General features: G+C 46.0%; 4 protein-coding genes across 4 annotated transcripts; 1 reads left to right on the forward strand and 3 right to left on the reverse strand.

Moving 5' to 3' along the window:
• Nucleotides 1-32,041: 32,041 nt before the first annotated feature.
• Nucleotides 32,042-33,838, reverse strand: LOC125511409 (60S ribosomal protein L21-2-like). The gene is made up of 2 exons (XM_048676772.1): nucleotides 33,513-33,838; nucleotides 32,042-32,449 (listed from the first exon to the last, which is right to left on the reverse strand). The coding sequence occupies exons 1-2, from the start codon at nucleotides 33,747-33,749 to the stop codon at nucleotides 32,192-32,194; spliced, it is 495 nt and encodes a 164-aa protein (XP_048532729.1). The 5' UTR covers nucleotides 33,750-33,838; the 3' UTR covers nucleotides 32,042-32,191.
• Nucleotides 33,839-37,284: 3,446 nt separating this feature from the next.
• LOC125511410 lies at nucleotides 37,285-42,289 on the reverse strand. Its single transcript, XM_048676773.1, has 11 exons — nucleotides 42,130-42,289; nucleotides 41,985-42,046; nucleotides 40,981-41,064; nucleotides 40,753-40,857; nucleotides 40,555-40,662; nucleotides 40,310-40,381; nucleotides 40,158-40,208; nucleotides 39,565-39,627; nucleotides 39,300-39,424; nucleotides 38,861-39,044; nucleotides 37,285-38,134 (listed from the first exon to the last, which is right to left on the reverse strand). The coding sequence occupies exons 1-11, from the start codon at nucleotides 42,218-42,220 to the stop codon at nucleotides 37,403-37,405; spliced, it is 1,677 nt and encodes a 558-aa protein (XP_048532730.1). The 5' UTR covers nucleotides 42,221-42,289; the 3' UTR covers nucleotides 37,285-37,402.
• A 12,402-nt stretch (nucleotides 42,290-54,691) lies between these two features.
• On the forward strand, nucleotides 54,692-56,096 carry LOC125511412 (50S ribosomal protein L5, chloroplastic). Its single transcript, XM_048676775.1, has 3 exons — nucleotides 54,692-55,024; nucleotides 55,131-55,331; nucleotides 55,506-56,096. The coding sequence occupies exons 1-3, from the start codon at nucleotides 54,731-54,733 to the stop codon at nucleotides 55,836-55,838; spliced, it is 828 nt and encodes a 275-aa protein (XP_048532732.1). The 5' UTR covers nucleotides 54,692-54,730; the 3' UTR covers nucleotides 55,839-56,096.
• On the reverse strand, nucleotides 56,097-59,120 carry LOC125511411 (probable polygalacturonase). The gene is made up of 6 exons (XM_048676774.1): nucleotides 58,997-59,120; nucleotides 58,615-58,899; nucleotides 57,510-57,630; nucleotides 57,242-57,416; nucleotides 57,041-57,111; nucleotides 56,097-56,919 (listed from the first exon to the last, which is right to left on the reverse strand). Exons 1-6 carry the CDS (start codon nucleotides 59,021-59,023, stop codon nucleotides 56,237-56,239), a joined length of 1,362 nt encoding a protein of 453 aa, XP_048532731.1. The 5' UTR covers nucleotides 59,024-59,120; the 3' UTR covers nucleotides 56,097-56,236.
• Nucleotides 59,121-68,614: the final 9,494 nt, after the last annotated feature.

A 68,614-nucleotide genomic window follows, 5' to 3' on the forward strand; every position in this document is an offset into this window, starting at 1 on the left:
AACATACCGATGACAAAGGGAACAACGTATGTTGTTATGCGGTCTGACCGATAAAGATCTTAGTAGAATATGTAGGAGCCAATATGGGCATCCAAGTTCCGCTATTGGTTATTGACCAGAGAAGTGTCTTGGTCATGTCTACATAGTTCTCGAACCCGTAGGATCCGCACGCTTAACGTTCGTTGACGATATAGTATTATATGAGTTATGTATGTTGATGACCGAATGTTGTTCGGAGTCCGGGATGAGATCACGGACATGACGAGGAACTCCGGAATGGTCCGGAGATAAAGTTTGATATATGGGATAGTAGTGTTTGATCTCCGGAAGGGTTCCGGAATTCACCGGAAGGGGTTCCGGATGTTTCCCGAAATGTTTGGGCACGAGAACACTTTATCTGGGCCAAAGGGGAAAGCCCACGAGGCTTTTGGAAAGTGCAAAAGGAAGTTTTGCAGAGACCAGAGGCTAGACGCCAGGAACCCTGGCGTCTAGGGGGTAGACGCCGGGAACCCTGGCGTCTAGCCCTGGAGTCCGAGAAGGACTCTTGCCTTTCGGGTGAAACCGACTTTGAGGAGGCTTTTACTCCAAGTTTCGACCCCAGGGCTCAACATATAAATAGAGGGGTAGGGCTAACACCAAAGAGACATCAAGAAACACCAAGCCGTGTGCCGGCAACCCCGTCCCCTCTATTTTATCCTCCGTCATAATTTTCGTAGTGCTTAGGCGAAGCCCTGCGGAGATTGTTCTTCACCAACACCGTCACCACGCCGTCGTGCTGTCGGAACTCATCTACTACTTCGCCCCTCTTGCTGGATCGAGAAAGGCGAGGACGTCACCCAGCCGAACGTGTGCAGAACTCGGAGGTGCCGTGCTTTCGGTACTTGGATCGGTCGGACGTGAAGACATACGACTACATCAACCGCGTTGATATAACGCTTCCGCGAACGGTCTACGAGGGTACGTAGACAACACTCTCCCCTCTCGTTGCTATGCATCACCATGATCTTGCGTGTGCGTACGATTTTTTTTGAAATTACTACGTTCCCCAACAAAACTACTCACACATCATCGGAGAGGCTATGGTGTTGATGTAGAAGCCCTCCGTGATCGAATCCCCCTCCGGCAGATCGCCAGAAAAGGTCCCCAGATGGGATCTCACGGGTACATAAGGTTGCAGTGGTGGAAAAGTGGTTTCGTGGCTCTCCTGGATGTTTTCAGGGTATAAGAGTATATATAGGCGAAAGAAGTAGGTCGGTGGAGCTACGAGGGGCCCACGAGGGTGGGGGCACTCCTGCCCCCCTAGGCGCGCCGCCCTACCTCGTGGCCGCCTCGTTGCTTCCTTGACCTCCACTCCAAGTCTCCTAGATTGCGTTTGTTCCAAAAAAAGATCCTCGCGAAGGTTTCATTCCGTTTGGATTCCGTTTGATATTCCTTTTCTGCGAAACACTGAAATAGGCAAAAAACAACAATTTACACTGGGCCTTCGGTTAATAGTTAGTCCCCAAAATAATATAAAAGTGCATAATAAAGCCAATTAAACATCCAAAACAGATAATATAATAGCATGGAACAATCAAAAATTATAGATACGTTGGAGACGTATCAACCCACACCCTCTATTTCACCACCCTCGCTGCCTCTTCTCCACATAGTCACAACATTTTTGAATATAATCAATTCCAAGGATTATTGCCTTGGCTATTGCACCTACAACTGTTAGTGAACTATGTCTGCGTAAGGGAATGTTTAAAGTTAACTTCAGAATGCTCGTGATTCGCATGGAGCAAAATGATAGATGCTAACTAGGGTTGACCGGTATAATTGGGTTGAGGAGCGCCGTTCATGTCGAGAATGTCCTGGAACGTTGCCCAAACACCTGACATACTTAGGCTAATGTAATAAAAAGCGAGGAACTTATATGAGAAACACCAAGGACTCTGAATTCGACTCCTTGTGCATTGGTGACAGGCGTCAGTGGGTCGAGCGGTGCAGACTTCTTCCAGGCAACACCCAGGAGAGGAGCGCGTTGGTGACCGGCGCTGACTGAAAGTTGTGATTCAAACAACATAAGTAGGTTAATCAAGTACTTGGCCAAATTATTCTCCGAGCTTTTCCGAACCAAGATGTTGGAACATAATTAAGAATTTTAGAGGAAACAAATTAATTAGCCTAATGAAATAAAAAAAGTGTAACCATAAGTAAATGCACCTACTTTTCATGTTCATTTTAGTATTTGGTAGTGCTGAAATAATATAAAACCGGTGCTTCTTGTCATGAAACCTAGCACAAATATCAATACATGAATACACATCTATTGGACACCCTAGAGTTAATCATAGTTCACAAATTCAAAAAACCTTTGCATTTCTTAATATTTTCATAAATTCCAAAATGTTCAGAATTTTCAAAAATATTCATGTTTTCCGAAAAAAACAGAAATTTAAAAATGTTTCTGTTTTTTTTTACAAAGTTGAAAAGTGTTGGTTTTCATAAAACACTTAGGTTTTTTTTAAGAAATTGCGTTCAAAATTCAATAAATATGTCGGATCTGTGCTGGGTGTTGGTTCTGAAAGCTTTACGCTACTTTATGACAGATAGCAGTCGCTAGCTTAGCCGGTAGTTTTGGGTGGTTTCTCGCATGAGATCTTGTGTTCGATCCCTGCAAGGTCGCCTCACTACATGTTTTTAGCTACGATATATGTGCTCACTGCCGATCGTTCATGGGTCGGCCCAGGCAGAGACCCGCCTATGCGAAACACCGACTGTTTGCGTCCTAGTTTTTCATGGCAAGTGCAGTAATTTCGCTGGATTGCCTAAAATAGTAATTTTGCCCAAAAGAATCTAATATGACGACGGGCGAGAAGAAGCAATAGCGCCTTTATTAGTAGAAAGATATTGATTGGTGCACTTTCTGCAATACAATGCTAAAGTGAGTGAGTGTTACCCTTTTTTGAGAAATGTGAGTGAGTGTCACTTTGGTTGTTAGCACGGCCTGAATACTTAGTGGGCCAAAATAAAGGAGAAGGACCCTGAGTTTTTAGAGGAACATGACCCACATGAATAATCAGCGAGAATTATCATGCTGCCGCCAGGAATATCCTATTTGCCACTCGCTGCGTCAAAATCTCGGGGTACCGCCCACCTTCGATCAAGACCGGCCGGCCCGTTTAGAAGCGATGCCTGTGTTCCACAATTCTGGTTTTGGGAATCTTCTGGAAGGTTCCAGCCGGTTTTTTCGGTTTTGGAAACCTTCTAGCAGGTTCCTGAACTGGTTTTTTCTTTTTCTTTTCTATGATTTTTCTTTTTCGTTTTTCATTTTTCTGTTTCACTTTTTCTTTTCTTTCTTTTTCATTTCCTATTTCAAGTTTATTTTTTGTTTTCAACAAATTTTCAGAAATTTTAAAAAAGTTCGTCTTTTGATTTTTAGTTCACAAATTCGACAATTTCGGGGAATTTCAAAAATGGTTCCTACTTTCAAAATTTTGTTCACAAATTTAAAAGTGCTCATGTTTTGAAAATGTGTTTGCAAATTCAAAAAATGTCCGGGAACTTCAGAAACTGCTCCCAACTTCTATCTTTGTTCACGAATTTAAAACTGTTCATGTTATGAAAATTTGTTCGCTAATTCAAAAAAATGTTCGGGAACTTCAGAAAATGTTCCTAATTTCTAATTTTGTTCACGAATTAGAAACTGTTCATGTGTCTGAAAATTTGTCCAAAATTCAAAAAAATGTTATGGGAATTTTATTTTGTTTGTTCACAAATTTAAAAATGTGTGGGAATTTCAAATAATGTTCTAGGTTTCCAAATTTGTTCGCGAATTCAAAAATGATTATGTTTTAAATTTTTGTTCGCAAATTCGGAAAATGTACGGGGGATTTAGAAGAATGTCAGTTTTGAAATAATGTTTTGTAATTTTGAGAATTGTTCTTGTTCCTGTTTCTCAAAAACTGTGTGTGTTTTCTACAAAATTGTTCGTAATTTCGAAAAATGTTCTCATTTGCAAGTTCTTTCCTTTTTTTCCAATACAAAAAGGTTCATTTTTTTCAAAATTTGTTCGAAAATTCAAAAAATTGTTTGCTTCTTCAAAATTTGTTTATTAATTTGAAAAAGCATTCCTATTTTTAATAAATGTTGTTTTTTTAAAACCTGTTCACGTTTTCACATCTTGTTCAAAATTTCAAACCTTGTTGACAGATTCAATAAATTTCCATTTTTTAAAAAAATTGAGTTTTCTAAATTTGGTTCACAAATTTGATAGATGTTTGAGTTTCTAAAATGTTTTCTTTTTGAAAAATATTCATGTTCGAAATTTAAGAAGTTTCAGATTTGCCTCTTTAGTTCTAGAGATCTCGCACTAGTAAATTGTCAATGTCCGTTATTAGCTCTGTTGGCTAGCAACGCTAACACATGTTTCACTCTTCCCGGGAACAATCTGTCAAGGTGGGCCGAGGCGCCATCATCTTCTGATCACGAGGAGATCTCAGGTTTCCACCAGAGTTGTCCGTTAGGCAAGACGGCCACCAAGCCTCGACTAGAAACACCAAAGCGGAACACAAGGCCACTCCAATGCTACAATTCATGATGACCCGGACCTCACACGTCACTGGTGCCAAACATGCGGTGAGCTCATGCAAGATAGGCAGAGATTCCCATACAACTTTTTCATCAGGTACATACATTAGTGATCCAATTGACACCGGCCAAACAGTTGAATGAACAAATAAATGGAAATATATCGGTGGTGCCAAATACGGACACCATTTCTCACTGCAGCACGGGAAATTAGGAACCCTTTCCTTCTGAACACCTGGTGTCGGTGGTACAACCGTATGCCTGAACATGTGCAAAAAATGGGCAAGGCGGGGATATATGAACCTCTTAATTTGAGGCCTTGACCTGATGTGACAACACACGTGCAAGGCTCATACTAAAAGATAGTGCACCGGGCTACGCCGCCACCCCTTGCCGGCCCTATGGACTGCTTGCGGCTACGTCCGCGCCTGCGACTTCGGGCCCTTGTGGCCAGCTTGGACTTCAACTCCAGGCGAGGATGGAGATCGCATCTGATCTGAATCCTAGCCCCTTCAACAAATTGGGCAGCTTGGTTGATCCAATAAAGTTGGGCGGCTGCTACGAATAAGCCGGATGATTTCCTCGCCTTGCCAGTCGTTCGACCTGGACCAGCTGGCCGTTCGATTGTAGCACAAACTAGTCTTTCTTCTCTACTCTTCCATCCATGAGACGCAAAATCCATCATATGTATCCCCCAGCAGCAGCTTCCATGGCAGCACCAGCGGCGCCGCCGGCCCTCCATTGCAACCCAGACCAGGTTCGACGACTCTCCGGCGTGCTTCACTGCAGCTCCGGCGGAGCTCCATTGCAACCCCGACCAAATTTCAACGACCCTCCGTCGCGCTTCATTGCAACTACGGCGGCGCTTCTTTGGAACCCCGACCAAGTTCCGACGACCCTCTGGTGTGCTTCACTGCAGCTCCGACGCACTTCACTACAACTCCGACATGTTTCACTGCAGCTCCGGCGGCGCTCCATTGCAGCCTAACGAACCCGGCAACGCTTCATTGCAGCCCCGGCGGCGCCCTCGATGTTTCACTACAGCACCACACCGGCACGGCGGGCTCCATCGCAGCACCCCGCCGGTGGAGCTTCACTACAAACGTCACCACCACGCATTGGTTCTCCATTGCAGCACCGGCTGCCCCCGCCGTGCTCCATCGAAGCACCCGATGGCCTCGGGGAAGCTTCACTGGAGCACCACCACCGGCACGATGGTGCTCCATCGCAGGGCGACGGCGACGTGGTTGCTACGACGGCGATGGGTGGATGCTGCACGGCGGCGACGGGATGCTGCGACGTATCACGCGGTGGTGACGGCGATGCGATGGTGATGGCGGATGCTTCATCGCCCCTTCCTGGCAGCAACAGGTGGCAGCAGCGCGCGATTGACATTCCGGTGGTCGCCGGGCAGAGTGCAAAGGATAGAGCCACGTGAGAGGAAAAGGGGGAGAAGATGAGGGAGGGGACGAGTGGAAGAGAGAGCGCCGGAAGGGATAAGATGGGAAAGAAAGCGGTGGGCTCACGGGGGCACGTGGCGAGTGTACGAGACGGCTTATAGCGACAGAAAATCATCCGGTTGATTTGAACACTTTTCCATAAAGTTGTACCCGGGGGATCAGGCTACATCAACATGCCGTGAGCGGGAACCTCCAGATCGACAGAAACCCCATCTCGTGGTGATGTCGTCGGTCATCAAAACACGAACGATCATGCCTGTTGCTGCAAACGTGAAACCTGACGGTGGTGGGGGCGAGCAAGGGGCTCCCTTGGCGGATGCTACCCGCCCGAAGCCAGCTGAAGGTGGATTGGAGGCTATGGTGGCTGGTGTTCTTACGTCTCTGGAGTCTGGACTGCCAGGAGACAAATAGCATGGTCGTGGTGGGTTACACAGATGCGAACGAGGATGACAAGAGGGTGGAGGGGACACCCAAGAAGCCGAAGCCCAATGATGCATGTGTAACAGGGGCGAACTCAGCGACGCTGAAAGAGGAGGATTCAAACACTATGGAGGCAACCGGCCAAGGGGCCGCCGGTGAACTGACGGGGCCGCAAGAGCCGCCCCGTCAGGAGCAATGAATTGTATAAGTTGGAACTGTCGGGGGGGAGGGGGCGGCCAACAAACCGACAGATCGTGACTTAGTTGGCATGGTGAAATCTACGAAAGCAAAAATTGTTTTTCTGTGTGAGACTATGCAGAGTTCAGACAAAGTCAAGCGTTTGTGTGGGAGATTAGGTTTAAGGGGCTTCTCTGGAGTTAGTAGTGTTGGTTTGAGTGGAGGCCTTGCCCTCTTTTGGTGTGATAGTCTGCATGTCGAAGTTCAGTCAGCTAATGAAAGATTCATTGATGTGCATGTGCGAATCTCTGAGCATGATCCTTTGTGGCGGCTGACGTGTGTCTACGGGGAGCCGCGTACTGAGAACAGGCACCGTATGTGGACAATTATGAGAGACCTCAAACAATCCTCTGATCTGCCGTGGTGTGTCATGGGTGACTTCAACGAAGCTATGTGGTCATTTGAGCATTTTTCTACAACACCACGCAGCGATAGCCAGATGTTGGCTTTCCGGGATACTTTAGAGGTATGTGCGCTTGTTGATCTCGGTTTTTCGGGCTTACCATTTACTTATGATAACAAGCAGCGTGGAAGAAGGAATGTGCGGTTGAGGCTCGACGGGGCTGTGGCGGACAACAGGTGGCGGGATATTTTCTCGGAAGCTCGGGTGGTTCACAATGTTTCGCCATGCCCGGACCATGTGGCCCTCGTACTGGAGTGTATAAAGGAGGATACTGCTGCTAATACCCGTTGTAGCATGCGTCTGTATGAGGCCTTCTGGGAGCGTGATGCATCTTTACCTGAGAAGGTTGCTGCTGTGTGGGAAGAAGCTGGCCAAAAGTTCAGTTTGGGTGATGTCCAGGCTGGTCAGACGAAACTGATGGTAGAGCTACATGCATGGAGCAAGAAAAAGTTTGGTAACATCACACAGGAGCTTGAGAAGTCTAGAAGCCGGTTGGAAGAATTGATGAATATGATGTTGGGGAACGTAGCAGAAATTCAAAATTTTCCTATGTGTCACCAAGATCTATCTATGGAGAAACCAGCAACGAGGGGAAGGAGGGTGCATCTACATACCCTTGTAGATCGCTAAGCGGAAGCGTTCAAGAGAACGGGGTTGAAGGAGTCTTACTCGTCGTGATCCAAATCACCGGAGATCCTAGTGCCGAACGGACGGCACCTCCGCGTTCAACACACGTACAGCCCGGTGACGTCTCTCATGCCTTGATCCAGCAAGGAGAGAGGGAGAGGTTGAGGAAGACTCCATCCAGCAGCAGCACAACGGCGTGGTGGTGGTGGAGGAGCGTGGTACTCCAGCAGGGCTTCGCCAAGCACCGCGAGATATGAGTATGAGGAGGGAGAAGGTAGGGCTGCGCCAGCAAGAGGAGAGGAACTCGTGTGTAATGGGCAGCCCAAACCTCAAGTATATAGAGAAGGGGAGGGGCTGCGCCCCACCTAGGGTTCCCTCCCTAGGGGTGGCGGCAGCCCCCTAGATCCCATCTAGGGGGCGGCCAAGGGGAGGGGAGAGGGAGGCGCACCAGGCATGGGCCCTAAGGCCCATCTGCCCTTAGGGTTTGCCCTTCCACCCCTTAGGCGCCTTGGGCTTGGGCCCTTGGGGGGGGGGGGGGGCGCACCAGCCCACCTGGGGCTGGTCCCCTCCCACACTTGGCCCATGCAGCCCTCCGGGGCTTCTGGCCCCACTTGGTGGACCCCCGGGACCCTCCTGGTGGTCCCGGTATGTTACCGATAAAACCCGAAACTTTTCCAGTGACCAAAACAGGACTTCCCATATATAAATCTTTACCTCCGGACCATTTCGGAACTCCTCGTGACGTCCGGGATCTCATCCGGGACTCCGAAAAACATTCGGTAACCACATACAAACTTCCTTTATAACCCTAGCGTCATCGAACCTTAAGTGTGTAGACCCTACGGGTTCAGGAAACATGCAGACATGACCGAGATGACTCTCCGGTCAATAACCAACAGCGGGATCTGGATACCCATGTTGTCTCCCACATGTTCCACGATGATCTCATCGGATGAACCACGATGTCAAGGACTTAATCAATCCCGTATACAATTCCCTTTGTCTAGTGGTACGATACTTGCCCGAGATTCGATCGTCGGTATCCTCGATACCTTGTTCAATCTCGTTACCGGCAAGTCTCTTTACTCGTTCCATAACACATCATCCCATGATCAACTCCTTGGTCACATTGTGCACATTATGATGATGTCCTACCAAGTGGGCCCAGAGATACCTCTCCGTTTACACGGAGTGACAAATCCCAGTCTCGATTCGTGCCAACCCAATAGACACTTTCAGAGATACCTGTAGTGTACCTTTATAGCCACCCAGTTACGTTGTGACGTTTGGCACACCCAAAGCACTCCTACGGTATCCGGGAGTTGCACAATCTCATGGTCTAAGGAAATGATACTTGACATTAGAAAAGCTTTAGCATACGAACTACATGATCTTGTGCTAGGCTTAGGATTGGGTCGTGTCCATCACATCATTCTCCTAATGATGTGATCCCGTTATCAATGACATCCAATGTCCATGGTCAGGAAACCGTAACCATCTATTGATCAACGAGCTAGTCAACTAGAGGCTTACTAGGGACATGGTGTTGTCTATGTATCCACACATGTATCTGAGTTTCCTATCAATACAATTCTAGCATGGATAATAAACACTTATCATGAACAAGGAAATATAATAATAATCAATTTATTATTGCCTCTAGGGCATATTTCCAACATATGAACGCTGACAGGAATGAAATTCGGGTGGTCGAGGACCATATGCAAGAGCTCTTGTACCGGGAAGAAATGTTGTGGATGCAACGCAGCAGAGTTGATTGGCTCAGAGAGGGCGACAGAAACACAAAAAAAATTCAGAGTCGTGCAGTGTGGCGAGCAAGAAAGAACAAGGTTAAATGTTTGATGGAGGAGGCAGGCTGTAGTCATGGAGACCGTGTAGTTATGGGGGGTATGGTCAATTCTTACTTTCAAAACCTTTTCACCCGTGACAACACTCTTGACCAACGGCCTTTGCTATCACTTTTTGAAGCAAAAGTTACACCTGAGATGAACACTCGTTTGTGTGCTGATTTTAGTAAGAAAGAAATCTCTGATAGCTTATTCCAAATGGGTCCGTTGAAAGCTCCTGGGAAGGATGGATTTCCTGCAAGGTTTTTTCAGAAAAACTAGGCAGTAATGAAAGATGAAATTATCAAGGGCGTCAGGGAGTTTTTCAGAACGGGCCGCATGCCAGAAGGGGTAAATGAAACAGTAATTGTTCTTATCCCAAAAACTGATAACCTAGCTCGTCTCACTGATTTCAGGCCTATAAGCCTCTACAATGTCATTTACAAAATTATTGCTAAGTGCTTGGTGAATAGATTGCGGCCATTGCTTGATGACATCATTTCACCGTACCAAAGTGTTTTTGTCCCAGGACGTTTAATCACGGATAATGCGTTGTTAGCTTTTGAATGTCTTCACTTCCTTTAGCATGAGAAAAATCCAGAGAACAGTTTTTGCGCATATAAATTGGATCTCTCTAAGGCTTATGACAGGGTGGATTGGGGTTTCTTGGAGCAAGCGATGATCAAGTTAGGCTTCTCTCATCAGTGGGTGCAATGGATAATGTCATGTGTTACCTCGGTGAGATATTCCGTCAAATTTAATGGAGTCATCTTGGATTCGTTTGCACCATCGCGTGAGCTTCGGCAAGGTGACCCATTGTCCCCCTTATTTCTATTTGTGGCTGATGGTTTATCCGCATTACTGAAGCAGGGAGTGGAGACACAGGCAATCCAACCTGTTAAGATATGTAGGAGAGCACTTCGTATATCACACTTGCTATTTGCAGATGATACCCTGTTGTTTTTTAAGGATAATGTTGCCCAGGCGACTTATGTGAAGGAAGTTATCCAGAGATACGCCCGAGCCACTGGTCAACTTATAAACCCACATAAATGCTCTATACAAATTGGTGATAATTGTCCTTTGGTGATACAGACCGGTGTAAGACAAGTATTGCAAGTGCAAAATTCTAAATTTGAAGGTAAATATCTTGGCCTACCGACGCCTGATGGGCGTATGCATAAGGGGAGATTTCAGATGTTGCAAGCAAGCTTGACCAAGAGGATCATGGCATGGGGGGACACCCTCACAAAGGCAGGAAAGGAGACCTTAATTAAATCTGTCTTGCAGGCCATCCCAACCTATATAATAGGGGTGTTTAAATTGCCATATTCTGTTTGTGATGACCTCACGCGGCTAGTGCGGAACTTCTGGTGGGGCTCGAAGCAAGGGAAAAGGAAAACTCATTGGCGCGCCTGGGACAAGCTCCTGGAGCCAAAAGGAAAGGGTGGACTGAGATTCCGTGATTTTTGGCTATTTAATCAAGCCCTTCTTGCGAGACAAGCATGGCACCTATTGACCAATCCAGACTCACTATGCACTCAGGTACTAAAAGCAAAATATTACCCTAACGGATCCCTTGAGGATACTGTTTTTTCAGGCAATGCTTCTCCAACGTGGCATGCCATTCATCACGGCCTTGAGCTCCTCAAAAAAGGACTCATATGGTGGGTGGGGAATGGCGAGCGAATCCGCATATGGCGTGATCCTTGGATTCCGAGGCCCACATCCTATCGTCCGATCACACCTCGGGCCACCTGTCGGCTTAGGCGGGTGTCCGAGCTCCTTGACGACAATGGTCAATGGCGGACGGATCTTCTTTAGTAGCATTTCTTGGCCCCAGATGTACAGTGCATCTTGTCGATCAAGGCCAGCCCACGGCGACTGGAGAATGTCCTCTCATGGGCGCCAGATACACGAGGTGTCTTCAGTGTTTGAAGTGTGTACAAACTCGCGCTGGAGGACTGTACCCGCACCACTATGTGCGCCACGAGCAGGGCACCGGACGGCATGCGTGTCGTCTGGAAGAGGCGGTGTGGGGATGCCCTGCCTCCCCCCCCCCCCCAAAGGTATGAGTTTTTGCATGGAGGGTCGCCACAAATTCATTGGCCACTCTTCAAAATAAAAAGAAAAGAAAGCTCGAGATTTTTGATACATGTGCTCTATGTGGTATGGAATGCAAGGACACGTTCCACGCTCTTTGCAGGTGCCCTTTAGCTCAGCGGCTATGGACTGCGATGTCGCGCATATGGAGGATGCCCAAGGTGGAAGCTATCATGAACACTGGTCCTGAGTGGATCATCCACCTGCTTGATGGTTGGTCTGCGGACATATGTCTACCAATAATCATGACCTTGTGGCGGAACTGACATGTTAGAAATGAGGTTTATCATAACAAACCGGCACCACCAGTGGAGGCATCTTGTAGGTTCCTGTGTGGCTACATCAACTCACTGGTGGCCATACAGCAGCACCCGCATGCTGATGATTCAAAGGGGAAAACTGTGGTTGCTTATAGAGGCCAGGAGGGGAGCCACAAGTCGCCTGTGGTGAGGCCGAGCAAATCGCCGGAGCGTTGGAAGAAGCCGCTGCCTGGGTGGGTGAAATTAAACGTTGATGGCTCATGGCGGCAGGAGGATGAAACAGGGGGAGCTGGTATGATACTTCACGACCACACAGGCTCTATTATCTTTGCGTCGTGCCGTTTCATCCAAAGATGTACAAGTGCTCTAGAGGCGGAGATCGCGGCCATTCTGGAGGGTGTGTCGCTAGCAATGGATAGAAGCAATGAACATATAACGAGAAAGCTATTCTCCTGCCGACTGGCAGTTAGCGACAGATACGTATGATCGCACCCGCCAGTTTTTTTCCTTCGATCTCTCTTTACGATCGCTCCCACGCCCGATCGCTTTTCTTCCCTTCGATCTTTCTTTCTGATCCTGTCGCTCCTACCCGCCTTTTTTTCCTTCAGCGCTAAAAAAAATATAAGTGCTACGTGTAGGGTTCGAACCTAGAACCTATTGTGTTTATACACATCATCCTTACCATTACAACAACTAGTACTGGTTGTTCTCTATCAAAAGATAACGAGGTATTTGTACCTTTTTTACTACTATATGAGAAAAGAAATAAAAAAATCTTGTTCTTTTTCTTTGGATTTCTCCAATAACTCATGTACAATCATCATGATATCTAGTTTCATGAGTCTCAAGTTGATAACACTCTATTAATTTTCGTGCGGGGGTGGGGGTGAGGGGGGAGTTGATGAAACATCCACTCGGTAACTTTTTGTGTGAACAGCATGGTAACTCACACATCATAGACCTGATAACTCGCATATCACAGATCTGATAACTTATATAACTTAGTCCTGATAACTTTTGGCGTAGGGGTGGGTGTTGATGAAACATCCCCGGAAACTTTTGGTGTGAATAGCATGATAACTCATACATCGGAGACCTGATAACTTATGCAACCCGGTCTTGATAACTTTTGGCCAATAGAGGTGATGAAATATACTCTGATAACTTTTATGTGAATATATGTATGTCATTTACATCCCCGGCGTATTGAGGCCGCTTGAAGGCCCCGCTCACCCGAAGTGATTTATAAAAATTCTTCTTTCTATCACGGTAACTCACACATCACTGACCTGATAACTTATGTGCATAGGTCTTGGTAAATTTGGCGACCGGGTGGAGGGAGGCACGTTGATGAAATACCCCTTGGTTATTTGTTGTGCGAATAGCTTGATAACTCACACATCGCAAGCCTGATAATTTTGGGAGAAAAAGATGTTGGAAACAAATCTTGATGCTAGTAGTTTTCATATTGTAGTTTTGACCTTGTAGTTTTATAGCCTAAAAAATCATAATAAAGTTGATAATTGAACTCAAGACTTCAATATTGAGATTTTAACACACTAGCCAACTCACCCACTACTTGGCTCCTGACAAGTTCAAATAAAATACCACTTTTTTTATCATCCGAGGTGAACAAATTGTTAAAATATACCCCCGGTAGCTTTCTGTGTAAATAAGATGATAACTTATGTACAATTAACCTGATAACTTGTATATAAACGCATTGATAACTTTTTACCTTGGGCGAAAAGTTCTAGAAATATGCCCTGATAACCCAGTGCAAATAGCATGGTAATTTACGCACCAGACAACCGGTAACTTACATACAACACATTTGATAACTCTTTACCCATATGAAAAACGTTACTGAAACATGTCCCGTTAACTTTCTGTTGTCAAAGCATACCCCAGTGTGAAGTTACCACTACCCCATGCTAAAGTTATCGTACTTCTCATCGTATAGTCATTAACCTTCTCATATTATAGTTATCAGGATTATCATAGTATAGTTATCATGTTGCTCAAGTCATAGTTATCACGCTGGTCATACTAAAGTTACCAAGCAAAAACAATTATTATCGCCGATATGACAGAAAAAAGAAAGGTTAAAATAACCTTGTTTATATTCAATAGACAACAACTAAGGGTGGCTTAGTTGGTTATTGGGCTCAAACTCTAATGAATAGACCTGGGTTCAAGTCCCCTTTCTAGCACTTTTATTTTCTTTTTATATTGTGTAGCCAAAAAACCAGAAAAACCACTAGCGATTTACTATTGGCGTATACGGTTTTCGAGAGAAGAAGAAAAATCGGTGGGCCGCGAGAGGAAGCTGGGTTACGGTCGTGCGGATCTGTCGCTAACGACCAGTCGACTGGTCGTTAGCACAGTCCGTAAATGGTGAAGACAGACTGCATGGTGGCTGCACGGATGATCACGGCTCAGGTCCCAGATATATCCTTGCTAGCTCCCATGGTCAATGATATCAAGCACCTCCTGAGTAGCAGATCACATGGAATAATGGCCATCGAAAGGGACCAAAACAAGGCGAGCCATGCCCTGGCTCACATGGGGCGTGTGCTCCCCAAAACGGCTGTCTGGTTGCGCTGCGCGCCGAACGAGATTCTTGCTAAGTAATGAAATTATTCTATCCGCAAAAGAATGGGAATATATCATCATCTCTCAAAAACAGGAAATAGAGCAGCAAAATTCACATACCATACGAATCTGCATCGAAGGATAGGACGCCGGTCACGTGGATGGGAACTTGGTGCTCTCGGGCTCCCGCGCACCCTATATGCGCCAAAAAAATTAGTAATTCAAAATAAGTTCAAAAAATTTCAAATATTTTTTTGGAATCAAACATGATCAGGTATTGTACTCGTATAAAAAGTTTGGACAAGAAATGATTCCTATTGACTTGGGCAAAAAAAAAGACAAGTTTATGATAACAATATAGCGTGTATAGTACATGTATATAGCGTTTTTTGCCGAATTTTGATCTAGGATGCAACAAAAGTCATTCTCTAACGAGATTTTCTATACGACTACAATATTTGATCATGTTTGATATCAAAAAAGATTCGGAATTTTTTGAACTTTTCTGTATTGCTTTTTTTTTCATATAGGGTGCACTGATACCCAGATTCTTCTTCATATTTTCCACATGTCACGCAGCTTGCTTGCACTCTTCTCTAGACCATACTCCGCCATTGAGAGATCTCCCCCTTGGATGTCTTCCCTTCGCAAGGCAAACCAGTTGATCAGATCACCATGGATGAGGTCCCGACCCCAAACAATCACAACGCGTGCAGTGCACTGGCCGCTTTATATCATAACGGCAAAGCACTTGGAGTTAGTCGTAGGAGCATGCGTGAGCTTTGACCCCCGGTGGAGCGCGGCCGCGTGCGCCGCGCTCTAGTCGCCGGTTGCCACGTCTGACGGGGTCAAAATTAAAATCATTAAGCTACGCGTGAAAGGCGGCCAACCAGCTATGCCACGTGGCGCAAGCTGGTTGGTCGCGGTGAGAAATCTTTTGCAATTTTTTTAAATGAAGGTGTGGATTATTTTTTAAAATGTATTTTTTTAGATGGAGATGAGGACCTCTGATATTTTTAAAATGGTGGGTTATGTAAAGTGGCACTCGCTGGTAGGTTATTGTGGTAATTTTTTTCTTTTTTAGATGAAGGTGAGGATTAACTTTTTTTTGAGATTTTTTTAGAGGGAGGCCAAGATTTTATTTATTTTTTAAATAAAAATATGCGCACAGCTTTCTCTCAAGCGGCGCCACAGGATGGCGCCCCAATCACTAGTATGGTAGTAATATGTCACGCATTTACGAAGGGCGAGGGCGGATCAGGCAGCAAGATTATGTCGGTTCTGTGATTCTCTGCTGCGCACGGCGGATAATTAATCTACTCCCTCCTTTCATCTATATAGGGCCTAATGCGTTTTTCGAGACTAACTTTGATCAAATATTAGAGCAACAATATATAACGTGCAACTTACACAAAGCACACCATTAAATTCGTGTGTGAAAGGAGTTTTCAATGATATAATTTTCACATTGTAAATTTTTGTCTAAAAGGACCATCTGATCAACGAAATTGACAAAAAAAACCACCTCTGAATAAAATTGAGAGAAGAGACAACCTCAACTGTGGCACCTGCCGCCACACTGGCAGGCGGCAGCACCTGCCGCCACAAAGCAAGGCGGCAGCTAGCGCGTCACAGCCAGCCAACGGAACGGCTGCATGCAGGTAGTCCCTGCCGCCTAGTGGCGTGGCGGCGTGCATGCTGCTACGATGCCGCACGTCGTCTGTGTTTTGTTTTGCTTGGTCTATGTTTTCGTCTCTCGTGTTTCGTTTTTTTAATGCTATAGATTCATATGTTTCTTACCGTTCGTGTGCGTTTCGTCTATATTTCATTTTGTCTGCCGCGTTTTGTCTTCTTAAATGTCACAGATTCATATGCCTCATGTGATTGATTTCCACACATGCAGTCCATATTTTTTGCAAATAATAATCATTTATTTACAAATAATAATTCGAGCCTCCGTCGTGAGCCCCGTCGTCGGCCTCAATGCCCGGCGGAACGTCACATCCGCAGGCCTCATCGTCGGCCTACTCGCGCCGGCCTCGTCGCCCAACGGACCTTCACTTCCGCGGGTCTCATCGTCGGCTTCCTCGCGCCGGCCTCATCCCCTGGCGGACCTCCTCCGTCGTGGGCCTCATCGTCGGCCTCTTCGCACCAGCCTCATCGCCTGACGGACCTTTGCCGCCGCAGGCCTCAGCGTCGGCCTCCAAGCGCCAGCCACAACGCCCGGCGAAACATCACCGCCGCAGGCCTCACCGTCGGCCTCCTCGCGTCGGCGTCATCACCCGGCGGACCTTCGCCGCCGCCGGCCACGGCCCTCTCGCGCCGACATCATCGCCTGACGGACCTTCACCGCTGCCAGCCTCATCGCCGGCCTCCTCGCGTCGGCCTCATCGCCCTGCGAACCTTCGCCGTCGCAGGCCTCGGGCCCCTCGCGCCGACATCATCGCCCGGTGGACCTTCGCCGGGGCCTCATCGTCGGCCTCCTCGCGCCGGCCCCATCGCCCGGGCGACTTGCTTCGTCGCGGGCCTCATCTGAAGGAAATATGTCCTAGAGGCAATAATAAAGTTATTATTTATTTCCTTATATCATGATAAATGTTTATTATTCATGCTAGAATTGTATTAACCGGAAACATAATACATGTGTGAATACATAGACAAATAAAGTCACTAGTATGCCTCTACTTGACTAGCTCGTTGATCAAAAATGGTTATGTTTCCTAACCATAGACATGAGTTGTCATTTGATTAACGAGATCACATCATTAGGAGAATGATGTGATTGACTTGACCCATTTCGTTAGCTTAGCACTTGATCGTTTAGTTTGTTACTATTGCTTTCTTCATGACTTATACATGTTCCTATGACTATGAGATTATGCAACTCCCGTTTACTGGAGGAACACTTTGTGTGCCACCAAACATCACAACGTAACTGGGTGATTATAAAGGGGCTCTACAGGTGTCTCCAAAGGTAGATGTTGGGTTGGCGTATTTCGAGATTAGGATTTGTCACTCCGATTGTCGGAGAGGTATCTCTGGGCCCACTCGGTAATACACATCACTATAAGTTTTGCAAGCATTGCAACTAATGAGTTAGTTGCGGGATGATGTATTACGGAACGAGTAAAGAGACTTGCCGGTAATGAGATTGAACTAGGTATTGAGATACCGACGATCGAATCTTGGGCAAGTAACATAACGATGACAAAGGGAACAACGTATGTTGTTATGCGGTCTGACCGATAAAGATCTTCATAGAATATGTAGGAGCCAATATGGACATCCAGGTCCCACTATTGGTTATTGACCAGAGAGGTGTCTCGGTCATGTCTACATAGTTCTCGAACCCGTAGGGTCCGCACGCTTAATGTTCGTTGATGATATAGTACTATATGAGTTATGTATGTTGGTGACTGAATGTTGTTCGGAGTCCCAGATAAGATTACGGACATGACGAGGAGCTCCGGAATGGTCCGGAGGTAAATATTCATATATTGGATGATATGGTTTGGCCAAGGGGTCAGGCCCATGGGGCTATAAGTCGGTGCAAAAGGAGTTTTACGGAGGCCAGGGGGCCAAACGCCGGAGACCCTGGCGTCCAGCCCTGGGCCAGACGCCGAGGCCCATGGCGTCTGGGCCAGATGCCAAGGATTGTGGCGTTTGGTCCTGGAGTCCGAGTGGGACTCTTGCCTTTCGGGCAAAACCGACTTTGAGGAGGCTTTTGCTCCAAGTTTCGACCCCGGGGCTCAACATATATATAGAGGGGTAGTGCTAGCACCAAAGACACATCAAGAAACACCAAGCCGTGTGCCGGCAACCCCGTCCCCTCTAGTTTATCCTCCGTCCTAATTTTCGTAGTGCTTAGGCGAAGCCCTGTGGAGATTGTTCTTCACCAACACCGTCACCACGCCGTCGTGCTGCCGGAACTCATCTACTACTTCGCCCCTCTTGCTGGATCGAGAAGGTGAGGACGACACCGAGCCGAACGTGTGCAGAACTCGGAGGTGCCGTGCTTTCGGTACTTGGATCGGTCGGATCGTGAAGACGTACGACTACATCAACCGCATTGATATAACGCTTCCGCGAATGGTCTACGAGGGTACGTAGAAAACACTCTCCCCTCTCGTTGCTATGCATCACCATGATCTTGCGTGTGTGTAGGAAAATTTTGAAATTACTACGTTCCCCAACATCATCGTCGGCCTTCTCACGCCGACATCATCGCCCGGTGGACCTTCGCCGACGCAGGCCTCATCGTCGGCCTCCTTGCACTGGCCTCAACGCCCGTCGAGGCCTGCGGCCGGTGCGAAGAGGCCGACGATGAGGCCTGCGATGGAGCAGGTCCGCCGGGCGATGAGGCCGGCGCGAGGAGGCCGATGATGAGACCCGCGGCGGTGAAGGTCCTGAAGGAAATATGCCCTAGAGGCAATAATAAAGTTATTATTTATTTCCTTATTATTATTCATGCTAGAATTGTATTAACCGGAAACATAATACATGTGTGAATACATAGACAAACAAAGTGTCACTAGTATGCCTCTACTTGACTAGCTCGTTAATCAAAGATGGTTATGTTTCCTAACCATGGACAAAGAGTTGTCATTTGATTAAACGGGATCACATCATTAGTTGAATGATCTGATTGACATGACCCATTCCATTAGCTTAGCACCCGATCGTTTAGTATGTTGCTGTTGCTTTCTTCATGACTTATACATGTTCCTATGACTATGAGATTATGTAACTCCCGTGTGCCGGAGGAACACTTTGTGTGCTACCAAACGTCACAACGTAACTAGGGTGATTATAAAGGTGCTCTACAGGTGTCTCCAAAGGTACATGTTGGGTTACGTATTTCGAGATTAGGATTTGTCACTCCGATTGTCGGAGAGGTATCTCTGGGCCCTCTCGGTAATGCACATCACTTAAGCCTTGCAAGCATTGCAACTAATGAGTTAGTTGTGAGATGATGTATTACGGAACGAGTAAAGAGACTTGCCGGTAACGAGATTGAACTAGGTATTGGATACCGACGATCGAATCTCGGGCAAGTAACATACCGATGACAAACGGAACAACGTATGTTGTTATGCGGTCTGACGATAAAGTCTTCGTAGAATATGTAGGAGCCAATATGAGCATCCAGGTTCCCGCTATTGGTTATTGACCGGAGACATGTCTCGGTCATGTCTACATTGTTCTCGAACCGTAGGGTCCGCACGCTTAAGGTTTCGATGACAGTTATATTATGAGTTTATGAGGTTTTGATGTACCGAAGGAGTTGTGGAGTCCCGGATGTGATCGGGGACATGACGAGGAGTCTCGAAATGGTCGAGACATAAAGATTGATATATTGGAAGCCTATGTTTGGATATCGGAAGTGTTCCGGGTGAAATTCGGGATTTTACCGGAGTACCGGGAGGTTACCGGAACCCCCCGGGAGCTATATGGGCCTTTATGGGCCTTAGTGGAAGAAGAGGAGAGGCAGCCAGGGCTGGGCCACGCGCCCCTCCCCCCTAGTCCGAATAGGACAAGGAGAGAGGGGGCCAGCGCCCCCTTCCTTCTCTCTCTCTCTTTTCCCACCTCGCGAGTCCTATTCCAACTAGGATTGGGGAGAAGTCCTACTCCCGGAGGGAGTAGGACTCCTCCTGGCGCGCCCTATGTGGCCGGCCGGCCTCCCCCTCTTGGTCCTTTATATACAAAGGCAGGGGCACCCCAGAGACACACAAGTTGATCCACGTGATCTTATTCTTAGCCGTGTGCGGCGCCCCCTGCCACCATAGTCCTCGATAATATTGTAGCGGTGCTTAGGCGAAGCCCTGCGACAGTAGTACATCAAGATCGTCACCACGCCGTCGTGCTGACGGAACTCTTCCCCGACACTTTGCTGGATCGGAGTCCGGGGATCGTCATCGAGCTGAACGTGTGCTAAACTCGGAGGTGCCGTAGTTTCGGTGCTTGATCGGTCGGGCGTGAAGACGTACGACTACATCAACCAAACGCTTCCGTTGTCGATCTACAAGGGTACGTAGATCACACTCCCCTCTCGTTGCTATGCATCACATGATCTTGCGTGTGCGTAGGAATTTTTTGAAATTACTACGAAACCCAACAGTGGCATCCGAGCCTAGGTTTTATATGTTGATTTTATATGCACGAGTAGAACACAAGTGAGTTGTGGGCGATATAAGTCATACTGCTTACCAGCATGTCATACTTTGGTTCGGCGGTATTGTTGGACGAAGCGGCCCGGACCGACATTACGTGTACGCTTATACGAGACCGGTTCTCCCGATGTGCTTTGCACATAGGTGGCTTGCGGGTGACAGTTTCTCCAACTTTAGTTGAACCAAGTGTGGCTATGCCCGGTTCTTGCGAAGGTTAAAACAACACCAATTTGACAACTATTGTTGTGGTTTTGATGCGTAGGTAAGATTGGTTCTTGCTTAAGCCTGTAGCAGCCACGTAAAACTGCAACAACAAAGTAGAGGACGTCTAACTTGTTTTTGCAGGGCATGTTGTGATGTGATATGGTCAAGACATGATGCTAAATTTTATTGTATGAGATGATCATGTTTTGTAACCGAGTTATCGGCAACTGGCAGGAGCCATATGGTTGTCGCTTTATTGTATGCAATGCAATCGCGCTGTAATGCTTTACTTTATCGCTATGCGATAGCAATAGTTGCAAGAGCAATTGTTGGCGAGACGACCACGTGACGACACATTGATATAGATCAAGATGATGGAGATCATGGTGTCATGCCGGTGACGATAGAGATCATGACAGTACTTTGGAGATGGAAATCAAAGGCGCAAGATGATGATGGCCATATCATGTCACATATTTTGATTGCATATGATGTTTATCTTTTATGCATCTTATCTTGCTTTGATTGACGGTAGCATTATAAGATGATCTCTCACTAATTATCAAGAAGTGTTCTCCCTGAGTATGCACCGTTGCGAAAGTTCTTCGTGCTGAGACACCACGTGATGATCGGGTGTGATAGGCTCTACGTTCAAATACAACGGGTGCAAAACAGTTGCACACGCAGAATACTCAGGTTATACTTGACGAGCCAAGCATATACAGATATGGCCTTGGAACACGGAGACCGAAAGGTCGAGCGTGAATCATATTGCAGATATGATCAACATAGCGATGTTCACCAATGAAACTACTCCATCTCACGTGATGATCGGACATGGTTTAGTTGATTTGGATCACGTAATCACTTAGAGGATTAGAGGGATGTCTATCTAAGTGGGAGTTCTTAAGTAATATGATTAATTGAACTTAAATTTATCATGAACTTAGTCCTGGTAGTATTTTGCAAATTATGTTGTAGATCAATAGCTCGCGTTGTTGCTTCCCTGTGTTTATTTTGATATGTTCCTAGAGAAAATTGTGTTGAAAGATGTTAGTAGCAATGATGCGGATTGGATCCGTGATCTGAGGTTTATCCTCATTGCTGCACAGAAGAATTATGTCCTTGATGCACCGCTAGGTGACAGACCTATTGCAGGAGCAGATGCAGACGTTATGAACGTTTGGCTAGCTCAATATGATGACTACTTGATAGTTTAGTGCACCATGCTTAACGGCTTAGAATCGGGACTTCAAAGACGTTTTGAACGTCATGGACCATATGAGATGTTCCAGGAGTTGAAGTTAATATTTCAAGCAAATACCCGAGTTGAGAGATATGAAGTCTCCAACAAGTTCTATAGCTAAAAGATGGAGGAGAATCGCTCAACTAGTGAGCATGTGCTCAGATTGTCTGAGTACTACAATCGCTTGAATCAAGTGGGAGTTAATCTTCCAGATAAGATAGTGATTGACAGAATTCTCTAGTCACCATCACCAAGTTAGTAGAACTTCGTGATGAACTATGATATGCAAGGGATAACGGAAACGATTCCCAAGCTCTTCGTAATGCGGAAATTGACGAAGGTAGAAATCGAGAAAAACGTTCTATAGCTAAAAGATGGAGGAGAATCGCTCAACTAGTGAGCATGTGCCCAGATTGTCTGAGTACTACAATCGCTTGAATCAAGTGGGAGTTAATCTTCCAAATAAGATAGTGATTGACAGAATTCTCTAGTCACCATCACCAAGTTAGTAGAACTTCGTGATGAACTATGATATGCAAGGGATAACGGAAACGATTCCCAAGCTCTTCATAATGCGGAAATTGACGAAGGTAGAAATCGAGAAAAACATCAAGTGTTGATGGTAGACAAGACCACTAGTTTCAAGAAAAAGGGCAGAGGGAAGAAGGGGAACTTCAAGAAGAACAGCAAGCAAGTTGCTGCTCAAGTGAAGAAGCCCAAGTCTGGTCCTAAGCCTGAGACTAAGTGTTTCTACTGCAAAGGGATTGGTCACTGGAAGCGGAACTACCCCTAGTGATTGGCAGATAAGAAGGATGGCAAAGTGAACATAAGTATATTTGATATACATGTTATTGATGTGTACTTTACTAGTGTTTATAGCAACCCCTCAGTATTTGATACTAGTTCAGTTGCTAAGTTTAGTAACTCGAAACGGGAGTTGCAGAATAAACAGAGACTAGTTAAGGGTGAAGTGACGATGTGTGTTGGAAGTGGTTCCAAGATTGATATGATCATCATCGCACACTCCCTATACTTTCGGGATTAGTGTTGAACCTGAATAAGTGTTATTTGGTGTTTGCGTTAAGCATGAATATGATTTGATCATGTTTATTGTAATACGGTTATTCATTTAAGTAAGAGAATAAATTGTTGTTCTGTTTACATGAATAAAACCTTATATGGTTACACACCCAATGAAAATAGTTCGTTGGATCTCGATCGTAGTGATACACATAATCATAATATTGAAACCAAAAGATGCAAAGTTAATAATGATAGTGCAACTTATTTGTAGCACTGCCGTTTAGGTCATATTGGTGTAAAGCGCATGAAGAAACTCCATGCTGATGGGATTTTGGAATCACTTGATTATGAATCGCTTGATGCTTGCGAACCATGCCTCATGGGCAAGATGACTAAGACTCCGTTCTCCGGAGCGAGCAACTGACTTATTGGAAATAATACATACTGATGTATGCGGTCCGATGAGTGTTAAGGCTCACGGCAAGTATCGTTATTTTCTGAACTTCACAGATGATTTGAGCAGATATGGGAATATCTACTTGATGAAACATAAGTCTGAAACATTTGAAAAGTTCAAAGAATTTCAGAGTGAAGTGGAAAATCATCGTGACAAGAAAATAAAAGTTTCTACGATATGATCACAGAGGTAAAATATTTGAGTTACGAGTTTGGCCTTCAGTTAAAACAATGTGAAATAGTTTCACTACTCACGCCACCTGGAACACCATAGTGTAATGGTGTGTCCGAACGTCATAACCGTACTTTATTAGATATAGTGCGATCTATGATGTCTCTTACCGATCTACCACTATCGTTTTGGGGTTATGCATTAGAGACAGCTGCATTCACGTTAAATAGGGCACCATCTAAATCCGTTGAGACGACACCGTGTGAACTATGGTTTGGCAAGAAACCGAAGCTGTCGTTTCATAAAGTTTGGAGTTGCGATGCTTATGTGAAAAAGTTTCATCTCGATAAGCTCAAACTCAAATCGGAGAAATATGTCTTCATAGGATACCCAAAGGAGACAGTTGGGTACACCTTCTATCACAGATCCGAAGGCAAGACATTCGTTGCTAAGAATGGATCCTTTCTAGAGAAGGAGTTTCTCTCGAAAGAAGTGAGTGGGAGGAAAGTAGAGAACTTGATGAGGTAACTGTACCTGCTCCCTTATTGGAAAGTAGTTCATCACAGAAATCTGTTCCTGTGACTACTACACCAATTAGTGAGGAAGCTAATGATGATGATCATGTAACTTCAGATCAAGTTACTATCGAATCTCGTAGGTAAACCAGAGTGAGATCCGCACCAGAGTGGTACGGTAATCCTATTCTGGAGGTCATGTTACTTGACCATGACGAACTTGCGAACTATGAGGAAGCGATGATGAGCCCAGATTCCGCGAAATGGTTTCAAGCCATGAAATCTGAGATGGGATCCATGTATGAGAACAAAGTATGGACTTTGGTTGACTTGCCCGATGATCGGCAAGCAATTGAGAATAAATGGATCTTCAAGAGAAAGACGGATGCTGATAGTAGTGTTACTATCTACAAAGCTAGAATTGTCGCAAAAAGGTTTTCGACAAGTTCAAGGTGTTGACTACGATGAGAGTTTCTCACTCGTATCTATGCTTAAGTCTGTCTGAATCATGTTAGCAATTGCCGCATTTTATGAAATCCGGCAAATGGATAAACAAAACTGCATTCCTTAATGGATTTATTAAAGAAGAGTTGTATATGATACAACCAGAAGGTTTTGTCAATCTTAAAGGTGCTAACAAAATGTGCAAGCTCCAGCGATCCATCTATGGACTGGTGCAAACATCTCGGAGTTGGAATATATGCTTTGATAAGTTGATCAAAGCATATAGTTTTATACAGACTTGCGGTGAAGCCTGTATTTACAAGAAAGTGAGTGGGAGCACTACAGCATTTCTGATAAGTATATGTGAATGACATAATTGTTGATCGGAAATAATGTAGAATTATTCTGCAAAGCATAAAGGAGTGTTTGAAAGGAGTTTTTCAAAGAAAGACCTCGGTGAAGTTGCTTACATATTGAGCATCAAGATCTATAGAGATAGATCAAGACGCTTGATAAGGTTTTTTAATAAATACATACCTTGACAAGATTTTGAAGTAGTTCAAAATGGAACAGACAAAGAAAAAGTTTCTTGCCTGTGTTACAAGGTGTGAAATTGAGTAAGACTCAAAGCCCGACCACGGCAGAAGATAGAAATAGAATGAAAGTCATTCCCTATGCCTCAGCCATAGGTTCTATAAAGTATGCCATGCTGTGTACCAAATCTATTGTATACCCTACACTGTGTTAAGCAAGGGAGTACAATAGTGATCTAAGAGTAGATCACTGGACAGTGGTCAAAATTATCCTTAGTGGAATAAGGAAATATTTCTCAATTATGGAGGTGACAAAAAGGTTCGCCGTAAAAAGTTACGTTGATGCAAGTTTTGACACAGATCTGGATGACTCTAAGTCTTGATCTAGATACATATTGAAAGTGGGAGGAATAAGCTAGAGTAGCTCCGTGCAAGCATTGTTGACATAGAAATTCGCAAAATACTTACGGATCTGAATGTGATAGACCTGTTGACTAAAATTATCTCACACGCAAAACATGATCACACCTTAGTACTCTTTGGGTGTTAATCACATAGCGATGCGAACTAGATTACTGACTCTAGTAAACCCTTTGGGTGTTGATCACATATCGATGTGAACCATGGGTGTTAATCACATGGTGATGTGAACTATTGCTGTTAAATCACTTGGCGATGTGAACTAGATTATTGACTCTAGTGCAAGTGGGAGACTGAAGGAAATATGCCCTAGAGGCAATAATAAAGTTATTATTTATTTCCTTATATCATGATAAATGTTTATTATTCATGCTAGAATTGCATTAACCGGAAACATAATACATGTGTGAATACATAGACAAACAGAGTGTCACTAGTATGCCTCTACTTGACTAGCTCGTTAATCAAAGATGGTTATGTTTCCTAACCATGGACAAAGAGTTGTTATTTGATTAACGGGATCACATCATTAGGTGAATGATATGATTGACATGACCCATTCCATTAGCTTAGCACCCGATCGTTTAGTATGTTGCTATTGCTTTCTTCATGACTTATACATGTTCCTATGACTATGAGATTATGCAACTCCCGTTTGCCGGACGAACACTTTGTGTGCTACCAAACGTCACAATGTAACTGGGTGATTATAAAGGAGCTCTACAGGTGTCTCCAAAGGTACATGTTGGGTTGGCGTATTTCGAGATTAGGATTTGTCACTCCGATTGTCGGAGAGGTATCTCTGGGCCCTCTCGGTAATGCACATCACTTAAGCCTTGCAAGCATTGCAACTAATGAGCTAGTTGCGGGATGATGTATTACAGAACGAGTAAAGAGACTTGTCGGTAATGAGATTGAACTAGGTATTGGAATACCGACGATCGAATCTCGAGCAAGTAACATACCGATGACAAAGGGAACAATGTATGTTGTTATGCGGTCTGACCGATAAAGATCTTCGTAGAATATGTAGGAGCCAATATGGGCATCCAGGTCCCGCTATTGGTTATTGACCGGAGACATGTCTCGGTCATGTCTACATTGTTCTCGAACCCGTAGGGTCCGCACGCTTAAGGTTATGATGACAGTTATATTATGAGTTTATGCATTTTGATGTACCGAAGTTTGTTCGGAGTCCCGGATGTGATCACGGACATGACGAGGAGTCTCGAAATGGTCGAGACATAAAGATTGATATATTGGAAGCCTATATTGGATATCGGAAGTGTTCCGGGTGAAATCGGGATTTTTCCGGAGTACCGAGAGGTTACCGGAACCCCCCGGGAGCTATATGGGCCTTTATGGGCCTTAGTGGAAGAAGAGGAGAGGCAGCCAGGGCTGGGCCACGCGCCCCTCCCCCCTAGTCCGAATAGGACAAGGAGAGAGGGGGCCAGCGCCCCCTTCCTTCTCTCTCTCTCTTTTCCCACCTCGCGAGTCCTATTCCAACTAGGATTGGGGAGAAGTCCTACTCCCGGAGGGAGTAGGACTCCTCCTGGCGCGCCCTATGTGGCCGGCCGGCCTCCCCCTCTTGGTCCTTTATATACAAAGGCAGGGGCACCCCAGAGAGACACAAGTTGATCCACGTGATCTATTCCTTAGCCGTGTGCGGCGCCCCCAGCCACCATAGTCCTCGATAATATTGTAGCGGTGCTTAGGCGAAGCCCTGCAGCAGTAGTACGTCAAGATCGTCACCACGCCGTCGTGCTGACGGAACTCTTCCCCGACACTTTGCTGGATCGGAGTCCGGGGATCGTCATCGAGCTGAACGTGTGCTAGAACTCGGAGGTGCCGTAGTTTCGGTGCTTGATCGGTCGGATCGTGGAGACGTACGACTACATCAACCAAACGCTTCCGTTATCGATCTACTAGGTATGTAGATCATACTCCCCCTCTCGTTGCTATGCATCACCATGATCTTGCGTGTGCGTAGGAAATTTTTTGAAATTACTACGAAACCCAACAGTATTCACACATGTACTAAGTTTCCGGTTAATACAATTCTAGCATGAATAATAAACATTTATCATGATATAAGGAAATATAAATAACAACTTTATTATTGCCTCTAGGGCATATTTCCTTCAATTGTCTTCATTGTCCTCCTCTTCCTCCTATTCAGATATAGTTGACGGCCTCTGCGTGCCAATAGACTGTCCCTGTAGCAAAAATTTGCCCACCACAGAAGTGATCCCCCCACCCTGCTCAAACGAAGACCCGGAGGGGTCCATTCTATACCTTTTTGACATAGATCAAGACAAACTGTTATCAACAGGAATAGAATTTTGTCTTTTCTGGGGGGGGCACCCACCACAATTCTTTCGAACTCATAAAAAATTTATAGAACTTGTCACCAAGGGTGCCTTCAGCCGATGGAGGGATTTTCTCAGCATCCCTACACCCCAATGATTACCCACAAGTATAGGGGATCACAACAGTTTTCGAGGGTAAAGTATTCAACCCAAATGTATTGATTCGACACAAGGGGAACCAAAGAATATTCTCAAGTATTAGCAGCTAAGTTGTCAATTCAACCACACCTGGAAACTTAGTATCTGCAGTAAAGTATTTAGTAGCAAAGTAATATGATAGTAGTGGTAACAGTAGCAAAAGGTAACAGTAGTAAAAGCAATGTTTTTGGTATTTTGTAGTGATGATAGCAATAGCAACGGGAAAGTAAATAAGCGAAGAACAATATATGGAAAGCTCGTAGGCAATGGATCGGTGATGGAGAATTATGCCGGATGCGGTTCATCATGTAACAGTCATAACCTAGGGTGACACAGAACTAGCTCCACTTCATCAATGTAATGTAGGCATGTATTCCGAATATAGTCAAACGTGCTTATGGAAAAGAACTTGCATGACATCTTTTGTCCTACCCTCCCGTGGCAGCGGGGTCCTTATGGAAACTAAGGGATATTAAGGCCTCCTTTTAATAGAGTACCGGAATAAAGCATTAACACATAGTGAATACATGAACTCCTCAAACTACGTTCATCACTGGTAAGTATCCCGATTATTGTCACTTCGGGGTTAACGGATCATAACACATAATAGGTGACTATAGACTTGCAAGATAGGATCAAGAACTCTCATATATTGATGAAAACATAATAGGTTCAGATCTAAAATCATGGCACTCGGGCCCTAGTGACAAGCATTAAGCATAGCAAAGTCATAGCAACATCAATCTCAGAACATAGTGGGTACTAGGGATCAAACCCTAACAAAACTAACTCAATTACATGATAGATCTCATCCAACCCATCGCTGTCCGGCAAGCCTACGATGGAATTACTCACGCACGGTGGTGAGCATCATGAAATTGGTGATGGAGGATGGTTGATGATGACGATGGCGATGGATTCCCCTCTTCGGAGCCCCGAACAGACTCCAGATCAGCCCTCCCGAGAGGTTTTAAGGCTTGACGGCGGCTCCGTATCGTAAAACGCAATGAATTCTTCTCTCTGATTTTTTTCTCCCCGAAACACAATATATAGAGTTGGAGTTGGAGTCGGAGGAGCTCCAGGGGGGCCACAAGGTAGGGGGCGCGCCCCCACCCTCGTGGATAGGTGGTGGGCCCCCTGGCCTTCATCTTTTGCAGGTATTTTTTATATTTTCCAAAAAGTTGCTCCGTGAAGTTTCAGGTCATTCCGAGAACGTTTGTTTCTGCACATAAATAACACCATGGTAATTCTGCTGAAAACAGCGTCAGTCCGGGTTAGTTCCATTCAAATCATGCAAGTTAGAGTCCAAAACAAGGGCAAAAGTGTTTGGAAAAGTAGATACGACGGAAACGTATCACCCAACAAGATACACGGAAACCCGGGCTTATGCAGTGTTGCCATATCAACTTCCAAAGTGACACTCACCAGACCACCAGGATAGGAAACATGCTCTGGACACCTCTTGTCTAATGGAACATTCTTCATAGGAACCCAAGCTTTGTGCATATCCCTTTTGGCACCCACACAAGTAGACCAAGATGAAATGTTAACCACAACAGCCCCGTCTTTAATAGGAAGACGTTTAGCAAAACAACAGGTGCATTCAACATCCTTATGATTAGGAAATCACATGGTATATTGAGTGGGACTAATAGGACGAGTAGTACAAGTCCACCGAACTCTGAAGAAGCCATTGAACTCAGTCTCTAATTCCTTTGCAGTGGTAAACCCCTCCAACACAGTAATGACTACCAATGTTGTTCCTCTCTTTCACATTCTTCCTTATGCACAAATCTGGGAAATAGAAGAAGCCCTCGCCCGGGGACTGGAACCCACACATAGCAGGAATACACTCCCATGGCCGCAATGCTTGGCATAGCTGCGCCATGTGCCCAAGCTTCCCACATCGATCACAATGAATAGTAGGCCAACGAGGAGCGAAATGATCTAGAAGATTGCAGTTAAGGCAGAGCTCCTGGTTGATTGTGTTGCCTTGAAAAGGAGCAGGTGGTGGGATCTGCCCCTTGCACTTGGATGTCGCACCCCCTTGCTCGTCGACTTCACCGGATCCGCCCAACGATCCAGGCCCCCGCAACCGAGGTTTTGGCCGCCTCCCAACGATCACCGGGTTCCGATCTAGATGAACTGCGCTAGCCTCCGCCCAGCGACGGATTCGCCCCCAGACACTACCAAACCAGGTTGCGTCCCTGGCCGCGAGCCTGGTAACGCCCACCATGATTCCTTTCCGTGCCAACATCCTTATGCCCCCCCCCAAACTTCCCACCGACGCGATCCCCCATCACCGATGAGCTGGATCTTGCAGCCTGATGAGACAAGAGAGAGGGACTGGCCACAACTTGAGGAAAGGATCGCTCGTCGTTGTCCAGCTTGCCCCGCCACCACCCAAAGGAGTCGAAATTGTGGATGGGATCAGAAACCCTAGACCTCCGCCATAGGTGGCCAAACTATGGTTCAAGGTAAGAATCGCCCGCGATGTGATGGAAGTGCGAAGTGACCGAGGTGGAGTCCAACCCCTCCCCCATACAGCTCACCCGTGGCAAATCCTCTGTGGGGCCCTCATGGCGGTGGGGCGGACCAGGACCCAGAATCCCCCCCACCAACCAGAAGCTGCGACCGCCATGGCCCAGCTGTCATACGACTAGCTGGTGCTGACGTAGTCGTGTATGGCGGACCGGATTCGCATGGCGAGGGAATCCTGTGGTCAACTCTCGCCAAATGACAAGGAAACTGCATGACTACCTTCCTGTACCGCCTCGCCCTCACACAGCCTGTGTGCATCCACCGTCACATCGTCGACGTTGAGGAGCACCAGCTTGAGCGCGTCTTGCGGGAGAATCAGCAGTTCGTGATCGAAGGGGATAGTATGCCGAGATCGAAGATCCATGACCAACGAAACCTCCCAACGCCTGTCGTGCGCGGCCATCCCTCGCGGGGTCAGAAAGGTAGTTTCTTCATGACCACCATCGCCATGAGTTATTGCTTCACGGATTTGAGGTGACATGGCATGGCAACTTCTTTCCAATAAGACGGCGAGTTAGCTTAAGTTTTACCCGATTCTTCCTCGAGGGCTGGGGTTTCACTCCTTTGCCCCAAAGACAAGTACGCTTAATTTGTGGCAAGCATTTTAACCTTGTCTTGTATCTATCTTAAAAATGTGAGAGGTTTACAGGGATGGCTCCATGGAGGTGGGGAACGGTTGAGGGAAGGCAGCAACGCTGGTGTGGGCCGCGGGAGCGCCATCTCCCACAGGTGGTTGTGTCTAGCGGTCCGAACGAGGGAGCTAAGTACCCAATCCAAAACCGTTTATACAGCATCGCTCTACTTATATGCGATATACTCTCGTCTTATATTTGTCTAAATCCGAATGTATCAAGTCACATTTTAATATTATATACATCCGTATATAGATAAATTAAAACAAGAATTTTGGGACGAAGGGAGTACTAAACTTATTTACGTGGCAAAGAGCGTTTAGATCACTGAAGTAGTGTATTTGCTTACAGAGGGAGTAGTATTTATCAGCTATATGCACAAAGCCATGCGGTACTCCATATCTATGAGGTTGAGAATTTTGAGCACAAGTTCCAGCCATTTTATCAGCTTATGAGCTGTAGCTTTCATTTAATTAGAGCAAAGCTATCATTTCACATAGATCTTGACATGCATCTCGAAGCTGCTTGCTTACACAGGAATTACGTGGGAAATCCATTGCCCGTGAAATCTGCAGCTTCTCAGAAGGAACTCGTAGGACAGACAATTGCCCAATCAACCAAAAGCAAATATATCCAGCAGCATGTCGAGAATGAAATCAACCACAGGAAATCTTTAATGTTAACCACAGAGAAGTTCACACTCCGCGGAGCAAAAAGAGAACTACTCAGTACCAAAACATTGGGAACAAGCATAGATACTAAGAACTGGCTCAAGCTTCTGCTCAGGAAACAACAAGCGCTCTAGTAACCACCCTTGAGATCGTTGACGACGTCGTACGGGATGGGGGTGACCGTCTCGATGGTGGTGCCCTCCACCATGAACCCAGGCTTGGGGCCTGCTGGCTGCCTCTTGGTGCTGATGACCTCACCACGCGCCTTGGCCTCCGCCTTCAGCTTGTCGTTGTTGAGCTTCCTCTGGAGGAACTCCTCGTTGCACCTGGATGGCTGCACGTGCTCCACACGCACATGGATCCTCTTCTTGATGATCCTGTTGCCAACCTGATGACAGAGAACACATGTTACAATCTGTGTACAGAGCACAGACATATATGAAACCACTGATACATAGTACAGGGCAACATTTACATGTAAAAGGCATGACAAGCAAACACTAATTTAGATGTATAACACAAAGTAGTTTACAGACAAGGAAATGCAGAAATAATATTGGGACCAACATCAAGTGATGTAAAATGTGGCTTACTGTGGTCTACCAATCCAAATGGAGAAAACAAACAACTACTACCAACGAGAATCATTAGAGAGCTAACATTTACCGTGTACAAAATCTTATCAGCATACAAAGATGAGCCATGAAATGCATCCAAACTACTACATATTAGACAAAACAAGCCATGAAATGCATCCAAACTAGGACACATTAGATGAAACGGGCTAGGATATGCAACCCATATGCAACATTACATGAAACAAGCCAAGGTATCCACTAAATAAGAAAACAGATGTTTATATGTGTATCATCCAATTAGGCTGTCATAACTGCTACAGGTAAAGCATGCAGTCAGAGGAAGCCAGAATGAAATTTTAATGTATGCCCATCACACGAATCGTGCGCCACAAAAACCTCTCCCGTGGAATACCACGCCTTCCCATAGCTTAAGGGGGAAGCGCTCGGCCTAGGGCATGTGTAATCAAACAGTTCAATCTAATCCATTCTCAAGATGCAGCATAACATAACAGGACATCAAATCATTGCAGGACATTACAGAAATGTGTAGCTATGCAAGCAAATTGACAAACAGGAAAAGTAAGCAAGACAATTTATAAGAGTAACAACATATGAACATGATCTGAAGAGTTCATCACAGGCACACATAGCAATCTATCATAACAAATCAAGCACAGAAAAGCATTCTAGTATACTAAACTGAATTCGCATCAAACGAACCAAGAGATTTGGTGACCTTCAGAATCTCCGGCCACAGACCAGATTTACGTGTCCCGTCGGTCAAGATCGCAGTATCGCCCTAGGAGCACAGATCTAACAAACCCAACGACCACAGATGAAGAACAGAGAAGGTATGGGGCTGGGGAATTATACCTGCTTGTTGATCTCGACGCCGATGGCGCGCTTGGTGACGTTCCAGACGCGACCGGTGCGGCCGTGGTAGAACTTGTGCGGCATACCCTTGTGGACGGCGCCGTTCACCTTGACGTCGACATGCTCGCCGACCTTGTAGGTGCGCAGGTAGGTGGTGAGCGGGATGTACCCCTTCTTGCGGAAGGGCCGCGCGAACAGGTCGCGCGTCCGCGACCGCAGCCCGTGCCCCGCCGGCATCTTCCCTTCCTCCTTGCCTTCTCTACCTGCGGCTGTGCGGCGGCGGCGGCGGGCGGGGGAGTGTGTGCGGCGCTAGGGTTTCGGAGGATGGAGGTGCCGCGTATTTATAAATGGGTCTCGGGCCGCTCTGCCGGATGCGATGCTGGGCTAGGTTTTCGTTATTTCTGTTGGGCCTGTCATGGGTTGCCGTGAGTGCAGAGTTGTAACACTTTGAGTCCAACATTGCAGGCCGGTTATTGGGCTAGGATACAACAAAGACATAACCTTCCCTAACAAAAATAAATAAAGACTTAACCTTTGTTCAGAAAAAAAAAAGACACTTAGGTCCAGTTTTTTTTTACGATTCTCCTAGAATCCTGAGAATCGGGCATCCCCTCGGGTTCTTTCAAAATCTTGAACCTGTATTTTTTAGTCATCCTAGCTAGTTAGGGTATAAATAGGTTGTCAAGAAAATACGGGTTCAAGATTTTGAAAAGAGTCTAGGGGAGGTTCGATTCTCAATATTTTGGGAGAATCGGCCAAAAGAACTGGGCCTTAGTCTCCAAACGAATTTTAGCGCCATGTGACAAATGAACAACCTACCTCGAGACAACCACATGAATCACCTCCAAAGAGAGGGACTAGCCCGGTGTTTCCTCCTCACCATAACAGCAAGGGAGAATACTTGATGCTCCCATGGCTTAGGTGTTATCGTGCCCAGATGTTAGAAAACTTAAATTATGATGCATAAAAAGTTTGAGAAACAATTGTGGATGTTCACTAGATGGGTGTTTATAACCCATAAATTTTCCAAATTCAAGCTAGAAATACACATCGGTATAAAAAGAGCAAATTTGAATGTATAGTGCCGTTTTAGCTTTTGTCTACTCATGACTTTATTCACGTTGGAATTGTCTTTTTAAATATTTTATGTTTTTAATTGGAGTTAAATTTTTAGGGTTTGTACACACTTATCTTGTGAACATCCACACTTTTTTGGATTTTTCTAACACTCCAAATTTGAGTTTTGTGGCATTGGAGCATGGTACCATGGAAGTCGTGGGAGGAAAACTCACCCATAACAAATTGCACAACAACTAGTTGGAGGGTGCTCCTCGGGGGGGGGGGGGGGGGGGGGGGGGGGTTCCTTGGTTTTCTATTATTTTTTGTTTCACTTGATTAATTATTTATTCATTTGTTTTTGTATTTCATCAAATTTTCCAGTTTACATTTGACAGGAGCGCGTGTTCTTTCGCATGAAGCACATGTGTGCTTCACGTGTGAAAAAAGCAAGATTATGCTTTCACCTAAAGCATAATAATGCTTCACCCCGCAGGGAGCATATGTGTGCTTCCCTGTGAAGCGCATTTGTATTTCAACCCTGTGGGACCATAATTGTGCTTCCTCAACCATCACAGTTTAGTTTGCATTTGGAGTTCACGTTGGAAGCATAGATTTGTCCGAACAAAAGTCCATTGAAATGATTTACATGGGATCACATTTGAATATCTCAATGCTGAATGCTCTAGCGCTGTTTTGTGTGTATGGGGGGGGGGGGGGTCCTTGGTTTTCTACGATTTTTTGTTTCACTTGGTTGATTATTTTTTGTCTGTTTTTTAATTTCATCAAATTTTCCAGTTTACGTTTGACGGGAGTGTGTTCTTCCGCGTGAAGCACATGTGTGCTTCCCGTGTGAGAAAAGCAAGATTATGCTTTCACTTGAAGCATAATAATGCTTCACCCCGTAGGGAGCATATGTGTGCTTCCCTGCGAAGAGCATTTGTGTTTCAACCCTGTGGGACCATAATTGTGCTTCCTCAACCATAACAGTTTAGTTTGTGTTTGGAGTTCACGCTGGAAGCACAAAGTTACTACTATCTTGAAGCATAGATTTTTATGAACAAAAGTCTATCGAAATGATTAACATGGGATCATATTTGAAGATCTCAATGCTAAAATGCAACGATGAAAACGGTTTGTAATTTGGAGTCACGGTTTAAGACATAAATCGTGTTTTTTAAACACAAAGAATCTACCTCTCATCCTCACGCTTGTGGGAAAAAAACTCAAGCAAAACTCTCTGATTGCGACAAGTTATGCACATGCGGTGCTTTGCTTGTCAGAGGAGACGGGGCAACCTTTGTAAGCGGTACCCTTAATTAGTGATTTTGCCTATGTTCCAAAGGCGTCTGTATGTCACTCGCAGCGAGAAAACGTATATGATTCAAAATATTGTTTATGGCTTTTGAAAAACATTTGCGTGTTCCAAAAAGTGTATATGACATTCAAAAGTTATACTAAACATGAATTTGATTTTTTAACATATATAAAAAAGCTTTCGGATGTATATAAAAAATGTACAATGTGTATGAAAAAAGTAGATATTTCAAGAAACTATTAATCATATATTTAGAAACCGTTAAATGTGAATAAAAATGTTCGTTATATGTACAAAAATGTTCCTTATATGTACATCAAAAACATATTTTTTAGAAAAAATGTTAATAATATATTTAAAAATATTAAACTTGAACAAAGAAACCCGTCCAAATAAAAATAAATAATAAAACCAACAAAAGCCTAGAAAGGAAAAAAATAGGGAAAACCAAAGGAAAATATAATAGAAGAATGAAACCAAAAACAGAAAGAAAAAGAAGAGAACGGAGAAAGAAACAAAGAAAACAAAAAACAATGAAATCCTGAAAGAAAACCAAAAAATAGAGGAAAAGATTGAAATTCGATAAAGAAACACAGGAAACCACTGAAAAACAGAGAGAGAAAAAAAATAGGAGAATTGAAAAAGACTATCCATATCCTATGTATCTAACTCTTCTAGGGGATTCTGTGTCAGATTATTTCATTCCATTAAAAATAAGAAGCCAATTATGTTCATAAGAAGAAAGAGAAGCAAATATATTTTCTATACTCGATAAGTGCAGCAAGTGCCACTACGGTATCCATCAGCAAGGAAGGATGAAAGCAAATTTCAGATCACTCGGCAACAGCTCCTGTGATGACATGGGGCGCCTGCACCAACCTGGTGATATGCTGGCCCAGGTTAGAGATAGCCGGGGCAAAACCAATCATGGGTAGCCGCTTCCACCGTCCAGATTCCGCCAACACTGTGCGTTTGCATACCAGATTCCGCCAACACTGCGCTTTTGCGTAAACTGTACGTGGACATCCCGTTCGTCTATCTTCACCAACGTCCTTGGCGATGGCCGTAGAGATCCGCACTGCCCAGCCTCGCCGTCGCACCGGGGAGAGCCAGGGTACACGGTATATATGATTATGAACATGAACCAATCGACATATATAAGGAAACTTTATAATGAGTGTGGAATACACACTGGCCAGGAGAACAACCAGGGTTGCAGCAGCGTGCCATCTGCTCCCGCTGAAGATATCTGATCCATAGTACTCCCTCTGTAAATTAATATAAGAGCATTTAGATCACTAGTGATCTAAACACTCTTATATTAGTTTACAGAGGGAGTAATAAATTGCAGTCGGTTTGAACACGAAACATCTTTCAGACACTAGCAGGCCTTGAAAAGACGAAAAACAAATAACATTCCTTCAGTATACAACTGCCACATACAAAAAAAAACATTCATTCGTTCGATACACCAATACAGGAAAGTAAAACAAAATCTGCAAGTTAGCCATGAGATTCAGGTAAACACCAATGTGTGTATCACCTCAAAGTACAATATGGAAAACGTTACATTCCGGAAAGCACCACAAACATCATTGCCACGGAACCAACAGCTAATGGTACCATTACTCTCGTGAACTCCATTTATCCATTTGTCCACGAGCCTGAAGCCCTGGGTTTCTGCTGCTAAGAGGATCGAATCCTCGTCAACACGACGCTGGATGTAGCAAAGAATAAGGGCTGCCTTTGAACCAGCATCGCCACCGTCAGAAATCAGTGCCCTAGCAGTCTTGAAGAGAGGAAGTGTAGCATCAGGGTTGTAGGTCACGTCAGTGCCTATTATGCAATCGAAACCTGCACCATCGCCAGAAAGCTCTCTGACCGCCTTCACATCATCTTCGTCACCCCAGAACAGCTTCCTAATCGAAATTCTGTTGAGAAGTTCAGCATCCAAATTGGAGGAAGTGTTCTGTCTGAGAAGATCGAGCGATTCTGCATCCCCGTCGGTGGCTACAACAAACTGAGCAGAACTGGCAGCAACCATTGAGCAGATGCCAGCTGAACCACAGCCCATTTCCAGCACCCTTTTGCCAGCGACTATGGAAGGATTCTCCGCTAGAAGACTGCACATGAACTGAGCTGATTCCCAGAGCATTAGTCCAGTTGATTTGCAGGTGTGCTGGTATTCTTTCGCCAGCATTTTTATTTTGAAGTCATGATCCTTTGCTTTAATCATAATAATTTGTGCCTACAAGTAGTTAAAACATGTTATGTCCAATTACTTCACAAGCAATAGCAATGTTAGAAGTTTACATTAAACATAAACAGGAAAACATGTCGACATTCATGGCTGAAATATACTCAATTTAGAAGTATGTGTTGTGCTGGCCATAATTTAACTGAAACCCCACTGTAAATACAATGACTAAAGATGAACAGTGAACGTTATGTTCACAAAAAAGAGAGCACAGACCGGCAGTTGCAATAAAAACTAACAGCTGAAGCTGACTGCACGTGTTGCCAAGTGCTCACCATCGAGTTCTAAATTAGTCATAGTGGGGAGTAACTTAGACTAGTGTCATGCATATGACACTAGTCTATGTTACTACCTCACAGTGCAAAGTATCATAGATGGTTGCATTTATTAGGTTGTAGACTCATTTTGCTTTGGGTTGCGTTATGTTACGGTAACATATTATGTTACCACAAACACCTCTCTCCTTATTAACTACTTGCCACATAAGCAAACTTGGCGTTCATTATGTTGCTAGCTAAGTTACTCCCACTATGACCAGCCTTATCTAACAAACACAAGTGAACAAATTAATGATAGTGTCCTTGTTTTAGATGGGGGCGGGAATAGAGCTGGAGAAAGCCTTTGTTGCCATGTTGGTTAGTTAGGTTCATAGTTGACTCACTTTATATCAAAGATTTCTTACTTCAAATGTAAAATTAAAAACACCAACAATTTTACCTCATTAAGATAGTGCGACGTTCCAAACATATTGCTAAAATCCACAGAAAGGTCAATTTCTTCACTTTCGCTCTTCTGAGACGTGTCAACAGCATCCTTCCCTTCACAAGTACTGTGGTCATGTTGATTATTTGGACTTAGAGGACCCGCTGGGTTAAGGATAAAGGTAGCTTGGATCCAATTCCTAAGTAACATAAACACATATTTAAGGATTCAAGCATTTGTACAAAAGATTGAAATAATCAGGGAAGATAAATCGAAGGGGCGTAACAGATGTACGATAAGTTTTTAGGTTTCCTCATCGAACTTCCAAAAGCTTACAGAAGTATCATTCTTTAAAGTGAATCATATAATTAACTTATTTTTGGTAAATTTAATATCAAGTGATGCAATAAATAAAAGATGATATTTGCAGTACAGGCAAAAAAAACATGATCACCTGTTCATCACCAAGTCTAGTGAACGGTTCTCGACCTTTTTGTTGTGTACACAAATTTCCTCAAGAGTAAATCCACATTTTGAGAATAAATCCACCAGGTACTCGTTTGAAAAGTAGTACGCACGCTGCATGGCACCGACATTTGGTGAATAAGTCCACCATGCACTCATTTTGAAAACTATGGATGGTGCATGGAATATTACTGTGAGTGTGTAACATTTTGTGAACCTCTACTACAGAATATGTTTATCTTCAGTCCACTCACCGTGCCATCACCTCTGACATAAAAGTTCTCACTTATTTGCTGGCCTTTGGACATAAGCCTTTCCTGCAAATATGTACAAGATCATAAGATACCTACATACATGCATAATGGTTTCAGGGTTGTCGTATATTATAAAAATAATGGCCTTCAAAGGTAGGAGTCTTGAAAAGACGCTACATTAGTAGATTAGTTATCCTATAAGGCTATACATAACCTGCGCATCATGATCACCTAAGGGAAGACGTGAGTAAAATAGGAAAGTTGCATACAGGGATACCTCAATGAGAAATGAAAAAAAAAGCTAGTGCACATTCATAAATGATGGCAACAAAACGCAGACACGATGAGGTAATTTCTGTGTTTGAAGTTGCTAACAAGAAAAATCATAGCTTAGAATAACTCAAGCCAGACAAAAGAAACTAATATGTCCTGTCTAACACATCAAAACATCCTTATTCAATGCACGACTCTATATGCTATGGCATAAGCTTACACTGTCAAGAACAGGACAACAAAAATATTTGTAGAAGCCAGAAAATGGCATGTATGTCCAAGTTTTTTTTTCCTTTGAAAATAATAAAATAAATGCCAACCTGAGCAAGGTCACCAAAGGCATAGTCCCGAAAGAGCACACGGCCACCGTGCTGATACAGAATACACGGGTTCAGTTTCTTAGGTCATTAAGAGAACATCTAAGAAATGAAAAACTTAGGCTCTCATAGTTGGAAGTAAAAGGAGTACTTACTTTGAGGATATTTTTCACGTTCTGCAGAACTGAAGGCATTTTATCTGGGGCAACTGCAGATAGCATAAATATCTACTTAATATGTTAGTTGTACGATCACAGGTCTGACAATACATGTGAACAGACACTAAAGTATTGTGCAAATAGACATGAAAATATGTAATCATGTGACAATAAGTGTGAACAGACACAAAAGTATTGTGCAAATAGACATGTAAATATGTAATCAGAGTATAACATGCTACCATTGTCACAAGGTCAACGGAGGATGGCTCCACAGCATCTGTCAGTTGTTCTGATGTAATATCACATGCAAATGCATTAACATGGTCAGGTCTGAAGTCCTTGTGTTTCTGCATGTATGATTCAACCAATTTCTTCATCAGTGGGACACAACTGAGAGCATGGACTAATGATTCAGCTATGGGAGAGGAAACAACTACCTTAACCAAATCGACAGCTCGCGAAGAAAAATCACAAGCATGAACAAATATATCCGGATATGTAGCCAGCAGTGGAAATATTGTATTTCCAGCTCCACAGCCAACCTACAGAACTTTACACCTGTCATACTCATATTATGCAAGCAAGAAAACAACAACAAAATAAGCTAGATGCAGATATGTGGTCATCTACAGCACACTGTAGGCTCAGATAATCAATGTCCACACCTCCAAAACAACCATATTTCCACCATCTTGGGCTTCAAAGTACTTCCCCCATTCTTTATCCAAGTAGTGTCGGTCTTTGAAGAACTATACAAATGAATGGACACAAATCAAATGCAAGACAAAATAAATATAAACCAGAAGGCATTTGCACATCACATACACTTGCAACAGAGGTTTACAAACGGAAGCGGCATGTCTGATCAAGATTAAAGAGTAAAAAAAACTCATCATTGGACGCAATGTTCAGTAAGAGCTATGGCAAGATTCCATTTTACTGTTGAGATATATACCACAACCATTAACAAAGTGGTAGGAACCAATTTCAACAAGGATGGCATTTCGTGTACTACAAGAAAATCAAACTGAAGCGAAAACTCAAGATAGGTAAAAACCGCATAACTATACGGAATCACTCTGATACTCTGCAATGGTTCTTTCGGAGCTAGTCTTGCGTTTCTGGGTAGTATCAACAACTGCGCACTATTAAGCCACTGATACTTAAGATGTGACCGAGGGGCTTCCCTCCTGCACGTCCTTCTCAAAACTAGAGTAAACCAAGGATCATAACTACCGAGGCCATATCAGTAACCAAACATTGCGGCTGCAACATAAAATCGCAAGATTCAACTAGGAGTATTTTTGTCCGATAAAAAGAAGCCCACATGGCTCCCAATATCACTGCTGAAACTGGATGTCGCAATCCTCCCAACACACAAGGGGACAGCACCCCCCCCCCCCCCCCCCCCCCCCCCCACCCCCCCCCCCCCCCCCCCCCCCCCAACTGCACAGCGAACACCACATCCTCCTCAAAGCATGAATAGTGCAAAACTACAAGATAACCAGAGCTACAGAACTAGTACTAATTCTGAAGTAAAGGATAACATTGACCAACAGCACTGCATCCCAGCGACAACTGAAGCTTACAAATTCAACTATTTCACTTGGCGCTAACAAATTCAAGTAAGCCACTTGGGAGAAGTGGGATAGGGGGGTAGAATCGCAACCTTGTCCTCGTGGCGCTTGTAGAAGATATCCCAGTACCTGCGCGCATCTCGCTCGTACTTCTCTGCATCGAGAACCAAGCTATAACAACAGCGTGGAAACAGCGGAGGAAAGAAAAGGGGCGGTCTGAGCTCGCCCGCCACAGACCTTTCCAGAACGGAGTGACGGGCCTCCCGGAAGAATTGGTGGTGGTGGAAGAGGAGATCTTCGGGGCGCTGTGCTGCTCGCCGGCGGCCATGGTGGACTCAGCTCCGAATCGGCGGCGACAGATTTCCGCTCTGGGCCAGGGTTTCGAGGTTCCTGGCGCTGGCACGGCGCGGATAAAGGCCGGGCCGAGACGGAGCCGATCAACTCGTTTGGGCTGGACCGACAATTTGGCCCAGAAGTAATGGGCCCAGTGTAATGATCACTTTGCCTTATCGGAGGCCCAGTTGCAGTAAGAGTGAGCGTCCAGCCACACCCATTTACTTTAGAGGAAAATTAAAAAGGTGGTTTTTGGTATGAAAAGAATTAAAAGTCCTGGGCCTGATGGGATTCACTGCTGATTTCTATCAGAATTTCTGGGATTTGGTTAAATGGGACCTGAAAAAAATTAATTGATGAGTTTGCTAAAGGCAGTATAGATATTGCTAGACTTAATTATGGGATAATCACCTTGGTACCTAAATCTGCTGATGCTAAGCAAATTCAAAAATTAGGCCGATCTGTCTGTTAAATGTAAGCTTCAAAATTATTACTAAAGCGTTGATGAATAAGCTGGGTTGATGTGTATCACTAGTTATTTTCCTCACTCAAACAACATTTATTAAAGGAAGATACATGATGGAATGATACTACATGAAGCTTTAAACACAATCCACACCAAAAAACAGAGTGCTTTGCTCTTTAAGGCGGATTTTGAAAAAGCATATGACAAAATTAAATGGCCTATTTGTAATTCAGATGCTGAAGATGAAAGGGCTTCCTAACAGATGGTGTGATTGGATTATCAAAGCAATTAGAGGAGGGCATGTGGCAGTTAGGGTAAATAATAAAATTGGTCCATATTTCAAGACTCATAAATGTTTGAGACAAAGGGGACTCTATGTCTCCCCTACTGTTTGATCTAGTAGTTGATGCCCTAAATATCCTGTTAAACAATGCTAAAGAACATGATATAGTTAAAGGTGTCCTGAAAATGGTAATACTAAAGGAGTCAATATGCCGATGACACAATTTTCCTCCTGCAAGATGATGTGGAGAGTGCTAAAAATCTTAAATTCATCCTTTGTGCTATTGAGCAAATGACAGGGTTGAGGTTAATTTTCATAAAAGTGAAGGGGAAAATGAAACTTACCAGGTGATATTTACTTGTAAGATGGGGGGACTACCTTTGAAATACGTTGGCATGCCTGTCTCTGACACAAGAATTAGAAACAAACACTGGAATGAGGTGGTGGAGAAGATTGAGAAGAGATGTGGATGTTGGCAAGGGAGATTATTGGGATCCATTGTTGGCAGGATTACTTTGGTGCAAGCATGTTTGGCTGACATCCCCCTGTTCATGATGTATTTCTATCCCATGCCTGTAGGGGTTATGAAGAGAGCCGACTTTTATAGGGCTCAGCTAGTATGGCAAGACGATGAGGATAAATAAAAAGTACCACTTAGTTAATTGGAGAGAATGATGTATGCCCAAAGATCATGGGGGTCTGGCATCCTCAACTTAGATATTATGAATAAAGTTTTGTTGGTTAAATGGTTGTGGAAGATGGAGAATGAAGAAGGCCTTTGGCACTCCATTCTACTGAAGAAATATGTGAAAGAGTGGTGTATTTCCATAGTTTGGAAAAAAAACAAGGGATTCTCAATTTTGGTCCAGTTTGCTGAAAGTAGAAGACATCTTTTACATATTTGTAAAAAAGGCTAGGGGAAGGTAATGAGACAAGATTTTGGGAAGATATTTGGGTGGATGGTCATGCTTTAAAGGATGATTACCCCAGACTATATAATTTGAGCTTTGAATACAATATTACAGTGGAAGAAGTAATTACGAAAGGCTGTGGTGGTCTCACTTTTAGGAGAACATTGCATGGAGAGACCCTAGAACTTTGGGAAAAATCTCAAACGTAGATGTGAATGGGTGGAGATGTATGGGGGAAAAGATAAAGTGGAATGGACGTTAACTTGAGATGGGAAGTTCTTAGTTAAGTCCTTATATAGAAAATTGATTACTGACAATTGCATTTTTCCTCAAAAGTTTCTATGGAAGGTTAAAGTGCATGCCAAAATTAGAGTTTTATGTGGCTGGTGAATAGGAAAAGTATTCTGACTAAGGACTCTTATTGAGAATAGGTTGGAAAGGTCTAAAAGAATGTGTCCTTTGTGGAAGAAACGGAAATATTGATCAACTATTTTTTTTCCTGTTATGCTGCTGCTGTTATGTGGGGTCTAATAAAAGGTGCTTTTAATATGAGATACACCCCCACTTCTGTTGAAGATTGCTTTGGGAGGTGGATTAAACCTTTTGGTAAATTTGATAAAAACTAACTCTGATTTGGGTGGCAGCCCTATTTTGGTCTATTTGGAAATGCAGGAATGGGATTATATTTGAAGATAAAAAAATATAATGATCCGATGATATTAATTCAGTCAATGACATATTGGATCATGGCTTGGTCTATTTACAAATGAAAAAACCAAACAAAAAATTGTTGGAGCTGGAGTCAAAGCTACTAGAGCATGTAGCAAGTGAAGTCTACAAAGCATCACAGTGGTGGAGATATAATGTTCCTAGGATGAAGTAGTGTTGCAAGCTGAATGTCTTCCTTGAAGCTCTGAAGACTTAGGTTTTTGCTGTTTAGTTATGTGCCTCTGGTGGTCAGCCGTTGATCGTTTAGTTTGGTTTCTATTTTGTTGTATCTATAAGTAGGCTGCTTTAGCCAGTGTGGCGCAGTCTCCCCTATTTGGGATGTTTCGGTTGTTGGGTGACATTTCCTAGAGATGTCTAGGGTGCACCTTCGTTTATTTCCTAGTGGTTTTCTGCTGGTGTTTGGTTCTTTTAGCTTAGTTGTGCTGAATCTTTGTAGCTCGTTGGTGGTTTCCCATGAGGCCTCATTTGGTTCGAGGGGATTGAGGGGTTTCCAGAGGATCAACCCCGCGAGGCCCAAAAACCTCTGAAAACCCCGACGGCCCATTTGTTTCACGTGGTTTGGACAGCCCAATCCCTTCCATTCCCCTTCGATCCCCTTCTATCCATGCGTCTCCCAAGCCTCGAGGGCACACGCAGGGAATGAGATGGCAAAGCGACGATGCCGCCCCGCCGCCAGGGAGAGATGGGGACTAGGGTTTACTATTTCTGGTTTGTGCTATGCTTTTAATACTTACTTTTCTTGTCTGATGCCATTTGCTTCATTCCTAGAAATAGGGTAGCAGTCTAGAAAAACCTATGATGATGATGTTTGCACCCATCCCTTGTTTGTTTGTTTGTGAATCGTACTCTGCATTACTTACCAGTATTCTGATATAGTTGTGCTGAAGTACATGGCATGCTGGTTATCTGGGAGCACCGATCACCTGTTTGTTTCTACGTGAATCCTGTTCCGCGTTGCATTAACTTACTAGTATGTTGGTTATCTTGGGAGCATCATGCATACTAGTACTTGTAGTTCACTACTATATTTTCATCTAGCTAGCTAACTTGGTCCATTTCCGTTGAACTGAATCTATGTGCTGGACCTTGCTAACTTGTTCTCCCTCCATGGACCTTGCAGCCTCTTCCAGGCTCCGTCACCATCAGCCTTCTCCACGCCTCACAGCCACCAGCCTCCATCACGCCTACAGAAGAGCTGGCATTTTTTCCCGGTACAATGTAACTTTTTTTCATGTTCTCGCCATCAGAAATCATTTGAGAATCAGTTTTCTTCTGATTACTTGCAGTAGCAAACTAAATCTGTGTACCAATTTAGTCTTGGCAGCAAGATATGTACGGACCATTTTAGAAACAATTGATGGATTTTAGAAACAATGATCTTGGACCTTGCTAAATTGTTCTTTATAGCACGAATGCTATTTATAAGAACTTGGTCCATTTCCGTTGAACTGAATTATGTAATGGACCTTGCTAACTTGTTCTTATTTTGACAGAGACCCGCTGCCTGGATTCTTCATGGGGCGGACGAGTTACCTCCGTCTTGGGAGTCAGTTGCCACGCCTAACTTCGGTAAACAAGCTTCTTAGCCTCATGGCTTTGTTTCTTTACCCGAGTAGTATATCCTGTTGGGGATCGTAGCAGAAATTTAAAATTTTCTACGCATCACCAAGATCAATCTATGGAGTCATCTAGCAACGAGAGGGAGAGGAGTGCATCTACATACCCTTGTAGATCGCGAGCGGAAGCGTTCAAGAGAACGAGGTTGATGGAGTCGTACTCGTCGTGATCCAAATCACCGATGATCCTAGTGCTGAACGGACGGCACCTCCGCGTTCAACACACGTACGGAGCGGAGACGTCTCCCATGCCTTGATCCAGCAAGGAGGAGGGAGAGGTTGAAGAAGAGAGCTCCAACAGCAACATGACGGTGTGGTGGTGGTGGAGCAGCAGTACTACGACAGGGCTTCGCCAAGCTCTTAACGGAGGAGGAGAGGTGTTGGGGAGGGGAGGGGCTGCGCCTTTGATGTGGTATGCAGCCCTCCCCTTGCCCCTCTATTTATAGGGGAAGGGGGAAGGGGGGCGGCCCCCTCTAGATGAGATCTAGAGGGGGGCGGCGGCCAAGGGGAGGGGCTTGCCCCCCAAGCAAGGGGGCGCCCCCTCTAGGGTTCCCCCCAACCCTAGGCGCATGGGCCCAAGGGGGGGGTTGCGCCCAGCCCTCTAGGGGCTGGTTCCCTTTTCACTACGGCTCATGAGGCCCTCCGAGAGAGGTGGCCCCTCCCGGTGGACCCCGGAACCCCTCCGGTGGCCCCGGTACAATACCGATATACCCCCGAACTTTTCCGATGACCGTATGACAACTTCCCATATATAAATCTTCACCTCCGGACCATTCCGGAACTCCTCGTGACGTCTGGGATCTCATCCGAGACTCCGAACAACATTCGGTAATCACATACAAGTCTTCCTAATAACCCTAGCGTCATCGAACCTTAAGTGTGTAGACCCTACGGGTTCGGGAACCATGCAGACATGACCGAGACAACTCTCCGGCCAATAACCAACAGCGGGATCTGGATACCCATGTTGGCTCCCACATGTTCCATGATGATCTCATCAGATGAACCACGATGTCGAGGATTCAAGCAATCCCGTATACAATTCCCTTTGTCAATCGGTACGTTACTTGCCCGAGATTCGATCGTCGGTATCCAATACCTCGTTCAATCTCGTTACCGGCAAGTCACTTTACTCGTTCCATAACACATCATCCCGTGACCAACCCTTAGTCACATTGAGCTCATTACGATGATGTTTTACCGAGTGGGCCCAGAGATACCTCTCCGTCATGCGGAGTGACAAATCCTATAGTCACCCAGTTACGTTGTGACGTTTGGCACACCCAAAGTATTCCTACAGTATCCGGGAGTTGCACAATCTCATGGTCTAAGGAAAAGATACTTGACATTAGAAAAACTTTAGCAAACGAACTACACGATCTTGCGCTATGCTTAGGATTGGGTCTTGTCCATCACATCATTCTCCTAATGATGTGATCCCGTTACAATGACATCCAATGTCCATGGTCAGGAAACCATAACCATCTATTGATCAACGAGCTAGTCAACTAGAGGCTCACTAGGGACATGTTGTGGTCTATGTATTCACACATGTATTACGATTTCCGGATAACACAATTACAACATGAAAAATAGACAATTATCATGAACAAGGAAATATAATAATAACCATTTTATTAATGCCTCTAGGGCATATTTCCAACAGTCTCCCACTTGCACTAGAGTCAATAATCTAGTTACATTGTGATGAATCGAACACCCATAGAGTTCTGGTGTTGATCATGTTTTGCTCGAGGAAGAGGTTTAGTCAATGGATCTGCGACATTCAGGTCCGTATGCACTTTACAAATATTTATGTCTCCATTTTGAACATTTTCACGAATGGAGTTGAAGCGACACATGATGTGCCTGGTCTTCCTGTGAAACCTGGGCTCCTTGGCAAGGGCAATAGCTCCAGTGTTGTCACAGAAGAGAGTCATCGGGCCCGATGCATTGGGAATAACTCCTAGGTCGGTAATGAACTCCTTCACCCAGATTACTTCTTGTGCTGCCTCTGAGGCTGTCATGTACTCCGCTTCACATGTCGATCCCGCCACGACGCTTTGCTTGCAACTGCACCAGCTGAATGCCCCACCATTCAAAATATACACGTATCCGGTTTGTGACTTAGAGTCATCCAGATCTGTGTCGAAGCTAACATCGACGTAACCCTTTACGATGAGCTCTTCGTCACCTCCATAAATGAGAAACATATCCTTAGTCCTTTTCAGGTGCTTCAGGATATTCTTAACCGCTGTCTAGTGTTCCATGCCGGGATTACTTTGGTACCTTCCTACCAAACTTACGGCAAGGTTTACATCAGGTCTGGTACACAACATGGCATGCATAATAGACCCTATGGTCGAGGCATAGGGGACGACACTCATCTTTTCTCTATCTTCTGCCGTGGTCGGGCATTGAGCCGTGCTCAATCTCACACCTTGTAATACAGGCAAGAACCCCTTCTTGGACTGCTCCATATTGAACTTCTTCAATATCTTGTCAAGGTACGTACTCTGTGAAAGACCAATGAGGCGTCTCGATCTATCTCTATAGATCTTGATGCCTAATATATAAGCAGCTTCTCCAAGGTCCTTCATTGAAAAACACTTGTTCAAGTAGGCCTTTATGCTTTCCAAGAATTCTATATCATTTCCCATCAATAGTATGTCATCCACATATAATATGAGAAATGCTACAGAGCTCCCACTCACTTTCTTGTAAACACAGGCTTCTCCATAAGTCTGTGTAAACCCAAATGCTTTGATCATCTCATAAAATCGAATGTTCCAACTCCGAGATGCTTGCACCAGCCCATAGATTGAGCGTTGTAGCTTGCACACCTTGTCAGTATTCTTAGAATCGACAAAACCTTCCGGCTGCATCATATACAAGTCTTCCTTAAGGAAACCATTAAGGAATGCCGTTTTGACGTCCATTTGCCATATCTCATAATCATAGAATGCGGCAATTGCTAACATGATTCGGACGGACTTCAGCTTCGCCATGGGTGAGAAAGTCTCATCGTAGTCAACCCCTTGAACTTGTCGATAACCCTTAGCGACAAGCCGAGCCTTATAGATGGTCACATTACCATCCACGTCTGTCTTCTTCTTAAAGATCCATTTATTTTCTATGGCTCGTCGATCATCGGGCAAGTCAGTCAAAGTCCATACTTCGTTTTCATACATGGATCCTATCTCGGATTTCATGGCTTCCAGCCATTTGTCGGAATCTGGGCCCGCCATCGCTTCTTCATAGTTTGAAGGTTCACCATTGTCTAACAACATGATTTCCAGGACAGGGTTGCCGTACCACTCTGGTGCGGAACGTGTCCTTGTGGACCTATGAAGTTCAGTAGCAACTTGATCTGAAGGTTCATGATCATCATCATTAACTTCCTCTCTAGTCGGTGCAGGCACCTCAGGAACATTTTCTTGAGCTGCGCCACTCTCCGGTTCAAGAGGCAATACTTCATCAAGTTCTACTTTCCTCCCACTTACTTCTTTCGAGAGAAACTCTTTCTCTAGAAAGGATCCATTCTTGGCAACAAAGATCTTGCCTTTGGATCTGAGGTAGAAGGTATACCCAATAGTTTCTTTAGGGTATCCTATGAAGACGCATTTTTCCGATTTGGGTTCGAGCTTTTCAGATTGAAGTTTCTTGACATAAGCATCGCATCCCCAAACTTTCAGAAACGACAGCTTAGGTTTCTTACCAAACCACAATTCATACGGTGTCGTCTCAACGGATTTCGATGGAGCCCTATTTAAAGTGAATGCGGCAGTCTCTATAGCATAACCCCAAAATGATAGCGGTAGATCGGTAAGAGACATTATAGATCGCACCATATCTAACAGAGTGCGATTAGGACGTTCGGACACACCATTACGCTGAGGTGTTCCAGGTGGCGTGAGTTGTGAAACTATTCCACATTTCCTTAAGTGCGTGCCAAATTCGTGACTCAAATATTCTCCCACACGATCTGATCGTAAGAACTTGATTTTCCTGTCACGTTGATTCTCAACCTCACTCTGAAATTCCTTGAACTTTTCAAAGGTCTCAGACTTGTGTTTCATTAAGTAGACATACCCATATCTACTCAAGTCATCAGTGAGGGTGAGAACATAACGATAGCCACCATTCACTAGGGACATATTGTGGTCTATGTATTCACACATGTATTATGATTTCCGGATAACACAATTACAGCATGAACAATAGACAATTATCATGAACAAGGAAATATAATAATAACCATTTTATTATTGCCTCTAGGGCATATTTCCAACATATCCTACTTCATAGCTCTTGAACTCAAGTAAAATAGTAAATGTAGTTCTACCTTTGGGGCATATTGCATCTAGATCAATGTTTCCAACTTGTAGATGTGTGTGTGTGCTGATGATTTTTAGTTCATTATTTTTTGGAAGTCAGAACTCTTTGTACAATTTCCAACTTGTAGATGTGTGTGTGTGTGCTGATGATTTTTAGTTCATTATATTTTGGAAGTCGATACTCTTTATATAGTTTCCAACTTGTAGATGTGTGTGTGTGTGTGCTGATGATTTTTAGTTCATTATTTTTTGGAAGTCGGAACTCTTTGTGCAGTTCCAACTTGTAGGTGTGTGTTGATGATGTTGCTTTTGGCTTTTTTTATGTGGACTCAAGATCGATTTTTTTCATGCAGAGTTATTATGAGTATTTGCTGCTTCCCAGGCTGGAGTTACATGGTAACAAAGGAAAGAGCTCAATTGCCAATGGCAACATGAAATGCAGCTACCGAAACACAAACATGGCTACCACTCTAAGTTAACAGAATATTGTGAGGACATATTGTTCTTGTAATAGAATAATCTGGGAGCAAGTTATAATCTGGGAGTAACGTGTTGTTCTTGTAACAGAATACTGTGAGGACATGTTCTTGTAATAGAATAAGGACTATGATATTTGGCACATGTGTCCCATATAAGCAAAACTGTCACACCTCTATTTTCTTCACTCTAAATAGATGCATACATTAGTTTGATTCTTTCTTTTTTCACGTGCATTTCTCCTTCTAATTAGATGCATACACTAGAGGACAAAAAGATGATGTCATTCTAGATTCTCTTTATTAAAATATTTAAAATGTTTTGTAGCTCAAACCGCCAGTCCGATGTAAAAACTGTTTTACATAAACGATTCATCGCGACGAGATCTTCGAAACTAGATCCTATGTTGACATGTTCCGATGACTTTTTTCAGCCAAAATTTACCATGCCTAGGCTACATAAGTTACCATGCCTTTTATATGCAAGTTACCGTGCTATTTCCATATAAGTCATCGGAGGCATAAAAATGGTTCACCGACACTACAGTTCATATATTACCATGATGTATTCACATAAGTTATCGGGCATGCGGTTCTTATATTACCATGTTGTTTTTAGGCATGCGGTTCACATATTACCATGCTCTTTGGTCAATGTTATAGCGGTGCTTGTACATGAGTTATCAGCTGCGGTTCATATATTACCATGATGTTTTCATATAAGTTACCGGGGGGTGTGTGTGTTTTCAACAATTTCCCCACCGAGTCAAATATTACCATAGTATATGTACGTAAGTTATCAAGTATGCGATGGGTATATTACCATGGCTATCTTTAAAAAAAATCTCGAATTTACCGTGGTGTTTGTACCTAAATTATCAAGGTTGTGGTGCCTAATTTACTATGCTATTTACATACAAAAGTTACCAGTGTATTTTTTGACAATTTTTTACTATTCTTCCTCAAATCAAGACTATTACCGTGCTATTTACACACAAGTTACCGGGGTATATTTTCAACAACTTCATCCACCCGTATCAAACTTATCATGGTGTTTGTGAGTAACTTATCATGTCTGCAATGCGTATATTACCATTCTATTTAAACAAAATTTACCAACGATATGCTTCAAACAATTTTTTCCGTGGGTCAAAGCTAGCGTACTGTTTTTGCGTAAGTTATTGTATCTACAATAAATACATTACCGTGCTATTTACCTAGAAGTTATTGGGGGTAATGTTCTTCAACGAAAAAAAATCAGGGTCAAAAAATTATCGTGGTGTTTGAACAAGAGTTATTAGGTCTCCGATGGGTAAATTATCATGTTATTTGCACATAAGTTACCGAGGGTATGCTTTTCAACAACTTCCTCCATCCAGGTCAAAGTTATCATGGTGTTTTTGCTTAAGTTTTCAAGTTTGTGGTGCGTATATTACCACGATGTTTACTGTTTACACAAAATTTCCGAGGGTACGTTCCAACAATTTTTTTCCCTGGATCAAAATTAACGCGGTGTGTTTATGTAAGTTATCATGTCTGCGGTGTGTATACTACCATGCTATTTGCATAGAAGTTACCGGGATTTGTTTTCAATAATATTTTTCTGGGGACAAATTTACCATGTGGTGTTTTTACGTAAATTATCAGGTCTGTCGTGCATAAATTATCATAATATTTACACATAAGCTATAAATGATATATTTCTGTAATATTTTATTTCGGGTCAAAGTTATCACGGTGTTTTATGCGCAAGTTGGCAGGTCTTAAAATGTAGTACAAGTAATCTACTAGAAAAGCCTCTGAAAATGATGTAAAAGTATAAGAACAGAGAGACATATAACCTCATTTGTACCACTAAAATGATGTAATGTCAAGCGTCTGAAATAGCATGAGTTTTCATAACTTCTACATCATTAAGGTTTAGTATAGAATATGGGGATTTTTAGTAGTAAGTGTCAAAGTCTTTAGTAGTATAAACCTCAAGTTCAGAGGCTTTTAGTACTGTTTGAGGTTCTGAAACTTGTTCTTTAGTAGTGTATATGAGGTTGAGAGGTTCTTTAGCATATGAGATTCAGTAGTAAAAGTTTTGAAACCTAATTTCAGCAGTACAAATGAGGTTCTTTAGTAGTATAGTGTATGCCTTTTCAGTAGTTCATTTGTATACTACTAAAAGAACATCATACGACCAAGTGTCAAGTTCAGAGGTTCTTAGTATAGCATGACCCAAGCGTCAAGTTTCAGTTTCAGAACAACAAGTTTAGACTTGGACTGTCAACATTCAGTTTTAGAACAACAAGTTGAAGAAAGAAAGTGCTCTCGTCAGAAACCACATAGGCAGGTGAGCCGAATGCTTGATCAACGCGCCAAGGAGGAGTAATGATCAAGTATTAATAAGAGGTAAAAATGATCTCTGCTATTTGGTGACAGTTTGATGAGGATGTGGAGTGGTAAATGGCCAGTTTTTCAGTTAAGAAACTGTTGCTTTTCTTCACAAGTTTCAGATATAAGGCCATGAGATAGATAACCTCACCACCGTCCACTGCTTTCACTACGAAGCGTGCTGCTCGAGCCGCCCGATAATTTTGGCTTGGTTGTGTCTCTCTCTCGCTCCCAGTGGAAAGCCCGTTTCCATGACGGCGTGTGCGTACGTGCATGAAGGATTTCATCAGGAAAATAAGGCCATGAACGACGACGACCTGGGAGGCGCCGAAGGCGGCGCCGTGCGGCTACAGCGGGCGCACCGGCCCCGCGGCATCGGCCACGCGTGGCGGAGGTCCAGGTGCTGCACCGTCTCCCACTTCATCGCACCGCCGTGGAGCATCAATCAGGAAGGTCACACCGGGGGATCCCGTCCCATCGCATCGTCGTCGGCAGAACTAAGGAGGAGCGGGGCGACGGCTGCGTCGCCTTCAGGAGGAAGGAAAAGCAAGCCGACGGGCCTCCTCGCCGGGAGGAAGAGTGGATAGTGGCCTCGTTTGTGCATGGAAGGAGGCCCGGGCGTCGGGGCAGTTGGGATGCAGTCGCACGAAGGATTGTGGCTGGCGTTCGAGCAAAAACTTGTGCATCGCGGGATCCAAATCGAACGGCACCTGATGCGTTAGGTCGTTTTTGCAATCTGTCACACAGTTGCCACATACATATTTTGATAGAATAATTTAGGAGCAAGTTATAATCTGGGAGTAACCTGTTGTTCTTGTAACAGAATACTGTGAGGACCTGTTGTTCTAGTAGCGGAACATGGTTAAAGTTGTTAAACTTGCAAAGATTGGATTTTTAACTGCACTATTGCCATCATTCTATTATATCAAACCCCGTCTACCAAACAAGTTTTTATGAAAGGGGATTGGAAACTTGGGAATGTGAGGGGAATTGAGGGGATTGGGTGGAAGGAAGGGATTCATCAAATCCTCCCGGATCCCCTCCTCCCAAAACTTCTCAAATCCCCTTGTACCAAATGAGGCCTGATGAAAATCGGAAGGGGAACCCTTTTTTGTTACCAAAAAAGAAGTCGTTTGGGCTGACGGACAATTTGGCCCAGAAGTAACGGGCCCAGTGTAATGATCACTTTGCCTTATCGGAGGCCCAGTTGGAGTGAGAGTGAGCGTCCAGCCACACCCATTTTGCCTTATCTCGTCATCCATAAAGCCCTCTCCACTCTGCCATCCCCGCTTCTCCCCGCACGCTCCGATGGCAGCCACGGCGGTGACCCTGCCCACCTCCTCGCCGGCGCCCTTCCCCGTCGCCGCCCCCTCCGCCCGCCGCGGCCTGCAGCTCCTCCGCTCGCCGGTCCCCCGCCGCGCCATCCGCGTCGCCGCCTCCGCCGCGACCGAGGCGCCGCCCAAGCCGCCGCCGGCCACGCCCTCCGGCATCATCCTCGTCGACCCCGCCGAGGCCCAGAAGGTGCACCGCCTCAAGACCGTCTACGACACCAAGGTCATCCCCATCATCACCGAGGAGTTCGGCTACACCAATGTCCACCAGGTACCCCCTCTCCTGCTCTGCTCTGCTCTGATGAACCGATCCCATTTCTTGAGTCGTAGATTGGCCTGTTCGGTAGTGGTTTCTTGATTTTTATTGGTTCTGGTAGGTGCCCAAGCTTGAGAAGATTGTGGTGAACTGCGGGCTGGGGGTGGATGCGGGGAACAACAAGGGTCTGGAGGCCGCCATGAAGGACCTCGCCTCCATCACCGGCCAGTACCCCGTCAAGACCAAGGCCAAGAACTCCGTCGCCAGTTTCAAGATCCGCGAGGGCAACACCATTGGTATCGCCGTCACGCTCCGCGGCAGGGTGAGCCCTCTCTGTCGAACTCTCGCACTTGCACTTTGATGAAATGCACACGAGACACAATGACAGATTGGTATATGAAATTGTTAGCAGTTTGGAATCTTGCATTTGAGTTAAGCTGTAGTATCAGCGATAGTTGTCGATTAAGGGGCTCAATTCCACATTTGGTTGATGCAGGTCATGTTCAACTTCTTGGATAGGCTCATCAACCTTGGGCTCCCTAGGACCATGGACTTCCTAGGTGTCAACCCCAACAGCTTCGATGGCCACGGCAACTACACCATTGGCCTCCGCGACCAGGGCGTGTTCCCGGAGATCCCCTACGAGGTGGGCGGTAAGAAGAACGGTATGGACGTCACCATTGTGACCACCGCCAAGACCGACAATGAGGCACAGAGGCTGCTCGCGCTCCTCGGCATGCCATTCGCCGAGAACATCAAGTCGGACCAGTTCAAGAAGAAGAGGTTGAAGCGCCATCACTTCATGAGCAAGGGCAGGGGAAGAAAGTGAAGATCAGGCGGCGTTTGAGCTTTGTTGCTTCCCACTTTGTCAATTGTCATCCTTTTGCATAGTTTGGTTTAGATATTGGATATCTGATGATCCTTTTGCTGTCTGTTATTACTTGCTGTTCATGTTGTAACTACTATTCCCTCCGTAAACTAATATAAGAGTGTTTAGATCACTATTTTAGTAATCTAAATGCTCTTATATTAGTTTACAGAGGGAGTACTACAGAACAAAATGGAAAGTTTTGCTTTGGTCAGGCTATTCGTTTTGGGAGTTCATTGCATTGCACACATATACTTATTCTACAACATTTTTCAAACTGCTGCTTGACTATACTAAGACTCAGAGTACATCATCTCTTTGGTTCAAGCCCTGATGGCTATAGCACACCACATAATATATCAGTAGGTACATTTGGGCAATTCTGGCGGACCAATGACGAGCTCTTCCTCTGGGAATGTGCAGGGCTTGCCCTCTGCCCCAAGCTCTGGGCACGGCTCCGGCGAGACGCCGGATGCCACTCCTTGGACGTCGGTGCAGTTCCATTGCAGCTTCTTGGCCTTGGGAGCGAGCTGGGCGGTAATGTTGGACATGCATATCCCCGTGTAGGGGTCGTTGGGGATGCCCTCCATCCTGCCGGCCATGGTCACGTTCTCGGCGAACACGTCGCGGTAGTTGATGCCGGTGACCTCAGGCAGCGCCTTGGGGTCTGACGAGTTGTCGGGGTGCTGGCCGTAGTTGCCGGTCATCCAGAAGACCCACTTCATGGTGTGGAGGCTGAGGCGGCGCACGAAGACGTCCCTGACGAAGCCGCCCCTCCCCACGCCGGACTTGATCCTGACGGCCGACTCGGTGTCGATGGCGGTGTTGTCCTCCACGCGCACGTCCTGGATGCCGCCCGACATCTCGCTGCCGAGCGCGATCATGGCGCTCGTTGGGGAGATGCAGGTGAGCCTCCTGACGACGATGTGCTGGCTCGGCATGTTGAACTTAATGCCGTATTCATCCCAGCCGCTCTTCACGGCGATGCAGTCGTCGCCGGACACGATGTAGCAGTCCTCGATCTTGACATGAGACGAAGAATCTGCACAAGCAATAACAGTTCACAGGCATTCAGATTCAGAAACACATTCAAGATTCTCATGAAGAACGCTGGTGGATAGTATGGATAGTTCATCATACTGAAAGCGTGACTGATCTACTACCTGGGTCGATTCCGTCGGTGTTTGGCGAGTGGACCGGCGCGAGGATCGTGACGCCGCTGATGGTCACATTGCTGCTCAACACAGGACACGCCAGCAAGGTGAGCACGACGGATACATGGTCAAACAACCAAGCTATCTACTACGATCAAACTAACATTGTGTGTGTGCGTGTGGATTCAGAGAGAGATGGTGTTTTCTTACGTGCAGTAGGTGGGGTGGAGGTTCCATGAGGGCGCGTCGACGAAGGTGACGTTGGAGATGATGATGTCGCGGGAGTAGAGGAGCTCGAGCAGGTAGCCGCGCGTGTAGTCGAGCTGCTTGGCGTGGAACTTGTCCCACCACACCTGCCCCTGCCCGTTGATGGTGCCATTGTAACCTGCAAAACGTTTTTCGGTCAGGTCTCTGCTGCTGCTACCGGTACAGCAGTAGAATTTTACTCGTCAGTTTGTAATGTAATGATCCATCTTACCGGAGATGGTGACATCGGTGAGGTTGGATCCGCCGATGAAGTTGCTGTACCTCGGGCCTGGCTCGTCCCTCCCTCTCCCGTAGGACGGCAGCGCCGCTATCAGCGGCCAGTCTTCCAGGTCCTGCACGAACGAGTAGGTTGGGTTTGGATTCAGAAATCAGTCAGATGATCACGAGATGGATGCAAGCGACAGAAGCATAAACACGGGGCGATTCGTCAAGGGCGTCAGATCACGGGATGAATGCAGCCAAAGAAAGGTACTGAATGAGACGGCGATGGCACGCATGGAATTTTCAGAGAGGCTCTCCTGTTTTTCTCTGGTTCCCACGGACACGAGTACCCGATAAGCACATCAATGCCGTCTGACCTCGTGGTCAAACGGTCCATGCTAGTACTACTACCAGTAAGCAACTTTTGTGTACATGTTCCCATTCAATAAGCACCAACTGACTCGGTTCTGTCATGACTCATGGTCATGGCAATTGGCAACCACCGGTGCGGTGAGGAGCGAGGACATGGTGGGCGGCCGGGTTTGTTTGTCCCAGCAGATTAATCAAGCGCCGAAATGTTACGGTCTCCTGCCCTTAAGCCATACTAGCTTGAATCTAGAGAAAAACAAAACAGGCATGTAATGGTGGCATTTAGCAAGCTAGTAGGAGTAGTAATTAGCATCCTATCCTATTACTCCCTCTGTAAACTAATATAAGAGTGTCTAGATAACTAAAATAATGATCTAAACGCTCTTATATTAGTTTACAGAGGGAGTACTTATGTAGGGTAGGGCTGGCATCAATCCGGCATCAGGAGCAGGGAGACGACCGATGATGGCCACGGAAAGGCCATGCCTAGAAAGGAAGCGAGCGACAGTGGTCATGGCGATGGCAGGGGGCCCCCAAACCAGTAGCCGCCGCCCACTCTGTCCCTGGACCTTCCTCCCTCCCAACGCAAGCGGCCAAGCGCCTTTCCCACCGGCCCCGTGCTGTCTCGCCCGTCACCAGTAGCCCCCCGCCCCGCATCGTGCCACAGTAAGCACGTTATGTAGCAATTACTACCGGTAATTAATCCCACCAAAGGGTAACTGAAGAAGATCGGGATGGATAATCACCTGGGAGGCGAGGATCTCGGTGCCGCGGTGGAGGAAGAGGGTGAAGTGGCTGGTGAGGTTGAAGGGCCCCGTGAGCCACCGCCCCTCCGGCACCACCAGCGCCGCGCCGCCGTCGCCCGCGCGCCTGCCCAGGTCCGCCACGGCCCGCGCGAACGCCGCCGTGTTGAGCGTCCTCCCGTCCCCCACCGCCCCGTAGTCCGTGACCCTCCGCACGTGCTTCCGGCACCCCGGCGACGCACCAATGCCGCCCGCGCACAGCGCCATCGCCAGCAGGACCACCGCCACCTGCAGGAAGGAAGGAAGGAGCCGAGCCCATCCGTCAGTCCCGATCCGCGCCGAGCAAAACCGTCGTAGAGACGGACGGGATTAGATGGCTGCTTACCTGAAGCGCCGCTCTCCGTGCGGCCATGGCGACTGAATTGGGAAAAGGGATGTGGATGGGACGGCGAGGAGGAGGCGGCGAGGTTTATATAGAGGCAAGGGCCCGCTTCATCTCGCTGCCTAGTCCGCCCTTCGTAAATGCATGCCATGTTTTGGGCCGGACGTGGCAACGGGCGGGCGAGTGCTGCGCGGCGCACGCGTACGCGGTCCGGTCCACCGGGGTCAAAGGCCACACACACACAAGTGCAAGTGCTTGCGGTTAAAGCGGCCTGTGGCAGCGCACGCGTCCTGCCCAAGCGATTTGTTCGGGGTCGGGACCTCACCACCACCCCATCATCCATGCTGATCTGAGCTGCCTTGCAAGGGGAAGACACCCGAATCCATGGGAGATTCTTGTCTTACAAATGGTTGTATTTAGACGGTCTAGATACAATCATTTTTAGTACAAGTATTTTCAAATGAAAGGAGTACTATATTTGGACGCTTTTGAATGGAGGTTATAATAGATTTCCTGTTTTTGAGAGACGACGGTCTATTTCCATGTTTTCGGCCATTCAATTCTTTGGTGGGTGTTAATTAAATTTATGAAACGCTAATGTACCTGATGACAGGTTGTATGGGAAGGCTCTGCCTAACTTGCATTGCATGAGCTCACCACTGGTTTTGGCTTGGCACGAGTGGCGTGTGAGGTTCGGGTCATCATGAGTTGCGCCATGGGGGTCACCTTGTTTTCGGTTTCGTGCCCCGTTGAATGACGGACGACAAATGGTCTATTTAGCGTTCTTCTACAATGTCAAACATGTACTTCTTCCAGTCCTTTTTACTCTACATATTAGAATTCTCTAAAGTCAAACTTCATAAAGTTTGACCGTATTTATATAAAAAAATATCAACATTTGCCATGCTAAAGTTATATAATATGAAATTTTAAGTCATGACACATCTAGTGGTATTGATTTCAGATTGTGAATGTTAACATTTTTTTCTATAATGTTGATCAAACTTTACGAGGCTTGACTTCAGTCAAATCTTTTATGTGACTAAAAAAGACCAGAAGGAATATGTATAGTTTCTCTTCGTAGCTCTTCGTTAGAATCAGAGCTGCACTGTCTCGGCGGACCCACGTGGTCGTAGCCGGTGTCAGAGGACCTCGGGTAATTTTCTCGCTATGTGTACTATATAAGGCACATGTACTGGTGTGACACCGGTAAAATTAGTCAATGGACACCGGCCAGAGCCAGCAACACGGTGTACGAGCAGGCCCATCTAATATTAATAGCCCATGCAGCGGCGATGCCGTCACTCACGTAATGCAAGTTTCTTTTTGGGGGAAACTCACGTAATGTAAGTACTTTGGGTATTGGAGGTTTGTGTACGTGGGCCTCCAACCTGCTGGCTTCTGGTGTGTTCGCGTTATTTCCTCGGAGCATCTCCAACAACAGCATAACAATTTCATGCCCAATAAAAATTATAGCGCGTCATTGTAGCATTTTTATTGCACCGGGACCAACATTGCTTTAGAGCATCTTCAAAAGACGCGCGCGTGGTAAATTGGCTTTTTAGCATGCGCGGGACGTTTTCGTGCGTTCCAGCGGTGGCAAAAAACTAGCTCGAGCGGGAAACGATTGCGCGCGCTGGGGAAAATACGGCAGCTCGCGCACTACATTTGACGCGTCTATAAATTGCAGCGCCCTCTGCCGCTCTCTCTATCGCCCTCTGCCGCCGACACACCACCACCGCGCCACCATGCCGCCTTGCCGCCGGGGAGGTACGGGCTACCGCGGCGTCTGCGTGCGTCCGTCCGGTACCTACTTCGCCGAGATTCGGTCGGGCGGCGGCATGTGGCTCTGTCTCGGAACCTTCGACACCGCCCAGGAGGGCGCCCGCGCGTACGACGCTGCAGCGTGGCGCCTCCTACGGTCCCGTCAGGACATGAACTTCGCCGACGTGTCGACGTGGGAGCGGGCACATGAGTTGGCGCATTTCCCGCGGCTTCTCACCGACGAGGGTCGTCGCAAGCACCGGAGGCGGGAGCGTCGTCTCTGGCTGGCCGAGATGGACGAGCAAGCCATGGCCCGTGGAGCCATCGCTTCCCGGAAGACACCAACGAGGAACAGTTCTTCGCCCAGAGGAGGGCGAAAAGGACGAAGATGAGGGAGGAGCGAGCCGCCTATCGCGAGGACGAATGAACTATGAACTATCGAATCATAGTAGAAAAAACAGATAAAATATAGCGCGCCTGCTGGAGCGGCTCGACGCGCTTTAATTTACGGCAGACGGCGCTGTATTCTGACTTTTAGCGCACGACGCGTTGCGCGGCTGTTGGAGATGCTCTTAGCAAACGCCAAAAAACACGCGCCCAAAAAAGCACCAGTGCAAATTGTGAAGCGCGTGCAATCCGGACCCCAAAATATGCAGCACGCGACAACATTTTTCAGTGCGTGCCCAAAACTTTTTAGCGCGCGCAATATTTTATAGCATCTGTTGGAGCTGTTCGACGCCCAAAAAATAAACTTTTAACACGTGGATCTTTTTTTGGGCACATATTGGAGAAGCTCTCACAAGCTCGCGCTAGCCCTATCGCCGCCCACCTCTATGCGCAACAGTGTCGCCTTGCCAGACTCGCTTAGATCACCAGAAAGAAAAAGGTACGGCAAGAGAACCCCTTGATCTATTTTAAGTGCGTGTCTCTATTTCTCACAATTTGTATTTCCCAAACACTGAAACACCCAACAAGAGTTTCAAATCATAAGGATGTTACAATTACACATTGGATTACTGTGTTTTTTTCGGGAGATGTCCATGTCTGTTTGAGAATAGGACTACTAGGATATTTCAATTTTTATGCCGATACAAATTTGTTTGAGAATTAAATTATTTTGAGTTTCCAAAATTTGGGACTGCATATCATTTTTGCCGATCATCCTTGGTTTCATTGTTTGGAGTTTTTATGCTTTACTGTTTGAGACTACGGTTTTTAATCCCATGACAATGAATATTTTAGTTTATGAAACCATCAGTTTGTAAAGCTACTGCTAAAATGGTGACGTGTTTGGCAATCAAAATAGTGATCTAAACGCTCTTATATTTTTTTACGGAGGGAATATGTAGTAATGTCTTTGACCACCACTAGAGTCATTTGCTGTTTTTCTCAGTTTTTAAAACAAAAGTCCTGATTTTTTTAATACAGCAAAAATACCATAGTTTTGTGGATACTATGGCTTATAATACTACACTGATTTTTTTTCGTGGAAATACTGCAATCTTAACTAGAGGCAAACATCTCAAAGTATTTGAAACCATAGTTTTTCAAAATAGTATTCTTGCAATATATTGCAACCAAGCACACCCGAAGTTTGATATTTTTATGTATAGCATTATATGTGGCGGAGCTTGACAAGAATCTATGGGGGGCAATGACCAAAATTTTTTTAACCAACCGCAACAAAATTTAACCAGCGCCAGCGGCGACCATAGTTGAGAAAAGAGACACGTAAAGCACTCAAGTCCCGAGCACCGAGCAGGCTCATGTAGTCGTGTTCGTGTGATAATGCCGGTGATGGGCTTCTGGCCTTGTACGTGTATGTGGATATGGAACGGTTACTATCTAATAAAACAAATTGCAATTGGGCTGGGGCAATGGCCCCCTTAGAGTTCTACATAGCTCCGTCGATGTATATGTTTCTATGCATATATGATGTACAATATAATGCTATTTTGGGTCCGCCCCCCTCTCGTCACAGATTAGTTCTGGCCATGGGCCGCCCGGCCCGAAAAAGCCTGGCCCGACCCGGCCCGACGCTGCTCCCGGACCGGGCCTGGGCCTAGGTTTTGAGCCCGAAGACTAGGTCGGGCCGGGCCTGGGCCCGCTATTTATGTCATTTACTGAAGAGGCCCGGCCCGAGGCCCGAGGCCCGACGTGTTTTTTGCTGTGATGGGCCGAGCTCAGGCCTGAAAACTAGGCCCGACGGCCACGCCGGGCCGGGCTCGGGCCTGAGTTTTCTACCTCGGGCTTGGTCAGGCCCGGCCCGAAGCCCGGCCCGACGGCCGGGCCGGGCCGGGCTGGGCTCGGACCTGAGTTTTCTACCTCGGGCTTGGTCAGGCCCGGCCCGAAGCCCGGCCTGGCCCGGAGGATGGCCAGGTCTATCACAGATGTTGAGAGTTTGGCATAGATCTTGATGTGGCTCCATGCACACGTTACGGGATATGAGTTTGCGTCCGCGGTCGTTTGTGGCAAAGTCGGAGTCGCCTCCTCAAGGAAAATGGATGGCAATGATGCCTGTTCAGGGAGACCTGATGACTATAACCCCAGTGTGCTTCTTCAAGACTTTCTTTGTAGTGGTTTGTTGTGGAGTTCTTGTGTATGTTGTTCAACGGTTTATGATGTCTTTTCTTCTAATTTACCGTTGATTATGTTTTTTTAATTAATTGATGAATAATGTTTTTTTGCCTCCGCTTCAAAGCAAGAGACAACAATTCTCGCTACTTACTCCCTAAGGTAGGTTCCTCTAGAAGCTAATGACCCTTCTTATTTTAGCCCACTTAGAGCATTACTAGTAGAACCTCTAAACCCTCAAACCCTTGTAGCAGTTTTAAGGGTTGAGAAGTGCCACTTTTTGACCCTTTTAAGGGTTGGAAAACAGGGGCAAAGACTAGAATCCTCAAACCCAACCCTTAAACTGCTTTAAGGGTTGGATTTGAGGGTTCTAGTCTTTGCCTCAACCCCAACCTTTAAAACTATCATTTGATATATCACACATTTCATCATATGACATATCACAAATTCCATCACATTTGACATAAAACAATAATCATTCTAGTTATTACTACAACACCGAATAAAACAATAATCATTCAAATTATTACAACAATGTTTGAGCAAATTACACGAATTGTTCGAATCAAATAGGACATAGAAAAGTAAAACAAAGATACATCATGGGCCAATGCGCCGCCCATCCAACTGCCAGTGGTGCTCTATTAGATCATCCCGGAGCCGACCATGAGTGATTGCATCCTCAATCTCACGATGTGCTTGAAGAAAAGCGTGTATGCGAGAAGGATTTCTTTCCGGTTGCACACGGGTACCAACATTGTCATAGAAACAAGGGAGGTTTAACCCTCTTTCATCCTCTAGGATCATGTTGTGTAGAATCACACAACATTTCATGATGTTCATCAAGGTTTTTTTGTCCCAAAACCGAGCTGGACCACGAACTATGGCAAACCTTGCTTGCAAAACACCGAAAGCTCTCTCAATATCCTTGCGGCCTGCCTCTTGTGCCTTGGTGAAATGAGCCTCTTTTCTTGTTAAGGGCACCCCATTTTTCTCCTTGATGGACTTCACAAGAGTTGCCCATTCGGGATAGATGCCATCGGTGAGATAGTATCCCATTGAGTACTCATTGTCCATGATTTTGTAGTTGCAAGCTGGAGCATCCCCAGAAATTAATCTTTTGAACAAAGGAGATCTATTGAGGATATTGATATCATTGAGTGTTCCCGGCAACCCAAAGAATGCATGCCAAATCCATGTGTCCTGAGATGCTACAGCCTCAAGCACAATGGTAGCATCACGGCTTTTACCGCAATACATTCCGTGCCATGCCTTTGGGCAATTTTTCCACCTCCAATGCATGCAGTCAAGACTACCTAGCATCCCCGGCCATCCCCTTTTTTCATTCATTTCCATTAATCTCTTTGTATCTTCCTCGTTTGGTGCCCGAAGATACTGCTCATCGTACAACCGAATGACCAACTTGGCAAACCTACGGACTAACCCCGTGGTTGTATCTTGCCCAATGCGAAGATACTCGTCGGTATAATCCGCGGGTATGCCATAAGCGAGTACCCCCATTGCCGCCGATATCTTTTGATATGCACTAAACCCCATGATACCGGCGGCGGATCTACGACGTTTAAAGTAATAGGAGGCGGCCTCACAATCGTTGACAATCTTCACAAACAAACTACGCCGCATTCGGTACCTTCTGCGGAAGAGACGAGGAGGGTATGTAGGTACCTCCGCGAAGTAGTCTTCCATCAAATGCTCGTGTCCGAGAGCGCGGTTCCGGTAGATGGTGACTCGCCCCATCTTCGACCCTCTCCTCTGATCCATCAGCCTCACGCAGTTTTCAAAGGATTGCACGTCGATGAGGAGGCTCATCATCTCAACGTCGTCGTCTTGCAACAACTCGTCGATGTCCGAATCGTCGGATGACGACCAACCCGACGAATCGGACAATGAGTCCATGTCGTTGTTGTTCACCTCCATCTACACAATACAACAAACAATAAATTGTGAGTGCCAACAATGAATCAAAAAGGAAAAAAATAAAACAAAAAGGAAGAACAGAAGCAGACCTGCGGGTTGGGGGCGGGCGACGGCCGACGTCGAGGGGAGGCGGGGGGTCGGCCGGATTGGCGGCGAGCGACGGCCGGCGGCGCGGGAGGCCGGGAGGCGGGAGGTTGGGAAGGGAAACTTCCCTCTCGCGCGACGGGGGAAGGGAGTGCGGGCTGGGGTCGAGCGGCCCCCTCCAACCCTCACTTCTACGGTTCGAAATTGGGTTTGAGGGTTGGACCCTTACTTTTTTTTGAGGGTTTGAGGGTTTAGGGGTTCTAGTCTTTGCGTTTTTTTGTTGCAACCCGCAAAAAAGCGGTTATTTATGAGGGTTTGAGGGTTTAGGGGTACTACTAGTAATGCTCTTAGGACATCTTCAATATGAATCCTCAAACCTTCCGCATCCATCTAAATCGAGCGGTCCGGAGGCCGCAAGCCATCCATCAATGTTTATCCACTGATCAATCCGGGTGTACGTTTTCCCGCAAACAGGAAGTAAAATAGGATGCTTTGCGTGAGTCCGAACACCCACCACATAGGACTCCAACACCCCAGACCCACCCAGAACTAAGGCGGAGCCCACACATTTGGAATTGGACCCACTGTTTTCGAGGACCCCCTTTTTTCTCAACCCTCTTCGCTATCATCCTGCCGCTCTCCACCCCATTCCCACCATTTTCGTCGTCGCCACCGCCGCATGAACCCGTATAAAAAGTTGTGGAATCCAGGCTGCTAACAATGTACCTTCCTCTTCTCGCCTCCCTAATCTATTGTGTTTTGTTACTCCCTCGTTCCATCTATATAGGGCCTAATGTGTTTTTTAAGACCGCCTTTGACTACTGACAAGATTAATAGTACATGATATGCACAATGTGAGAATTTTTGTCTAAAAGAACCACCAGACCAATGAAATCGACAAAAAAGACCACCTCTAGATAAATTTGACAGAAAAGACCACCCCACCCGTGACGGCAGGCGCGGCAGCCGACACGTGGTGCCTACCGCCACGTGGGCAGGCGACAGCACCTGCCGCCACAAAGCAAGGCGGCAGCCCGCGTGCCACAGCTAGCCAGCAGCTGCAACGGAACGGCCGCATGCACGTAGTCCCTGCCGCCTAGTGGCGTGGCGGCAGGACTGTTCCTGCATGCTGCGATGATGCATGTCGTCTGTGTTTCGTTTTGTCTGCCTTTTGTTTCGTCTGTGTTTCATCTCTTTTAGAGCAACTCCAACGGGCCGACCCAACAGACATCGATTTCGTCCGCTTTTTATCCGTTTGGGTCGGCCAGACGGACACGGATGCCCGCTTCCGCATTTGGTTCGGCACCTGCGCCCAACGCTGACCTGCGACCCATTTTAGACGGCGCCACAAAAATGAACGCATGCATATTTAAAAAAAGAGAAACTACATTAATTAAACATTAAAGCCGGCCACGAAGGCCAGCGAGAGTCCACGCGTCCACATTTGCATTTAAAAAAGATAAAACAACCTAAATTACGAGGCGGCGCGCTGCCCTAGGCGTCGTCGTCCTCGTCCTCGGGGTCCGTGAGGTCGATGAGCGTCGGCGCCAGCCCGGCCTAGGCGAATGCCGTGTTCCAGAGTGCTGCCATGTCGGGCAGTGCCGGCGCAGGCAGTGCCGGAGCGGGGGGCTGTGCGGCCGCCTGTGCAGCCGCGGCCTGGTGCGCCTCCTCCTCGACCTCGCGCGCCTCCTCCTCGAGGTCGCGCTCGAGCATCTCCTCGTACTCGCCTTGCCGGCGCTCCTCTGCCAGCTGGCGCTGGCGCCACATCTCGAGGTAGGCCTGCTCCTGCACCGGCGTCGCCCCCAGCCAGATCGGTGGCGCAGACACCCACTCGCGCACCACTCCATTCCAGGAGAAGCGCGCGATGGGCTCGGGCTCGGGCTCCGGCTGCGGCTCCGGCTCCGGCTTGATGGGGGACGGCGGGGCCACCGGCGGCACCACGCTGTCGCCCGCCGCGGAGAGGGCAAGGGCCTGCGCCATTGCCGCCTCGTAGCGGGCCTCCTCTTCCGCCTCCGCCGCCTCCGCTCTGCGTCGTTCGTCCTCTTCGCTCTCACGGTAGACGGCCGCAAGGGCCGCCTGGTAGGCGTCCTTCGCCGCCTGGTCCTCCTCGCGGACGACCAGCGGCGTTGGCCTCCGGTCGACCTCGCGCATGCCCCGGCGCCTCGCCTCCTCGTGCTCGAAGGCGAACCACCTCACCCAGTTGGGCAAGTCGGTTGCGTAGGCGTTGTCGCGGCGCTGCTCCGCCGTCAGCAGCGCCCGCCGGTGCCGCACCTCCTCCGCGTGAGCACGAGCCGACCGCGGCGCCGCCGACACTGCGATCTTATCTGGATCCAGATGCCAGTCATGCGGCAGCGTCACGTAGGGATACGGCAGCTGACGCGCTGCCTCTGCCGGCGAGGCACCGGCGGGGAAAGGGGTGGCGGGGGACTTGCCCTTGGCCTTGCTGCCGCTGGCGCCGGAGAAGAGGCCCATCGTCGCTGTGGTTGCGGTGGCTAGGGTTTTCCGGCGACGAGGGAGTAAGGGTGGGCAGATGAGGACGGCCCCGCCGCACGGTCGGCTTAAAAAAGGACGAGCGCCGTCGCTGACGCGTGGGCCCGTCGTCATAAATTAAGCTGACCGCGTGGGCAGCGGGTAGTTGGACGACCGCCATGTGGGGACACGGCGGACAGCGAGAAGGCGCGCGGAGCGTCCGTTCGGCGTCTCCGCCGACGCATTTAGGGTGCAAATTTGGGCCGCAAATGCGTCGGCGCGGACGCGACGCGGACGTGATTTGGATTTGGGTCGGCGCGTTGGGCCGCCACTTTTGTCCGCGCCGACCCAAACGGACGCAGGCGGACGAAATGGGTCGGCCCTTTGGAGTTGCTCTTAATGCCATAGATTTACGCCATTTACCGTTCGTCTGCTTTTCGTCTACCTTTCATTTTGTCTGCCGTGATTCATCTTTTTTAATGCCACAGATTCATATGCTTCCTTGCTGTTGATTTATACACATACGGTTCACTGTTTTTTGCAAATAATAACCATTTATTTACAAATAATAATATGAGCCTCCGTCACAGACCTCGTCGCGGACCTCATCATCGGCCTACTCGCGCCGGCCTCAACGCCCGACGGAACATCACCTCCGCCGACCTCATCGTCAGCCTACTCGCGCAGGCCTCATCGCCCGACGGACCTGTTGGGTTTCGTAGTAATTTCAAAAAATTTCCTACGCACACGCAAGATCATGTGATGCATAGCAACGAGGGGGAGAGTGTTGTC

This window comes from Triticum urartu, chromosome 5 (genome assembly GCF_003073215.2).
Source record: "Triticum urartu cultivar G1812 chromosome 5, Tu2.1, whole genome shotgun sequence".
In the NCBI taxonomy this organism is placed as follows: domain Eukaryota; kingdom Viridiplantae; phylum Streptophyta; class Magnoliopsida; order Poales; family Poaceae; genus Triticum; species Triticum urartu.

Bases quoted from the DNA above. Each gene is read 5' to 3' on its own strand.
- LOC125511411 (XM_048676774.1), bottom strand. From the start codon at position 59,023: ATGGCCGCACGGAGAGCGGCGCTTCAG. The intron at 57,631-58,614 runs GTGATTATCCAT...TCGTTCGTGCAG, and splicing joins CCGAGATCCTCGCCTCCCAG to GACCTGGAAGACTGGCCGCT. The intron at 57,417-57,509 runs GTAAGATGGATC...AACGTTTTGCAG, and splicing joins CACCGATGTCACCATCTCCG to GTTACAATGGCACCATCAAC.
- LOC125511412 (XM_048676775.1), top strand. From the start codon at position 54,731: ATGGCAGCCACGGCGGTGACCCTGCCCACCTCCTCGCCGGCGCCCTTC. The intron at 55,025-55,130 runs GTACCCCCTCTC...TGGTTCTGGTAG, and splicing joins GCTACACCAATGTCCACCAG to GTGCCCAAGCTTGAGAAGAT. The intron at 55,332-55,505 runs GTGAGCCCTCTC...TGGTTGATGCAG, and splicing joins CCGTCACGCTCCGCGGCAGG to GTCATGTTCAACTTCTTGGA.
- LOC125511409 (XM_048676772.1), bottom strand. From the start codon at position 33,749: ATGCCGGCGGGGCACGGGCTGCGGTCGCGGACGCGCGACCTGTTCGCG. The intron at 32,450-33,512 runs GTATAATTCCCC...CTCTGTCATCAG, and splicing joins GCGTCGAGATCAACAAGCAG to GTTGGCAACAGGATCATCAA.
- LOC125511410 (XM_048676773.1), bottom strand. From the start codon at position 42,220: ATGGCCGCCGGCGAGCAGCACAGCGCCCCGAAGATCTCCTCTTCCACC. The intron at 40,663-40,752 runs GTAGTTGTTTCC...TCATACATGCAG, and splicing joins GAGCTGTCGATTTGGTTAAG to AAACACAAGGACTTCAGACC. The intron at 39,425-39,564 runs GTGAGTGGACTG...GGTGCCATGCAG, and splicing joins ATGTCAGAGGTGATGGCACG to CGTGCGTACTACTTTTCAAA.